Here is a 71,776-nt window from a genome sequence, read left to right as displayed (position 1 = left end):
CCGATAGGAAAACGTGTCCCCCTTGTGGGCGAAACGTAATCAGTGCCTCTTTTCACCTTGTATTTTCTTCTACGGGCAACATGGAACAACAGGATATCCGTGCTGAAATTTAAACTTATTCAGGGTTCGTTTGGCCTTTTTATACACTAATTGAGTTTCCTAGGCATTTAATGTCCATAATTCAAATCTGAACTACAAATACATGCTCCAGTTCACCAAAATGGCTAGAAAAATTATACATGTGTCCTTGGGTGCATGTTTAGGTCCCATGCCAGTAATGGGAACAAATTACAACCGTACTGGTGTCATGGCTCGTACTCAAACATTTTGAATCTCGGTTTTTAAGTCCCCATAAATCCTAAACTCACCAAAAAGTCATCAAAGGTGGCATGGTGTCATGTCATGGCACATATATGTCGTGGTAAAAACATTGTCCAATTTGGGCCAAGCTTTATTACAAACCTCTTACAAAAACTGGAGCTTCTCTCAAAGAAGCCTCGTGGTTCTGATAAGGAAACGTGTTCCCCTTGTGGGCGAAACGTAATCACTGCCTCTTTTCGCCTTCTATTTTCTTTCACGGGCAACATGGAACGACAGGATATCTGTGCTGAAATTTAAACTTATTCGGGGTTCGTTTGGCCTTTTTATACACTAATTGAGTTTCCTAGGCATTTAATGTCCATAATTCAAATCTGAACTACAAATAGATGCTCCAGTTCACCAAAATGGCTAGAAAAATTATACATGTGTCCTTGGGAGCATGTTTAGGTCTCATGCCAGGAATGGGAACGAATTACAACCATACCGGTGTCCTGGCTCGTCCTCAAACATTTTGAATCTCGGTTTTTAAGTCCCCATAAATCCTAAACTCACCAGAAAGTCATCAAAGGTGGCATGGTGTCACATCATGGCACATATATGTCGTGGTAAAAACATTGCCAATTTGGGCCAAGCTTTATTACAAACCTCTTACAAACCGGAGCATGTCGCAAGAACCCTCGTGGTTTCGATAGGGAAACGTGTCCCCTTGTGGGCCAAACGATAATCACTCCCTCTTCCAGCCTTATATTTTCTTCTACACGTGACACGGAACAACTGGATATTCGTGCTGAACTTTGAAATTGTTCAGGGTTCGTTTGACCTTCTTTATTCATTAATTGAGTTTTCTAGGCATTTAATGTCCATCATTCAAATCTGAACTACAAATACATGCTCCAGTGCACCAAAATGGCTAGAAAAACGTACATGTTTCCTTGGGGTGCATGTTTAGGTCCCATGGAACAAATGGGAACGAATTCAACCGTCTCGCCGTCCTTTCCTGGCCACAAACATTGCAAATCTCAGTTTTTAAATGTCTGTAAATCCAAAACTCACCAGGAAATCATGAAACTTGGCATTGTGTCACTACATGGTATATATAATTGTCCAATTTGGGTGAAGCTATATTACAAGCCTTTTACAAATCGGAGCCTGTCGCAACCCTCGTGGTTCCGGTAGGTAAACATGCCCCTCTTGTGGGCGAAACGATAATCGATGCCTCTTCTCGCCTTGAACTTTGTTTTCTATAGGCAACATAGAATAACAGGAGTTTCGGGCTGAAATTTGGAACTGTTCAGGGCTCGTTTGGCCATTGTATATATATTACTAATTACTAAGTTTTCTATGCATTTAATGTAGTCCATAATTCAAATTTGAACTACAACCACATGCTCCAGTGAAGCAAAATGGGTGAGAAATCGTACATGTGTCATTGGGTGCATGTTTAGGTCTCGTTTAAGGAATGAGAATCTCGGTTTTTAAATCCCAGTAAATAAAAAAGTCACCCAAAAAACATGAAACTTGGCATGGTTTCATGACATGGGACATATATGCCGTGGTAAAAAAATCGTCCAGTTTGAGAAGAGGCGCACACATTAGTAGCCAACGAAGTCCTTTTTGAAACAAAAAGCTGACACGTTAATATCGCAAACGGTTGTATTATATTTACCATGTCGAAATTTAACCATACTCGGTGGCGTGCTTGCAGCTGTTTGATTAGACGGGACGAGCGCGAGAAGTCCGCTGTGCAGGTTCGACGGGACGCGTGCGAGCAGTCCGCCGCGCAGGCTCGACGGGACGCGTGCATCCTTTCCACCTCGCAGGCTCGACGGGACACGTGCGAGCAGCAAGGCCGCCCATGCTCACCGGGAAGCGAGCTCTTTGACCTCCATGCACCAGCCGCCGCCCGCCTCGCTCACAACTTCTCCATTAATGGGTTAATTAAAGAACCTGGACGGAGGGTGTTTGCTTGTGATCCCATGGCAGCATTTGCTTTGTTCGTGTTTTCAACTCATATTCAGCCCTAATTTAAATTGCCACATAGGGCAACGGATAATACGTCCACAAATAAAATGGCAATGGGTAATACGACGACAAATTTAGAATGGCGCAGATAATAATTGTCTTACATATTCCGAATAATTTAAAATGCCACATGCGGCAAAGCCCGGAAGACACGGGGCAAGAGAAGAAGGAAATTGCAGACAACGATCTGGGTCGCTACTGTCTCTACTCGTCGATGAATCGCCGGGAGGCGAAATCCTCCGGCTCCTTCTTCAATTCCTCATGACTTTGCTTGAAAGCAGCCACGGATTCCTCCAGCTCCTGCTCGCGCTCGATCCGGAGCTTCCTCAAGCCACCCATCATTTCCTCGACGACCGCTTTCAGCGTCATCTCCGAGGCACTTCTCTGCTCATGCAGCATCTTCCAGCCGGCGGCCTCCTCCTCCTTCTCGGCGACCAACTTGAGGAGCTTCGCATTGTCATCCATGAGTTGCTTGACGAGGCCGGTCGCCTTGTCAATCGAGGCATCGCTGATCTTGAGCAGCTTCATCAAGCCGTCGACCAACTCCTACTGCGTAGTGACACCAGCGAGAATGTCGTCGTCGCTGGTGAAGGACTTCAGGAACGCCGGCTCGTCGCGATGGCCGACGCCGCGAATGCGCTTGTGAGAGCTCGTTCAAGTGCTCCGCGGCGCACCGGGACATCTCTGCTGCGGCTGCGGCTTCGCAGCGGGACCTCTCTAGTGCATCTGCGGCCTTGGTCTTTGCTCCCTGGTTATATGTCCAACCTAAACTCCTCCTACCGGTCATGGCGGAACGACTTGACAGAAAAAACCAGTTTTGTGGGTGATGAGGAGAGGAACTGTGAAGTAATTTTCAAGTGGGTAGTTTCTATAGCCCGGTGCTAAGTGTGAACAAATATTAGTTTGATAGGTGTGAACAGATTTGCAATTACTTATTGCGTTGTAAGCAGCAATGTGACGAGAAACAAGGTCAAAATTTATTGATGGCAGAAGGTTGACCATGTGGTTGCTCGCCGTTGAGGCGGTCGCGGCGCGCTCTGCTCTAGCGTCCCTGCGCGCGCTCTACTCGCCGTTGAGGCAAAGTTACAATGGAAATAGTTAATAATTCTTAATAATTGTCTTACATATTCAGGATAATTTAAAATGCCAAATGCGGCAAGGCCCAGAACACTCACGACCTACATATGCAGACGATTATGATAAAATATAAGCTAAAAGGCTGAGCTGGCGGCCTTCCGCCGATGGTCTTCTCGGACTCCATGATCAGCATAGCACCCTTGCGGCCGTTCACTCCGAGTGTCCCGACCCGCCTCCGCCTACGGAGCTGCTGGCGCTGGGAGGCTCTTGGGGCTGCTGGGCCTCTTCCAGAAGAGCTTGACAGCGTGCAATCATGCGCATGACAACTCTGCGGAACCGCTCCATTTCCATGTCTCTGGCCTGGTAGCAAATTCCGTCGATCACCTGCATCCTCAAGATATCAAGTTGGCGATGTTCTACTTCGTCGGGGACGTCAACTCCGCCAAGGATGTGCTCGAGCCTGGCCACCACATCATCGAGGTCGAGGTTGACACGGCCACCGCAGGCAATGATGAAGCTGCAGGCTGCCTTTGTCTTGACTAAATCGCAGAGGTCCTCTGCCCATTCCTTGCGGAGCATCAGGCTCTCGATGAGCACTGGTGACGGAGGTTCTTCGGGTGGGTCGTCAATCATGCCGCCGAGCACCTCTGGATCTTTTGCACGGTGGATGGCAAACTGTTCATCACACCTCCTCTCCAATATATCGATTGTGCTCCCAAGGACTGTGACGCCGATATCGCTGCCGATGGGCCATGGTGCCTGCACCGGCCGATGAAGCTCTTGCTCCCCGACCTGCTCCGGCTCGTTCTCCTCGCCAAAGATGTAACGCAGGTAGGCGTCGACGTCAAAGGTTTGGTCATTGCCTGGCATGCTTGGAATAACTATGATAGATGGGTGAGGACTAGATCTTCGTACAGTGTCGTGGTGGTGCGTTGCTGCCTGGGTTATATGCAGCAAGCCGTTACCTGGTGGCGGGAAACCGGTGAGGGAATAGGCGTGGATTTTACAATTCACCCATGTGGAGCATGGGAAGCATTCGCTCGAGCGCGGGAAGACTAAGTGGAGCACACACACAACACGAATACCGTATCCAGTGCCACGTGTTATTTATCACACAAGTGTTAACATAAGAAAATGCATGTGTAACTTACTAATCATCGCACACGAGTACTCGCAGAAGCATCGTGTGCGATACTCCTACAAACCGCAAGCAACTAGTTTGCATTTCTTAAAGTTTTTTGTACACAAAGAATCGCACACGAACTAACTGTATTAACCATCTGTGTTGTAAATTCTCATCGCAAACAGTTCATCCGAGTCGGCTATTTACCATGTATCACACACATCTTGTTAAGTTGAACCATTTCTGTTGTGTTCTCTAATCGAAAACAGTTCGTCCGAGTGAACCGTATGCCCTATATCACACACACCTTGATCTGGCTAACCGTTTATGTTGCACTCCCTAATAGCAAACGGTTCATCGGAGTGAACTGTATGTCGTATATCGCACACATATTGATATGGCTGCCCGTTTCTGTTGTTCTACCTCATCGCAAACAGTTCGAACGGGTTAACCGTGTGCCCTACATCGCACACGCAACTAAAATCTGAACCGTGTTTGATGCGTCCTCCATCGCAAACATTTTGCACCTTTTCTGACAGTTTTTTTACATCCTCGTTTGTGATTAATGCATCGCACACAGTTTCGTGAAAGGGTCTTTGATCGTAGTGTCGCGTTAGCAGCATCCTGCAGTAGTGTAGGGCAACCCCAAGGGGGCCGGCGGCCACCCTTGGCCCCTGCCCTAGCCGCCCCCTTCCTTCTTGGGCACGCAGGGGGGGAGGTAGGAGGGGGTGGCGTCCCCCTTTCCTTTCTCTTAGGTGGAGCAAAGGTAGGAGGGGCTAGCCCTCCCCCTTTCCTTCCATAGGGCCAGTGGCCTAGAGGTGGGGTGCACCAGCCCCTTATGGGCTGGTGTGCTCCCACTAGTAGAAAACGGGGCTTTGGTCCTGGCCAGATCAGAGCATCAATCCCGGTCGTGTTACTAACCGGGACTAATGGGAGCATCAGTCTTGGTTCGAGCGGCCAGGACGCTGGCCAGGCCTCGGCAGGCACCAGTCCTGGTTCGGCTGGGACCTTTAGTCCCGGTTCCAGTCACCAACCGGGAATAAGGGGTTGCTGCCCTTTAGTCCCGGTTGGTGTCTGGAACCGGGACTAAAGGATAGGCCATTAGTCCCAGTTTTAGACACAAACCGGGACTAATGTTTTTCCTATATATATCCACGCCCCCCATCTCCTCTGTTTTTTGGCTGTGGAAGGGTGGAGGTGTGGGCTACTCTATTTTTTGCCTATATATGCACATGAGGTGTTTGATGAAATGCCGCCGCCACACTTAAGCTTTCTCCTCTGTTCTTCCTCCAAGCCCCATTTTCCCCAAGATTTGTCTAGGTTTGGCGGTGCACCAACTATCCAAGTGTTCTAAAAAGGTTAGCAACTTCATCCTTTCATCTCTCACTGCTAGTTAGGTCATTTCAAATGCTCTAGAAGTAGGGTGGTTTGTGGGTTTTAGTGGAGGAGTGTATGTGTGAGTTTATTTTATTTAGATGCACAATCTGAGCTCAAATTAACTTCTTATTTGCACATGTGTAGGGTGTCGTCCCGTCCCCGTCCTCACCACCGTCGATCTCCCGCGCTGATCTCGTCGCCGGCACCACCGTGGTGAGCCTCTCGTTCTTAATTATCTTTTTTTTAATAAAAAATTCTTGATTGTATGATTTATATAGCTACTAGTATAATTTTCTTATGTGTATTATTGTTTGTTATTATATAGTGCCATGGTTTTGGTATTCACCCCCGTTGGCTCTTGTCCGGTCTATATGATTCGGATGTGGTATATTATCTTTTATAACTATTTGTTTCATTTAGTGTTTATGACAATTATGATGACCAACTTGACATAGATGTCTTTATCTAGGAGGTATGTGAACCGGAAATTCCAATCGACCATCTTGTCGAGAGGTTAAATTTAGTTGAAAAAGAAAAAAATTATTTGAAAGAAAAATTGAAAAGAGGTGAAGAAGAGAAGATGAAGTTGGAGTTGCATGTTGCCGATGTCGTCGATGATCACAATATCAAGATGGATGCAATGCGCTTGAAGATTAGAAAGATTAGAAAATATGCCATTGATAATGAGGCTTGGTATCATTATGTTGTTTGATCAATTGTTACCTTAGTTGCGATTTTGAACGCATATTTTGTTGCATTTAAATGTTTTACTTAGTTCTATGTTAGTTTCAATGTATGTTTTAATTAGATGCTCTAGAGAGTTGTATGTTGTTCTTTGACAACTATGTATGAAGTTTATGTACATAAAGGGAGAAGTTGAAGTTCGATCACATGTTAGAGGATCACAAAAAAGGGTTGTACCCAAATTGCGAAGATGGCAACACAAAGCTCGGTACCGCACGAGAATTGCTGGAATGGAAGGCAAAGAATGGTGTATCTGACAAGGGATTTGTCGTAACCTTCTCAACTTTTTAGCACATGCTATGTGGGTGAAATTATGATACCATGCCATGCTTCAACCTTTTCAGAGTTCATTTGTAGTGCTTTTCAATTTCAGGGTCATTTAGCTCAAAATAAATCATTAAATGCATGAAAAATAGCAAATGCAGTCAGAAAAGGGTTGAAAATTGATGATGTGGCTTTGAATGGTGCATATTGAATGCACGAAAAAGTCTGGAGTTAAAATAAGTTAAAAAATGAAAGCCCTTTGTAATAGATGAGTTCTCGTCCGAAACCCTGATACTTCGAAAGAGATTGTCCAGTTTGTACACAAAAGAATGAACTAAAAAGCTTTTATAAACCTCTAGTTATGATCAAAATAATATTAACTTAAAATTATATAAAATTTATGCAACTAAAATTATCTAAGTATTTTTTGTTAAAAACTTTACTAGCAAACTAAAAAGATTTTATAAAACTCTAATAACAAAAGGAATCAACTAAAAACAATCAATTGAAATATTTTGTTATGATATAAAACTCTTATAGCAAAAGGAATCAACTCTAATAGCAAAAGTATTTTTCATAAAGTATTTTTTTAGAATTTCATATATTTTGTTGACATTCTTTGATAATCATGTGCATTACACATAAGTGAATATGTATAAAAATTAGAATGTGATTTGAAGAAGGTCAAAAAATTGACATAACATATGCAAAAAAATAACATAAAAATAAAAAATGCCCGCCTACTAGGCCACCACGGTCTGCATACGACTAGAAACCCATCTGTACATGGGCCAGGATACAGGCCCGTGGGGCAAGCAGGCCCAACAGGGCAGAGACAGACATTAGGCATGTACTGCCCGCATTAGAGAGGAGCTCGAGAGCTTAGCCGTAGCGGGGCTTATAAACCAGTGCGGGCGCCTCTCGCCAAGCGAGGCGTGGGACTAAACTTCCCCTGCCCCGCGGCTGTGCCAGCACCAGCCCTTTAGTCCCGGTTGGTGGCTCCAACCAGGACTAAAGGTCCCCTGTTAGTCCCGGTCCGAGCCACCAACTGGGAGTAAAGGGCTGGGCTTCCCGCCCTTTGGGCGGGTGAAAACGACACTTAGTCCCGGTCTGTGCCTCGCACCGAGACTAAAGGGGGGCCTTTAGTCCCGGTTAGAGCCACCAACCGGGACTAAAGGGGGGCTATATAACCAGCACTTAGAAAATTTTCCAAACACTTCTCCAGTTTCCCCCGACAACGCCGAACTAGAGCACGATGCTGTCAGGCTGCCGGACCTCGTCGTCGCCTCACCAAGCCCGCTCCTGTCGCCGCCCCGGACGTCGTCCCTGAGCCCTGCCCCAACATCGTCGCCGAGCCCGCTCGCTCCTCGTCGTCGGTCGGACCTCCCCGAGCATCGCCGCGCCCTCGAGAGCTGCCCGTCCTCGTAGCCGGACAGACCTCGTCGCCGGCCGTCCTCGTCTGCTGCTACTAGTAACTCACCAGCCTTCGTGTGCTCCTCGGTGAGCAATCTTCCCCCTCAAGTTTCTGTCAAATTTTTGAGTTAGGGAGAGAACAAGTTTCTCTCAAGTTTCTGTACAAGTAATATGGCAATTTTTATGTGGCAAAGTAATGTTGTGGCAAGCATCTTTTGGGCAATTTGTGGCAAGTTGTGGCAAAGTTATGAAATTTCTAAATTTTCTGAATTTTTTGACAGTGCACATAAAGTGTATGATGAAATGCCAGAGGGCTCTAGGAATTTTTGAGAATTTTTGTGGTGAGGTGTTGATGCACAAAAGAGAGTCTGGCAAAGTTTCAGAATTTTTGGAGCAATTTAAATTGGGCTTTGACCATGGAGTTTGAATCTGGTCCAAATTTGAACTGAATGAAATTTGAAATTTTGAACTGTGGAACCAAATGTTTCTGGTGGAATAGGTTGTGGGTACTATCAAATAGATGGAGTAAAAAAAATTGCAAATGAATTGGGGAGAATATAGCTCCTTTGCAAATCAAAGAACAATTTTTTTGCATTAGAGTTCATTTTGTCTTTTCTGTATGTTTTAATCAAGCATCTTTTGGGAAATCTTTGAGCATGAAGTAGGAGCATGTTGATGTCATCTTGCTCGATATGTACTATTTTAGTTTTTGTAGTACATATATTGAATTTTAGAACTTTAATCTTCAAATTATGAACATAGGAAATGTCTGATGACAATGATAGGATCCAAGAGTACGAGCACTACGGCGACGACCGGGGTCTGTGCGAAAGGCCTCACCTGGAAGGCGGTCGATGCTTCAGTATTAAGCTCGATGAGACCTTTGATATTTATACGGTACGCGATGACGACAAGTATTTTTTCGTAATTAAGCATGACTTATGTTTCTTCAACGTGTAATTTCTGCTTTCTACAATTCAACTAGTGCATCCCTTGCCATGCAAGACGTTATGTCTTGAAGAATCTAGATTTCGAAGATCATGAGAATATGCGGATCAAGATAGTTCACCTTAGGACCCGTCATGGTTATCCTTTTAACGTAAAGCTATACAATGCGGTGACCTACTCCCATTTTGGTTGCTCGAATTGGGCAGCACTATGCAACGTGTATGGTTTTCAGGAGGGTATGTATGTCACCTTCGATCTGGGTGATGATCCTGAAGATGACATGGATGAAGATAATGTCGACAAAGATAATATCGATGAAGCTAATATCGACATTTGGGTCGATGTTCATATGCTTCCACTTCTACCTCTATGTGAGTTTATCAAACATATTCAATAAGTAATTTATATTGTATTTACAAAAATAGTTGACAGCTTATTTCCATTCTTCAAGAAATGTGCAAAAAGTAGTAGACAAAACCTACTACGGTTATAGGTATGAGCTAAATTCCGAGGAGATAAATCATTTTGTTTCATGGATTAAAGATGTTGAGACTTTTAAGACGAATTATCATATCCCTCCAAGTTATTCTCAATACATGCCGCTAGTGCATGTGTTGAACTACGGTAACATCCATCGAGATATCATGGTAAAAAAATTCCTATTATGTCATCATTGCATTTTTTGCATAGATTCTTTTAAGCTAAACTACATTCTGCAAAGTATGTTATTATGATGTTCTTTAACAGAAACTCCCGGCGGATTGTATACCTAGTCTTATGGAAATGAAAGGTGACATGAATGTTGTTAGCTTACGGCCAAGTTGGCCTATGATTCACTACAGTGCATGCACGATTCGTCGAAGCGATGACATCCTCACAATCAGAGATTGGAGAAAAGTTCTGAAAGATCGCAGAGAACTACTTGGGGGCAACATTAAGTGCAGCCCACAAATGGGAGACAAGTTCATATGTACTCTCCATAATGGAGAATCAGGGGTTTACCTGTTTTATGCTATTTTACCTTCAAGAGAGTAGGAGGTCTAAGGTAGTTATGTGCTAAATTGTGCTAGAATGATGAGCTAGTTCTTATATGACTATGATGATGAGTTGTTATCATGATGATGATGAGTTATGTGCTACCTTTGTGCTAGAATGATGAGCTAGTTCCTATATATATGACTATGATGATGAGTTGTTATTATAATGATGATGATGATGATGATGTATGAGTTCTTATATGAATATGATGATGAGTTATAATGATCATGTTGAGTTGGTATTTATGTGCTACATTGTGCTAGAATGATGAGCTAGTTCTTGTATGACTATGATGATGAGTTGTTATGATGATGACGATGATGAGTTATGTGCTACCTTTGTGCTAGAATGATGAGCTAGTTCCTAACACAATATGAAACCCCTAAACCCTCAAAAACCCCTAAAACCCTCCTTTAAAAAAACCAGTGCCTGGCAGCTGCTGACGCGTGGCTGCCTTTTTAGTCCCGGTCGGTGTTACCTACCGGGACTAAAGGTCCCCCTACCTGGGCACCCCACAGCGGCCACGTGGAGCTCCTTTAGTCCCTGTTCGTAACACAACTGAGACTAAAAGGGAGGGGCTTTAGTCCCGATTGCTTAGTCCCGTTTGCAGAACCGGGACTGATGACCCGTTTTCTACTAGTGTCCCCCTTTTTTGGCCCATATGGCCCATTAACCTCCCGAGGCCTCCCGGAACCCCTTCCGGTGATCCGATGACTACCGGATACATCCTGAAACCTTTCCGGTGATCAAATAGCATCGCCCTATATATCAATCTTTACCTCCGGACCATTCTGGAGCTCCTCGTCATGTCCGTGATCTCATCTGCGACCCCAAATAATATTCGGTCATCAACTCACATAACTCATATAATACTATATCGTCAACGAACGTTAAGCGTGCGGACCCTACATGTTCGAGAATGATTTAGACATGACCGTGACGCCTCTCCGGTCAATAACCAATAGTGGGACCTAGATGTCCATATTGGTTCCTACATGTTCTACGAAGATCTTTATCGGTCGAACCTTTATGACAACATATGTAATTCCCTTTGTCTGTCGGTATATTACTTGCCCGAGATTCGATCGTCAGTATATTCATACCTAGTTCAATCTCGTTGCTGGCAAGTCTCTTTACTCGTTCCGTAATACATCATCTCGTAACTAATTCCTTAGTCACTTTGCTTGCAAGCTTGTTGTGATGTGTATTACCGAGAGGGCCCAGAGATACCTCTCCAATACACGGAGTGACAAATTCCAATCTCGATCCATGCCAACTCAACAGACACCTTCAGAGATACCTGTAGAGAATCTCTATGATCACCCAGTTACGTTGTGACGTTTGATATCACACAAGGTATTCCTCCGGTATCCGGTAGTTGCATGATCTCATGGTCGAAGGAATATGTATTCAACATTATGAAAGCAGTAGCAATAAACTAAACGATCATATGCTAAGCTAACGGATGGGTCTTGTCCATCACATCATTCTCCTAATGATGTGATCTCGTCATCAAGTGACAACTCATGTCTATGGTTAGGAAACCTTAACCATCTTTGATCAACGAGCTAGTCTAGTAGAGGCTTACTAGGGACACAGTATATGTTTATGTATCCACGCATGTATCTAAGTTTCCGGTCAATACAATTATAGCATGAATAATAAACATTTATCATGACTAAGGAAATATAATAATAACAACTTTATTATTGCCTCTTGGGCATATTTTCATCAACAAGTGTTATTGTTTTACGCCCCTAGCTAGGCATATTGCATAGATCTAGGTATTGTCATCTTTGGTATTCAATTACTCAATCATACTTCATAGGGATTTCATTGGGTTTGTTAATGATCACACTCCTAGGTAGAAAATCAAGAAATTTGTTTGCAAGAATAGGCTCCTTAATCATATTGATAAAACTAGGGCAAATACTTATCATCTTAAGATCCTCGTTTCCTCTACTAGATGACCCACCCTTTTTAGGAACATAAATAAACTTAGTAGTTTTATTAGGATGAAATTTTGGAGTAGTCTTGACAGAAGCAAAAGCGGAATCCAAATTTGTAATAATATGCTCCAACTTATCGATTCTAGCGGAACCTTGTTCTACCCACTCATCAATTATAGGCTCCTTCTCCTTTAGGATTTTTAAAGTGATTCCTACCTTAGATCCAATTTGAGTAATATGATTATGAATCTTTTTATCCAAATTTTCAATATGCTCTATGGTATAAATTTTATTTTCAATAATATCAAACCTTTGCATCACATGTTCCAAGGTTAATGTTGTTTCATTAATCATGATTGGTGGTGATCCCACGAAATTTCCCATACAACTAAAAGAATCCATAGGGTGACTACCCAAGAAATTACCCCCAGTAATAGTGTCTAGCACAAATCTATACCAAGTAGTAACACCCACATAAAAATTTCAAAGAAGAACTGTAGTGGATTGCTTGCGGCTAGATCTATTCTGAGCATCGCAAATTCTATACCGAGCATCTTTTAAATTCTCTCCTCCCCTTTGTTTAAAATTAAGAACCTCACTTTCCGGGGTACAAGCTACGAGAGAAGGACTAGTCATGATAGCAAAGAAAGCAATCTAGCACACAAGCAAACAAAAAGCAAACGAAAAGACGAACGGAAAGAAGGCAAATAAAAAGGAAAATACTTCTGTGTTTTTCTGAAAATGGTTTAGAAGTAGAGGAGTAGAAAACGAGAGGAAAATGGCGAATAATGTAAATGCAAGAGATGAGAGTTTATGATGGGTACTTGGTAGGCTTGATGTAGATCCTCCCCGGCAACGGCACCAGAAATTCTTCCTGGTACTTCTTGAGCTTGCTTTGGTTTTTCCCTTGAAGAGGAAAGGGTGATGCAGGAAAGTAGAGATAAGTATTTCTCTCAGTTTGAGAACCAAGGTGTCGGTGTCAAAACCGGCAGATCTCAGGTAGGGGGTCCCTAGCTGTGTGTCATGGATCGATGGGTAACAGGAAACAGGGGACACGATGTTTTACCCAGGTTCGGGCCCTCTCTATCGAGGTAATACCGTACTTCCTGCTTGATTGATCTTGATGAATATAGGGTTACAAAAGTTGATCTACCTCGAGATCATATGTTGTGGTCTCAAACCTGAGGGTATGATGAATAATGTCATAATAATCTATCGACTAGCCTGGCCTTGGCTTATATAATGTGCCAGAGGCCTAGGATAACAAGAGTCCTAGCCGAATACGTTGGTGGAGAGGAGTCCTTGTCTTGATCACCAAGTCTTGTGGAATACTCCTTGTATGCAGCATGCGCTGCCCGAAGTGGCCCATGAGTGAACCGCCATGGGGGTCCTCGGCCCGATCCACCTAGTCGGGAGACGATGTGGTGAGTACCCCTTAGTCCAGGACACCGTCAGTAGCCCCCTGAACCGGTCTTCAAGTTGGGGACGCTCCTCGATCCTTCCGAACTGTTCTTCATCTTTGGTCGTCGGTCTTGAAAACTGGTTCAACAAATCTTCTCATCTTCGATCTTGAGGATTGCCGAAGTAAACCCGAAGAGTTTACACGTCGGGTATCCGAGGAGCCCCTTTAAGTTATCGGCCTTTATCAATGACTTGTTATTTTTATGCCACACCTCGGGTTTGAAGTTGTTCCCGGGCGGCAGTGTCCTCTTGCGTCCGAGCTCCAACGTCGGACTGTATTCGAGGTATCTTTTGCAGCCGAGCACCAACGTCGGACCGCTTCCAAGCTCCAATGCCGGACTGTGTCCAAGCTCCAACGCCGGACTATATCTGAGGTGTCATTGATCACCTTGGTTCAAAAAAGTTGAAGGAGTTTAGCCGAGCTTAATGCCGGAAATGCCCTCTATGGAGCCAGCCACTCGCTCCCGAGTTTTATGCCGGACTGCTTCCGAGGTGGTGCACCACCCCGACTGCGGGCCGATTTTTCATCAATATTTTTTATTGCTGTGATTTATTCTCTGCTGAGATATATAGCCAGTAGCCCTCAAGGTGTGTATCAGTCGAAAACCCGAGATGCACCTTAAGGATGACATAAGACCGCTGATCCCAGTAGCCCCTGAGAGTCAGGTTGATTCACAAAATTGGCCTGAGGATCAACTCCTAGCTCGGCAGAATACTTCGGGACACAAAAAGCGGTGTGCAAAGTCCTCGAGACTCAGGTTGGGTGCGGCCGACCAACCTGAGGATCAGAATCTCCTCGAAAACTATATTGCACTTAAATTTTCTGCATTAGATTGCCAATGCAGTAGCCCCCAAGACACTGGTCAAGTGGAAACACCAGATCAGGGGATCGATGTGCTCCTTTAATATTTATAAAAAATGAACGTGAAGCTCAGTAGCCCCCGAGCCTTAATGTGGGCACGGGTGGCTGAATTAAGGATCAATATCCGGAGTAAAATCACAAATTATGTGTAATGATTCTATGTATCCAAGTACTTGACATCATTAATGCTCGGATCTGCATTGTCAAAACTTTGTTGACCGACCATAGGCTTCAACCTCCTCGGCCAGTAGCTGGGGAGTGTTTGTCCTACTTTATTAAGCCTTTATAAGGGCAAAGGTTTACGGCAAACAAGGCAATCCGGTCATACGGCTTTATAAACAAAGGTACGCGGAGAGATATGTTATATTACTTTTTTAATGTAAGAAACATAAGGAAAATAGTCCCGCTATCGGTTCCTTTCCTTGGGTTGTCATGCTGACCATGATCATGAAACCTCACCTCCAATCAATGTGGGAGGAAAATATTGAGCATTTAGTTCGGAGAAAGATTCCGAACTCTATGGTATTAATGAACCGAAATTTTCACTTCCATCATTGCCGACCAATTATACCCTTTAAGATCGCTAGTTTTCGGCTTCACCCAGTCTGAGGTACCAACTCGGATGACCCGGTAGTAACAATCACAGAGGTGCTCCCTTTACCCCCTAGCCGAACAATCGGGAATGTAGGGGTAAGCACAGGAGCCAGGCAACCCAGCTTCACCAAAATCTTAAGTCAAATTGATGCATATTTATGGCTTTATAACGATGATTATGGAAGGCAGCCCTCGTATATTAAATACAAACGCCGATGATATGTTTATTTTGACTCCATTGCGACCGTTTATCAGTTGAAAGTGGCCCGTCGTCGGCTTCCACCCCCTTGTAGATGCTACACAGGGTGTTTCCGTAATAACAAAACAACCCTTAGCCGACGTCTCGGTGCCCGAAGGCGGTTGTGTTAGTGGAAACGAGGCAACCAGATATGCGGGCTTTATAACTTGCACTTAGTCATAGGAGTTTTAAACTGGGGAAGCTAGCTATGAGCCCCCGGTTAGTGTTCGTCGACAGCCAAGGTCAAGCCGTAAACACTTCGGCCAATGTTATGAACGGGCCGTCATTTAACATGGGGTGACCTCTATCGATCTTATAGTTTAACACAGTCATCGGATCGCTGACCAGTTTGCCCTTATTGTGACAGTCAGTTTTCGGCTTTCTCCACTGAGGTGCTTTAACCATGCTAGCCGGAAGCACAATCACAGTGGTTCTCCCTTTGCACACCTAGCCGAATAAAGCGGAACGTAGGAGGCAGGCACAGGAGCCGGGCAACCTAACTATTGACCGAAGTCACAATTCGAAATCGATGCATATATAGCAATATCCGAGAATGTTTTTGCCAAATCTCTAAAGGTGTCCGGCGTTGCACTGCAAGACTTACGCTGGAAACACACAAATAGTTTAAAAGTGCCATAGGCTTGGAAAACCAAAAAACTTCAGTAAAAACTTAACGTCCGAACTAGATCAAGTGTTCGGTGCCAATCCAAAATTGGTTTTAAAAAAATTGTGCTTCTGTCGTGCATTAATATGACACATCCGATCTCAAGACCTCAAGCGGGTCAGCCCACGGCTGCAACCTCCTATCCCGAAGGCGGAGTACTGCTCGTTAGGCCAGTTTAGCAAACTAAACTCGAACGGCTTTGAGAGAGAAAACTAGGCTCCCAAGCTATTGACCACACACTCGTGTCGAAAAAAGGAGTGATAGAAAAAGATTTTGCAACGACCAAGAAGAAAATACTTATTATAAAACAACTCATGTAAATTTTAAGAGCCCCCAAGTGACTTGGGTAAAAGAATTTTATGTATAACGATTGTATGTATATGAGTACTTATATCATATATGTGTTCATCCGAACTTAAAACGCGTCTTAACCGACCGTCGGCTTCTCCCTCTTTGATCAAGGGACGAAAAGTGTTATGTACTCCACCTGTCGAGAATATCGACGGTGTTTCCGATAACCAGGCAATCAGGCCATAAGGCTGTAACAGACAAAGCGCGCTTAGGGAACTTATGCTATATTACTGACAAAGTGTAAGAAGCATCTTCGAAGAAAATAGTACCCCCGCCGATACCTTTCTTCGGTTGCTCATTGTTAATATGAGACTTGTGCAATAGATTTTTTGTACTCATGAGTTCTGTCGTGTGCCGACCATGATTGAAAACAATAAGAGCGCTAGCTTTCGGCTTCACCCAGTCTGAGGTCCGAGCTCGGATGACCCGATCGTGACAATCGCAGAGGTGCTCCCTTTACTCCCTAGCCGAACAATCGGGAATGTAGGGGTAAACACAGGAGCAAGGCAACCCAGCTTGCGGAACACTTAAGTCAACATGGTGCATATTGTGGCGTAATACGAACAAGGAAAGAAGCCATACAAGTATAATCATATGCAAGGGGAAAGGCTTCATAAAGGAAACCCCCAAGTAAACGGGGTATTTGAATTTGTGTGTCACAAACAAAGTTTTGACAAGGAAGTTTTTCACATACAACTTTTTGCCAAAAAATTATAATGCTTTGGCCGAACCGAACAAAATTTAAAGTTGAAAATTCTGAGCATAAAAGCGACTTAGCTGGTTAATGTGCTCGGTGTCGATGCACGGCCCGAGCTTACGATGGGACAAGGTCCCAGCCCCCAAGCCGGTGCCGAGGTGGCGGAGCGAAGAGCTCGGCACTCCGAAGTGGCGACATAGCACGGCCAATGCAGGCCGGCAGTGTGACGCCGAAGTCCCCGGCGTGGGTTAATTAAGTGATGACAAAGCCCTCGGTCCAGCCGAGGTGACGTGGTACGTCGGTACGCCGAGGTGACAGCGCTGCTCGACCCGGATCCTTTACCTGTGCACAGAAAATAGTGCAAGCCGAAGATAATAGGAATGATAATAAATTAAAAAAATATTGTTGCATAATTAATAATTCATGCAAAATGAGTAATAAAAGAAATATGGCCCGTGTGCCGAACACTCGATGAGGTAGAGCTCTCTCAGCGATGCCGAAGTCCCCGAGGCAACCGAACATGTCGGTATGGCGATTCGATCGACAAGGTGATCACCCGAGCCAATTTACGCCGATTGGGACAACGACGTCGGCTTGACGAAGTGACCGCGTGACGCAGTCGAAGTCGATTACCTACACACATAAAATAGTGTGGTCCAAAAAGGATAATTTCTTTTTGCAAAGATAATTTATTTAAAGAGATGTGGCCTGGCGCCGAAGTCAATGTCGATGTAGGGCGTCGGCGTGACGCGGTGAAGGCGTGGTAAAGCCTGAATTCACAGGCCGGTCCGAGTTTTGGATGCGGCATTCGCCGAACTGTATACGGAAACTGGCCGAAACACCACGCGACCATCGTTAATGCGGCCACCGTTTGATAGACCTGCGTACAGATGATGAAACAAACCAGAGTAATAATTCCTTGGAAAAAACAAACCCAAGCAGGAAGAAATACTAGGATTAATAGCACCTGGTTTATCTGTTGTAGCAATCTGAAGAAAGGTTACTCCCAAAATTGGGACTCGATCCGCACACCCATTGCCTAATGGGCGATAAAGCGACGGCATGGTGATGCTGGCAAAGCTGGGCTCGTCGAGGCAAAGCCCCAGTCCAGCTAACGTGATGAAGCTGCTCAGCTGGTGATGCCGAAGTCACCGGAGTATGTTGATGAAGAAATAGCAAAGTCCCCGGTCTAGCCGAGATGACGGAGCAGGTCGGTAAGGAGACGTTGTAGCTGCCATGTCAGCCGAGGTGTTGAAGTAGTTCGGCGTGATGGACATCGGCTTGAAGAAGCAACAGTGCAGCCATGCCGACGCTGGTCATAACTTGTGACGCGGTCAATGCCGGATTGATGAAGTGACCGAGCGGCGATGTCGGCGCGCCTGACGCGTGCAATCCGTGGGGCGATGATGTTGGTGATGATTTATCCTTCGCAATGCCGAACTCTTGTTCGGCTTGCCGAGCTGATGATCCGATAAGGTTAGGCTTGGCTCGACGAAGCGACGATCTGTCTAGCGCAGGTCGGCAGACGTGGAACAATGTTACCGGACTGGTTTGACGCCAGCGCGATGGTGAAGAGTGCCTTAGAGAAGGCTTGAAATATTATGGGCACGTGTTAAGAACAACGCACAATACCCTAGAAGAAAATTCCTTTAAAAAGGTTGTCCAGTATCACGTCCATAAAGAAACATGAATTCTGGTCGGATCCGTATTCTCGCAGAAAACATATCCGAAAAGTGATGCACTAATCGGAAGGTTCCGAAGTTTGTACGGTCGGATCAAGCTGAAATTTTGAGGGGTGGTAGATATAGGAATTCCGCAGCCGATCAACGGTTGGATCTTTCAAAGGACATCCGAGCTAGGTGCTGGAGACCACGCCCTAAACTCATCCAAATTCCCGTCCAGATTTGATAGGGCTCCGGTATATCGTAGATTGCTGGAGATTCCTCCATCGGAACTCGACGAAATTTTGCATGGTTATTGTAGACTTAATTCCGCACAATTCCACCAAAGGAATCATCAAAGCGATGCTCGAGGAGGTGGTGGCAGCGGATACAAGTTTGCTGTTCGGAAAAACAGCACGGTCGTCCGAGGGCAATGTTGACGTTGAGCCCCCGAGCTCCAAGGATGATTTCTCCATGATCATGATAGGGATCGAAGTTGATGTTGATGGAGGCCCGCGTCCGAATATGATGATCAAAGGCAGGGCACAGTCCTTGGTCAAGCCAAGGTGACCAGTTGAGCCGGCGATGAAGACGCCGATGTCGCAGTTGACCTGCAGGCGAGCAATTGATCCTTTTGCCGACCACACAGCGGAACTCTCAATGAAAGCACCATTGTCGGTGTCAAAACCAGAAGATCTCAGGTAGGGGGTCCCAAGCTGTGTGTCATGGATCGATGGGTAACAAGAGACAGGGGACACGATGTTTTACCCAGGTTCGGGCCCTCTCTATCAAGGTAATACCCTACTTCCTGCTTGATTGATCTTGATGAATATAGGGTTACAAAAGTTAATCTACCTCGAGATCATATGTTGTGGTCTAAAACCTGAGGGTATGATGAATAATGTCATAATAATCTATCGACTAGCTTGGCCTTGGCTTATATAATGTGCCAGAGGCCTAGGATAACAAGAGTCCTAGCCGAATACGTTGGTGGAGAGGAGTCCTTGTCTTGATCACCAAGTCTTGTGGAATACTCCTTGTATGCGGCATGGGCTGACCGAAGTGGCCCATGAGTGAACCGCCATGGGGGTCCTCGGCCCGATTCACCTAGTCGGGAGACGATGTGGTGAGTACCGCTTAGTCCAGGACACCGTCACAAGGTATCAATCCAGTAAGTGGAACACACAAGTCACCAATGGTTGCACCTACACAAACAAACAAATACTTGCACCCAATGCGATAAAGGGGTTGTCAATCCCTTCACGGTTACTTGCAAGGATGAGATCTGATAGAGATAGGTATAAAAGATAAATAAAAGTGCAAAATAATATAAAGGTAAATAAATTGCAGCAAGGTATTTTTTGGTTTTTGGTTTTGTAGATCTGAAAATAATATGATAGAAGATAGACCCGGGGGCATAGTTTTCACTAGAAGCTTCTCTCTTGAAAGAACACATACGGTGGGTAAACAAATTACTGTTGAGCAATTGATAGAAAAGCGCAAAGTGATGACGATATCTATGGCAATGATCTTGAATATAGGCATCACGTCCGTGACAAGTAGACCAACCCCTGCCTGCATCTACTACTATTACTCCACACATCGACCGCTATCCAACATGCATCTAGTGTATCAAGTTAACAAGAACGGAGTAACTCCTTAAGCAAGATGACATGATGTAGAGGGATAGATCCAATCAATATGAATAAACCCCACCTCTTTATCCTTAATGGCAACAATACAAATACGTGTAATGTCCCCTTCTGTCACTGGGTATAAGCACCGCAAGATTGTACCCATTACAAAGCACCTCTCCCATGGCAAGAAAAATCAATCTAGTTGGCCAAACCAAATCAATAGTTCGGAGAGAAATACAAAGCTATCTTAATCATGCATAAAAGAGTTCAGAAAATACTCAAATAATATTCATAGATAATCTGATCATAAATCCACAATTCATCAGATCTCAACAAACGCACCGCAAAAGAAGATTACATCGAATAGATCTCCAGGAACATAGAGGAGAACATTGTATTGAAGATCAAAGAGAGAGAAGAAACCATCTACCTACTAGCTGTGGACCCGTAGGTCTGTGGTAAACTACTACACATCATCGGAAGGGCAGCAAGGTTGATGTAGAGGCCCTCCATGATCGAATCCCCCTCCGACGGAGTACCGGAACAGGTCTCCAGATGGGATCTCACGACGATAGAAACTTGTGGCGGCAGAAAAGTATTTTTGGTGTGCCCTCTTGTATACGGGGAATATTTGGGTATTTATAGAGCAAAGATTAGGGTTAGAGGAGCATCAGAGGGCCCACAAGACTGGGGGCGCCCCCTAGGGTGTGCCCTTCGAGCTTGTCGCCAACTGGTGGCCCCTCAGACCTCTTCCCGAAGGTTCCTGGGTGTCTTCTGGTCCAAGAAAAATCCTCAAAAAGTTTCGTTCCATTTGGTATTGATTTTCTGTAAAAGACAAAAACAAGGAAAAACAGCAACTGGCACTTGGCACTAGGTTAATAGGTTAGTCCCAAAAATATAAAGTAGCATAATAATGCATATAAAACATCCAAGATGGATAATATAATAGCATGGAACAATAAAAAATTATAGATACATTGGAGACGTATCAGTTACCACGGGGCTTATGTGAGCATATCAACACACTAATACGTAAGATTTTGTGGGGCAGCAAAGAGGGACAAAGAAAGCCAAGTTGGGTTTCATGGAGCATGATGACAAGGCCAAAGTTTTGTGGAGGGCTAGGATTTCGTGATATAGAACTTTTCAATCTAGCTCTCCTTGCAAGGCAGGCATGGCGGGTGTTGATGGATTCAGATTCTTTGAGTGCTCGAGTGTTGAAAGCAAAATATCATAGTACTACTGAGTTCTTGAATGCAGAGTTGGGTACGGCTCCATCTCAGATTTGGAGATCCATACTAGAAGGCCGCGATGTCCTTGTTTAAGGTTTAATCCGCCGAATTGGGGATGGACAAACTACCAGGATCTGACAACAGAATTGGCTAACGAGAGCTCATAACATGAGGCCAATCGTTTGCAGAGTTCCACGGTTTGCCGAGTTAATGTTACCGGGTGCAAAATGGAATATAGCCATGATCAAGGAAGTGTTCTTACCCACAGATGCAAGTGCCATTTTCACGATTCCTTTATGCACAAGACACATTGATGACTTTTGGGACTGGGTACATGAGAAAAACGGTGTTTTCTCTATTCGGCCGGCTTATCGCATGCTCATAGATACTAAGATTCAGAGGGAAGCCTGGCTCGAGGGCCGAGCAGATGCTTCAAATAATGAAGGCGAGAAGAGAGCATGCTCAAAGCTGTGAAAGGTGGATGTCCCCTCAAAGGTCAAGATTTTCTTATGGCGACTTGCTCAGAACTCCATGCCAAGTGCTGATTTATTACATGATAGAAACATGTCGACTACTACCTCATGCAAGCTGTGTGGAGCTGAGGATTCTTGGCAACATTCACTTCTTCACTACAGCGTCGCAAGATGTGTATGGGCTCTGCGGGATTTTGATCTCTTTGCAGCTCTTAATAACACAAATGAACCAGATGCGAAGAGATGGATCTTTGCACTCATGGAGATGCTCGCCCCGTCTGAATTCACCCAGGTTTTGGTGACCTTATGGGCTATTTGGTATGCTAGAAGGCAAGCCATTCATGAAAATATTTTTCAGAGTCCTTTGTCAACACACAACTTCATCATGAGATACCTCCAAGAGTTACAGGATTGCAAGCCCAAACAGTTGCCCCGGACGGCCGCTGCCCGGCACAGTCGGGTGCGGTGGATTCCTCCCACGCCTGGAGTTGCCAAGCTGAGGGTGGATGGCGCTGTTGCGAGAGACCTAAGTGAAGGAACCTTCAGTGTTGTCTGTAGGAGCTCAGAGGGAATTTTTTTGGGTGCATCATGCATAAAATACAGAGGTGTTTCCGACCCCGCTACTTTGGAGGCATTGGCATGTCGTGAAACACTGGCGCTGGCAACAGATCTCCATTTGGCTCGAGTGGTGATAGCATCTGACTGCCAAGGAGTAGTACGAGATATTCAAAACCGAACGGGAGGTATGTATGCTCCTATAGTAAACGAAATCAATGAGAGAACTACAAACTTCCAGCAGTGTTCCTTCATCTTTGAAGGACAAGAGACTAATGTTGAGGCACATAGCCTCGGTAAACATGCTTTTGGTCAGGGGTCCGGGCGCCATGTGTGGCTTATCAACCCGCCAAACATCGATTGTATTCCCATGAACATTGTCTTTGAATAAAGCAAGTGTGTTTAGATTAAAAAAAATTAAACTTTCACCAAATCAGACAGGTACGCTTAGACCTATCTAGTAATTGGGCACGCTCATCTATGTTGTACGCATAGCTTTCATGTCCTGGTTTTGGAACCTTCTACAAGGTTTCTGAATCGGTTTTACTGTTTCTTTTACAGTTTTTTTGTGTTTTCTTTTTGTTTACTCTTTTTATTTTTTATTTTATTTTATATAAATTCACATTTTTATAAAAATGTCCAAAATTTGCAAAAAATAAAATTTTCATTCATTGTTCAACTGTTTAAATAGAAAATTTGGAACTTCATATTTTTGTTCGTGTTTTCAATAAATTTCTTGAATATTCTAAAAATGGTCAAATCATGATTTTTTTTTAAATGTTTGGAATTTCAAATTTGTGTTCAGGATTTTATTTTTGATTTCAGATTTTCTGAATTGTTCATCATTTTTTTAGAAAAATCAGAATTTATAAGATTGTTCAAAAAAATTATTGCTTTCAAAAAATGTTCTCATTTCAAAAAATTATTTGGGTGCTTAAAAAATGTTCACGTTTTCAAAAAATATTCAAAAATTTGAAAATGTTCACGTTTTCAAAAATTGCTGGAGTTTTAAAAAATGTTTAAGAAAAAAAAAATTGGTCGCGTTTCAAAATATATTTTGCTTTTTCCCTTAAAAATATTCGTTAAATAAAAACAAATCTACCGCTACAGAAACACAAGAGCTCCGGATCGCTACAGTTAATTTGCTCGATCGCTACAAATCGCACAGTATTGGGCTGGCCCAGCTGGAAGCCCTCTGTGCGAATCGCACATAGCAGCTCCCCGAGCCGAAAGTCAGACGCACACTCTCGCATCGCCGCCCCCCAGAACCCCCGTCGCCGCCGCCGCCGCCGCCGCCGCCACCGCCGACTATGACGTCCGTGCGCAGCGCCGCTGGGGTCGCGCTGCCGCCGATCCGCCTGGCGGTGGAGCGGGCGCGCCAGGAGGCGCTCCGGCGCGAGCTGGATGGGTGCCAGCTCCTCGCGGGCATCTGGTGCCACGGCTTCACGGTGGCGCAGCTCCGCAGCATCCGCGCGTCGCTCCCCTCCACGGCGCGGCTGCTGGTCGCCAAGAACTCGGACCTCGCGGCGGCGGTCGAGGGCACGCGCTGGGAGTCGCTCCGCCCCTGCGCCCGCGGCATGAACGCCTGGCTCTTCGTGCGCTCCGACGAGATCCCGCCGGCGCTCCGCCCCTACCGCGACTTCCAGAAGGAGTGGCGCCTCCAGCTCAACGACTTCACCGGCGCCGTCTACGAGGGCCGCCTCTACGGCCCCGACGACTTCGCACAGCTCGAGGCCATGCCCACCAGGGTGCAGTCCTACCAGTACCTCCTCGGGTGCCTCCAGATGCCCGCCGTCTCCGTCCTCGCCGCCCTCCGCGCGCGCCAGGAGGCCATGGCGCAGGCCGAGCAGCCGCCTGCCGAGGAGGCGGCTCCTGCTCCGGCGCCGGAGCAGTGATCCCTCCATCGACGCCGAGGTTTCTCAGTTACACCTGCAGCTTAAAAGCTGCTCCTTTATTGTTTTTGCACATTTTGAATTCAGTGTAGTAGAGAACACCCACAAAATCATCATAAGGATGCATTGCTCTGATGTATCATCTTTTCATGAACTGAATTTCAAATGGGAAGAAATGTGATGTTCAACTGCCATTGATCACGATTCAGACTTGAGTTTGCACCAGCGTTGTATTATTTAACAGTCCGTATGTTTCGATTGTGATTATGCACTAGTGATTTGCAAGGATGCATTGCATATTTTGTATACTGACCTGGTGCATTCTGACTTTGGATAGGGAAGAATTGTGATGTTGAACTGGCATTGATGATTCAAACTTTATAGTTCGCACCAGCATTGTATTACTAAATACTTGATCTTTTTCAATTGTCAGCATAATTGTCATTATACTGAGCTGTCGACACCGCCAAAGGTTTCATGTGTTTCTGTTACAATTGCGGGCAAAAGGCAACTTTTCCCGTTTTCGGTAGGTTTATGCTGCAATCCATTACAATTATTGGAAATCCATAAATCATTATGATACGCATTGCTCTGATGTCTCTACTCCCTCCGTCTTTTACAAGGCCGCTTAGTAGTGGTAGATGGAGGGAGTATCATGTATCATCACCTGTTGGTGAGCATTCTTTCTGATTTCGTCTGGGAACAAATGTGATGTTGAATTGCCACTACTGATGAGATGCATGAGGTGCTCATGCACTCATATTGCATTTTATTTCAGGTGCAATTGGTCGACCCTCTTCTAGAAATTCTTGTAAATTCCAGACTGCAGTTTCAGTGCCATCTGCAGTTGCTTGCTCCATCACTGCATACTCAGTAGTCAACTTTTTCACTAGCGTTGGTGTGCTAGAGATTTGTTAGATCTTCTACAAGTGCTGAATCACTGGTGTGCTAGACAAAATTAGAAAGAAGCTTAGGATGATGATGTATGTTCTTGCTTGGTTGCTTGTTCCTTGTTGGAGTAGGGGAGGGGGGCAGAATGAAGAACCTATCAGCATTTGAGATATAGGAGCTATATGGTACACTAGACATCAGCTAAGAAAAGACTCGAGACATGAATTCCAGCCAAGAGCTCTCAAATTCCCAGGTAAGTTGCAAATTGGTACGTTCAGTCAGGGATTATTTATTTTTTGGCAGCTATGCATTCCCTGGAAAAAAAAAGGAAGTTGTGCAGCTGCACAACACATGTACAACCCCAGAGGTTTTTTTTCCTGACAAACTAACACTGGAAACCGGAAAAAACACTAGTTAGCAGCGACCTACTCCTTCGAGTTAATTAGCAAATGAAAACCCTGAATCGAGTAGGAAGAAGATAGCGAGAGGAGGATCAAGCTGGGCAGGGAGGCAAGAGAAGAACATCCTTAGGCTGTAAGAATTCTCTGCAGCCGTTTTTACTCAGCCCATGGAAAACTTGAAGCACCACTCGATCTTTTGTTTTTTTAGGGAAGCACCATTATTATGTTGACTGATCAGTGATCACCATTCTCTCCCGTTTGAATGTTGAGCGTACTTGCATGCGTATTGCTGGTCGGTTCAGTCTTGGAATACCATAAGCATCATTACTTGGTCGCAGCATGTATCAGTTATTGTTGAACCGGGCCCAAGCCCATCTTCTTATCTCTTAGGGCCCAAGCCCATGTGGAGGTGCTGACCTAGAAGAGCCTTGCTTCGGTAGACCCCCCCCCCCCCCCCCCCTCACAAACCGTATAAGGGCAGGATGGTCATTTGACCTTAATGTACAGCTACTTTTGTATACAAGCTGTATGTATACGTACACAAACCGATCAGCCAGCCGTCACACAAACCAGCGCACAGCCCTTCCATCTTGAGCTGGCCCTTTTTTTTTCTTTTTTTCTTAACCTTCACCTTCAAAAAGTAGTTGCTTGCAATAGGATTTGAACTCCACAGCCCCTCCGTCTTGAGCTGGCCCTTTTTTTTTCTTTTTTTCTTAACCTTCAAAAAAGTAGTTGCTTGCAATAGGATTTGAACTCCCAACCTTTTAGTTCAATTCCACCGAGTGTAACCAACTAGGACAGATACCTTGTCATACCTAGTTACTTCTCTTACCCTTCTTGTTATCCATCTTCTCAGTCGTTTTTTCTTTATTTGGCCATTTTACTTCGGTTTTATTTTTCTTTGTAAAACACGTTCTCGTCCCAGTGTTAACAAAACGAGTCACGCGCGTGACGTTAAACACACACAGTTAACACAAATAAAAAAATATTAAATACAAAAGGTGAACGCATTTCAATAAATTAATGAAGGAAAAGTCCGCATGCATAAGATGGATGGATGATCCATTCCAGTTGTTTGTACACATGACGTACAGCTTCTCGTCGCACGAGTTGCCATGTCGGTCCTCAGAATTTTTTAAAATTAAACGCAAAACAAATAATGAGCCGTAACGAACGAAAATGTACACCGACTAGTCAGTGTGTGGTTTTAATGTAGATTTTACTAATTTAAATGCTTGGGTTATTTGCAATTTTCATCATTATCAATCAACATTACCATTTTCTTATATCCTAACCATTTCTTGAAATTTGTCAACAATTTTAGAATTTTAAATTGTGTATGAAAACTTTATAAACTTGAACACTTATTCTAGATTTGTTAACAAATTCACAACAATTGATGTTGAACACAAATTAATATCAATCTACATGCTCCCAAAATTTGGCATCATTTTGTGCATGGCAACAAATACGCGATGTTCAACCAGGACCTTTCGGGTCTGCCGGTAGGGCAAGTCTCGAAGCACTTTTTTTTCACCTCCACCAAACATACCCAATTTTTTTCCACCACAAAGGCAACACCATGGAAAGCATGCATCCCAAGTTTCGTTGTTTTCCGACATTTCACGCATTTTCTAGGGTTTTTTCAGAAAAAAAACTTAACACGGGCCAGACGTGACGTAAGTGTGTTCGACGGCTACCATGGGCATGCCCGCCCGCTGGAAAATTTTATGTCATTTTATGCATGGCACCAAACACGCCATGTACAACTTGGGCCTTTCGGGTATCCCGTATGGCAAGTCTCGAAGCACTTTTTTTCACGTCCAGCAAACGGACCTAGATTTTTTTCACACAATGGAAACATAATGGCAAGCACACATGCCAAGTTTCATTGGTTTCCCACAATTCATGCATTTTCTAAGGTTTTCAAGATGAAAAAACCCTAAAACACAGGTCGGATGTGATGCGTGTTGTCGGTGTACGAATTCGTTCAAATTTTGCGTGTGGAACTGCCAAGGGCATGCCCACATGCTGGCAAAGTTTGATGTCATTTCGTGCATGTCAACAAATACACCATGTTCTACCAGGACCGTTCGAGTCTGCCAGTAGGGCAAGTCTCACAACACTTTTTTTCACCTCCACCAAACATAACCATTTTTTTCCACACATTTGCATCACCATGGCCAGCGGGCATGCCAACTTTCGTTCATTTCTAGCATTCTATGCATTTTCTATGGGTTTTCCCGGTGAAAACCCCCTAAAACACAGGGCAGATGTGACGCAACGTGCGTTCGCTGCCAAACTCGTTCAATTTTTGCGTCGGGGGCTGCTCACATGCTGGCAAAATTTGGTGCCATTTTGTGCATGGCAACAAATACACCATGTTCAACCGGGATCGTTCGGGTCTGCCGGTAGGGCAGGTCTCGAATCACTTTTTTTCATCTCCACCAACGTACCCAAAACTTTTCCACACAATGACATCACCATGCCCAGCATGCATGCCAAGTTTCATTTCTGGCACTCTATGCATTTTCTATGGTTTTCCCGGTGAAAACCCCTAAAACAAAGGGCGGACGTGACGCAACATGCATTCGCTGTCCGAATTCGTTCATTTTTTGCATGGGGTGGAGCTGATCCAGTGTTGCGTCAGGCCCCAACATCATGTATCCGTCGGTGGTGATGTGCCAATCCTTCGGCAACTGCGCCGACGATGGAGCGAGCAACCCAAAGTGGCTCAACTCCGCCTACGGCCATGAGAGAGTCGACGGCCAAGATCAGTTGTCGCCACTATCAGATCCGGAGCAAGCCATCGAGAAGAGAAGGAGCGACGGGGGACTGAGGGGGAGAAGGGGCCGACGTTTGACGGCTGGCCGGCCCCGGCTTTTTGTCGACGGGGTTGTGACGGCAAGAGGTTGGAAGGCGCCGCATCACTGGGAATGCGGCCAGGCGGCGCGACGCAACGACTTAATGGCGGGGCGGGCGAGGTGGCATGCGGCAGCGGAAGTGGCGCGGTAGGTGAGGCGGCAGCGGCAGGCAACCGGCGGCGCGCCAAGGATGTAGCTGTGATTATCGTCCGGTCGCGTTGAACCATCACACGTGCCACGCAACACAATTATCACGGCCACGGTGCAGAAATTAAAAAAAATCACGGCTGCCCCTCAATGAAAGACAAAACACCTAGAATATGACCTAATGTGCACGTTGGCCATAGTGGCTATCTCACATTTGCTAATGCGCATATGAGGAAAAGGTCGCTAGTTCGACTCTGCATGCGCTGCTTTTTTTGACTTTCTCAAAAAACAAATCGAGTCTAGCGCTGGGCGTAAAAGAACAAACACACCACCCACCGTGGATGAAAAAGAAAACGCCTCGCGGCACGGATGTAAGAATACGTATACGCAGGGCGCCTGCGGATTATTTTTACCAATACGACCATCATGCCCTTACTAACGAAGAGGTATCGGATAATCTGAGCCGTCCATGTGTTTAGGGGGGTCTACCGAAGCAGAAGTGGACCTAGAAAGGGGCATCCAGCCCTCCTGTTCCCTGGGCAGCAGCCACACACGAGAGAAACCTTACGCGAGTCACCAAACACCACGAGCTCTCATCTCTGTAGGTACTCCCCCTCTCGTCTCAACATGGTATCAGAGGCCAGCGACGGCGGGGCCTAAGGAGACGGCAGCGACGTCCAGCGAGGAGGCGGCGGATCTGGCGCGCGCAGGAGGCTACGGTGAGCTGCACGCACGAGAGACGCGGGGAGCGGCCTGGCAGAGTTGCGCGGGCGGCTGCTGCTGCTGCTTCTTGGACCGGAGGCAGAGCCCCTGCTCGTGCCCTTCCTCGTCCTCGGGCGGCTGCAGAGGAAGAGGAGCTGCTCGGGGTGGTTGCTGGCGTGCGTGTGCTGAGCGGGAGCAAGCAGAGGAGCAGAGGAGGAGCACTAGTGGAGAGAAGGAGTGCGTGCGTGGTGCGTGCGCTGTGGTGCTGCTGAGCGGAGAGTAGAAAGGGGAGAGATCGAGCGGAGAGGAGCTGCTACTGGGCGCAGTGGTCCTGGAGGTTGCGTGTTTGCTGCTGCTGACTCTGTTGCTGCTACTGCTGGTACTGCTGAGGGGGAGAAGGAAGAGGAGGTGCTGGAGCTTGTTCCTGCGAGGAGCTGCTGCTGGTTGGAAAGAGAAGAACAGGTGTTGCTGAGGGTTGCTGATGTTGATTACCGGATCGGAGATGAGTGAACCAACTGGTCTTGCTGAGGCTTTCGAGAAGCTTGCTAAGATCCTCGCTGAGTCCAACTCTAGGGCCATCATTCCTCGATAGGAAGTGACTCAGAAGCTCGAAATGTCACCCCTAGACATGAAGCTGGAGGGGGCCACAAATTATTTGAGTTGGTCCAGGAGGGCATTGCTGGCTGTGGAACAAAAGGAACTTGATGGGCACTTATTGGGTGCGGTTGATGAACCAGGAGACAAGACTACCGCGGAGGGAAAGAGGTGGAAGGTCATAAACTACGTGCTCGTTGGCTGGTTGTTGAACTCAGTGGTGCCCCCCATTGGACGTTCTGTGGAGGGACTATCCACGTCCGCCAAGATATGGAAGATTTTATCCGCCCAATACTCAAGGGTAATTTCATGCTAATTGCTCAGATTGAGGGGAAGATCAGTCGGCTGCGCCAAGGTGACGACATGTCAGTAATGGCATATGTGGCAGAGCTGCAGGCTTTGTGGGCGGAGCAGGATAACTGCGATCCTCTGGAACTCTATGATGCTGCTTGCATCGAGTCCGGGCGCAATTGGATTGCACGCATGCGTGTGTTGAAACTATTGGAAGGGCTCAGAGGTTGCTTTCATGGAAGGGGGGCATCCTTGTTGCACCAGCCTCTCCTGCCAACTATTGAGGAGACTATTGCAGCAATGTCTTAAGAGGAGGTGAGGCTATCTCTTGAGCATGCAGACATGAAGGCTGTGCCGGCTTCGACATTTGCTGTCACTGAGCGCATGGAGTGGGGAGATCCCAACAAATGTCATGTTTGTGGGGAGATAGATCACTGGAAGAGGGAATGTCCAACTCGTGGCAGAGGCAGGGGATACAACAGAGGAGGGACTGGCAGAGGTAGGCATGCTAGAGGCAGAGGTGGATACCTAGGGAACTCACGGGGTCAACTTTCTAGGGGCAGAGGTGGTTACTCAGGAAACTCAGGGGGTGAGAGGGCACATATGGTAGTTGAAGGGGACACTGGGACGTCAAAGGGCAAGGAAGTTGACGAGGCTGCCTATGGAGACTTTGCTCATTGGGACTCCACTGATGAAGGTAATCCGACAAAGGCATCTCTTACTCCTAATGAGAATGCTTCAGAGTGGGTCCTAGACTCTGGAGCATCTAAGCATGTTGCGGGTAATTCCTGTGTGTTTGAGTCTTACAGTAAGCATCCTCCTACTCACAAGGGCACTATACAAACTGCTGATGGGACAAATCAGCCTGTCGTAGGGGTTGGCACAGTCAAGTGCACTTCAAACATCTCCTTATCATCAGTTTTACATGTGCCGGCTTTTCCTGTCAATTTGGCCTCTTTCAGTGCTCTCATTGATGAAATAGACTGTCGTGTGATCCTTGACAAGTTCGGATGCTTGATTCAGGTACGACAGACGAGCCAGACGGTTGGGACTGGCACCAGGCGTAGGGGGATTTGGTACATGGACCAGGAGGTGCAGCCAGACTTGGTGTGTGTTGTGACCATGGAGGACAAGGAGAAGGAGGCGATGATCCATCACTGTAGGATGGGGCATGTATCTTTTGATAAGATGAGTAGAATATTTCCGGATGTTATGTGTGGAATAGGCAAGGGCAAGTTAACATGTGATGCTTGCGAATATGCAAAACACACACGAGCCTCATATGTGAGTAAGGGCCTTAGGAGCATATCTCCTTTTATGCTTTATTCATTCGGATGTATGGACTAGCCCGGTAGTGTCAATGAATGGAAAGAAGTACTTTGCTACCTTTATTGACTGCTATTCTCGTATGACTTGGATTTACTTGATGCGTCACAAGGATGAGGTGTTTAGCTGTTTTCAGAACTTCCATGCTCTTGTAAAGAACCAGTTTCAGGTACAGGTCAAGGTGCTCAGGACTGACAATGGCACAGAGTATGAACAACGTTTTTGGGGCTTTCATGGCTGAGCAAGGGATTCTTCATCAAACTTCATGCCCGGACACCCCACCTCAGAATGGAGTGGCCGAAAGGAAAAATCGTCATATTCTTGAGGTTGCTCGGTCGTCGATGTTTACCATGAATGTTCCCAAGTTCTTATGGGATGAAGCAGTTATGACAGCCACATACCTGATAAACCGGACACCTTCCAGGATACTAGGTATGAAATCTCCATCTGAGTTGCTCGTTGGAGATAATAAGTTTGTTGTTTCACCGAAGTTGTTTGGTAGTACCTGCTTTGTTCGTGATCATCGACCATCTGTTGGAAAGCTTGATCCTCGAGCAGTGAAGTGTGTCTTTCTGGGATAATCTTCTAGTCAGCTGGGGTATAAATGTTGGTGTCCCTCTGAAAAACGCAGGTTTGTAAGTATGGATGTTACCTTTAGGGAGTCTGAGCCATTCTATGGTGAGCCGACTGATCTCAGTCTGTTATTTGCAGAGCTAGACCACCTACACCCTGTGCAAGATGGTCAAGAGGGGGAGAAGGATGCGTCTCATACTCACGGTGATTCTGTGGGCATTAATACTGATAATGATGTGCAAGTTCAGGTCCAACTAATTGTGGGTACAATTCCAGTTAGTACTCTCACCGACGATGATGTGCAGGTTAATGTCGAGCCAACTGTCGATACACTTAAGATTGGTGCTCTCCAGGTTCCTATTCGGGATCGATGGCAGACGAATACCTTGGTGTACTCTCGACGGCAACCACACGTGCAGGGGGAGCAGCAAGGCAGTGAGGCAAGAGTGCAGGGTGAGCAGCAAGCCAGTGAGGCAAGCTCATCTGACACAGTGGAGCTTCCCATTGCGTTGCGAAAGGCTACACGTGAAGCGGCAAGGAAGGGTGAAGTAGAAAGGAAGGCTCTACCAAAGGATGATGCTTGTGATGACCTTTATATTGGAAATTTTGTGTCTTATAAGGCTTTGTCACCTTCATATAAGGCGTTTGTTGCCTCCCTTCAAACTGTGTCAATCCCAAAGGATTGGAAGGCTGCAAAGCAAGATCCGAAGTGGTGTGAAGCGATGATAGAAGAGTTGGAAGCACTGAGGAAAAACAAGACGTGGGTGCTAACCACATTGCCAGCAGAAAAGAAAGCAGTGAGTTGTAAGTGGATCTATACAGTGAAGCAGAATCCCGAGGGGAAGGTGGAACGGTACAAGGCCAGATTGGTCGCCAGAGGATATAGTCAAACTTATGGAATTGACTATGATGAGACGTTTGCTCCCGTGGCAAAGATGAGCACAGTAAGGATATTGGTCTCATGTGCTGCAAACTTTGGGTGGAAGTTGCATCAATTAGATGTCAAGAATGCCTTCTTGCATGGTGAGTTGCAGGAAGAAGTGTACATGGAGATACCACCAGGTTTTGGTACTTCAGAGACCACGGGGAAGGTATGTAGGTTGAAGAAATCCTTGTATGGACTGAAGCAATCACCAAGGGCATGGTTTGATAGGTTCAGACGCGCGGTCCGTGGTATGGGGTATGGTTAGTGTAACGGTGACCACACCATGTTCTACAGGCACTCCGATCGAAAGATCACGATCCTTGTTGTTTATGTGGATGACATTATCATCACTGGAGATGATAAGGAGGAAATAGAGAGATTGAAGGGCTGTCTGAGCAAGGAGTTTGAGGTAAAGGATTTGGGCAATCTAAAATACTTCCTTGGCATTGAAGTGGCTCGGACAGAGAAGGGAATCTCTATGTGCCAACGAAAATACACCTTGGATCTCTTGAGTGACATGGGCATGATGGGGTGTCGTGCTGCCCCTACTCCGATTGAACAAAATCATCAAGTGACAGCACAATCAGGAGAGCTAGTGAATAAGGAAGATTATCAGAAATTGGTCGGGAGGTTATTGTACTTGTGTCATACCAGGCCTGACATTACGTATGCCGTGGGGGTGGTGAGCAGATACATGCATGAACCAAGGAGTGGGCATCTTGATAGTGTGCAGAGAATCCTGAGATACTTGAAGGGGACTCCGGGTAAAGGGTTGTGGTTTGAGAAGAGTGGACATCTTGAGGTGGATGGCTATAGTGACTCTGACTGGGCCAGTTGTCAAGATGATAGAAGATCCACTTCTGGCTACTGCGTGTTTGTGGGAGGAAATTTGGTGTCATGGAGAAGCAAGAAACAACCGGTTGTGTCTAGATCAACAGCAGAAGCTGAGTATAGAGCATTATCTCAAGGGTTGTGTGAGATGCTTTGGGTGAAGTACCTTCTGAGTGAGTTGAAACTTCTGAGGAAGGGACCCTTGAAGGTGTGGTGTGACAATGAGTTAGCTATAGCCATTGCTAATAACCCAGTTTAACATGATAGGACAAAGCATGTGGAAATTGATCGCTTCTTCATTAAGGAGAAACTTGATGCTGGGATCATCAGCCTTACTCATGTCAGCTCTGGACAGCAGTTTGCAGATTGCTTGACAAAGGGACTGGGAACAAAGGACTGTAACTTGGCATGTGACAAGATGGGAATGATAGATATCTACCACCCATCATGAGGGGGAGTGTTGAACCGGTATGGGCCCAAGCCCATCTTCTTATCTCTTAGGGCCCAAGCCCATGTGGAGGTGCTGACCTAGAAAGGGGCATCCAGCCCTCCCGTTCCCTGGGCAGCCGCCACACACGAGAGAAACCTTACGCGAGTCACCAGACACCACGAGCTCTCCTCTCTGTAGGTACTCCCCCTCTCGTCTCAACAGTTATCATATTGTTCCAGTTGGATTTTGGGTGCTATTTCAAGTTTGTTTTCCCCTTGTTGATCTTTCCCCTAGCTAGGTTATATTCTTGTGTGCTCTGTGGTATTTTTCTAACTTAATTTAGAGGACTTCACCAGGTCAATGGTGATGCATGTTGTGTGCATTATAAAACTGAATTCAGCACAATGTTCATCAGGTGACGTGCTAGACATGTCCATTAAGCTATATGTATGTATATAAGATGAAAACATTATGAGTTCACACCATCTTAAGCTATATGTGATCGGCTGCAACATGTTATATGAAAAACATTGTTTCAGTTCGATCGAGTGATGGATGATTGCTTGGTTGCGTTTTGAAGTTTGTTTTCCCCTTGATGATCTTCCACCTAGCTTATGTACCTGTGTGATGTGCTGTCAATTACTCTGGAGGAATTCACCGGGTCAGTGCCACACACTGAAGTTTACTGAAAGAGGCAGAGAACTTACCAGCCAACGGAGATACATGTTCCATGGCATTCCAAAACTAAATTCACCCAGTGTTCATCAGGTAATGTAGTGGCGATGCAGAATTATCCATTAAGCTATATATGTATAAGAGATGGAGAACATTATGATTTATGAGGTCACATCAGTTTTTTTTTGTTACATCAGGTCACATCAGTTATGATCCAGCTTCACCAAATTACATTGTCCGCATTGCTGTGCTGATGGTGAGGAAGCCCAACAATTCGACCTTTCAAATTAGATTGTTTACAATCTGCAGGATTCATAAACTTAAAGCAAAAGACTCCAACTGCATACGTACAAAATCAGTTTGTTCAACTTGCTGTGTCGATGGTGAGGAAACTTATTAGTTCCCTCTCCCTAAAAAAAAAGGATGCGCTGCCATCACCGACACCACCCATATCTCCCGTGCAACGTTGCTCAGACCTTTTCAACGCGGGCTAGAGCTGCCTCCGGCACGCTTCCCACCACCCTCTCGCTCTCCATTGCTTGACCGGCATCACTCTGCTCCTCTTCTCTGTGTCCCGGGTGACTGTGAGACCTTGGGTGGGCCAATGCTCCAACGAGAAGGACGTTTTTCTCAGAATTTTCAAAGCTATCTCTCTCGGCCACTCGGTTTTCTCAGGACCTTTTCTTCCAGAAGACAGAATTGCGGTTGGGACTTTGGTATCGGACAGCGCGACCATATATGCGTGGTCAGTTCAGTCAGACATCTGGAGCTACTTATTTCCCATTGGCGAATTCTTTGGCTTGCTGAGCATGATCGATAGGCTCACGATCTACAAGACGAGAAGCAACTCCAGTCTTGCAGAGACTCCGTTCCCCCTTCATCTCCTTCCATCTCCAGGTGAGTTATCAAAAGATCTTCTCTTGATATGTCAACTCCTAGCCTAGCTATCTGAGCACCTACATATCTGCTGCTTGATTTGCTTTCTGCAGCAAGGGAGGGAGAAGAGGAGGAAGGAGAAGCTAGTTACCGAAGCTTATCACTTTGGGTATTCGGAAATGGACGGATACGAGTTCGAGAGGGCTGAGCTAGCTGCACTGGAGCGCGTCGTAGCTGATCCAAGCGCAAAGGCGATGAGTCTGACGTTTTCCCTTCTCAGGCGCATAACAAATGATTTCTCCAGTGAATCTCAAATTGGCCATGGTGCATTCGCAGTAGTTTACTTGGTATGATTAATCCCTTCTCTCTTCTTTTTTTTACCTACATACACACGCATGAGCGCGCGCGCACACACATGTTTTGATATAGGGGGTTCTTCCAAGCGGGTCATGTGTTGCTGTCAAGAAGCTTCACTCAGTTATTGGATTGGATGAAGATGAATTTTAAAATGAAGTTTTTATCACGATGAGGGTTGCTCACAAGAACGTAGTGCGACTCGTAGGCTACTGTAGTCACACGCAATCTGAAGTCCTCGAATACGATGGAAAATCTGTTTTCGCAGAGGCCAGACAAAGGTTGATCTGTATGGAGTATGTGCCTGATGGAACCCTTGACAAATATATCACTGGTAAGATCGACAACACGGCATGCCGTAGTGTTAGTTTCCCCTCTTTATTCCTTGTTTTCTTTTGTATCTATGGCTGTTTTTCTGCTCCAAACATTCCTCTCTGTCCGTAAGCATTTCTTGTGTTCCCTCTCTGTCCGTAAGCATTTCTGAATTTTAATGATCAACTTCATGTACTGTTTGTTCAATGAGACATTTTCAAGTTTTCTGCAGATGAGTTTCATGGAGGACTTGACTGGAACCATCGTTATAAAGTTCTCAACGGAATTTGCCATGGTTTGCGTTATCTACATGACGAAGTGCGCATTATTCACAGGGATATCAAAGAATCAAATATACTGCTGGGGGATAACCACGTGCCGAAAATATTCGACTTTGGTTTTTCCACGAGCCTTCGTGATGGAGAATCTTTAAGTGTTGACAAAGGTATCCACGGAACCATGTAAGCTAACCCTCTTTGTAGTTTTGTTCTGTTTTCCTTGAAATCGAAAGTAAGGCGTTGTGATATCCAAATACATTAGAATGTGTGTGCTGAATATCTTAAACCTAACATTATATTGTCATGCAGAGGATATATGGCGCCGGAGTTGATTACTGACAGAACATATTCCAATAAGTCCGACATATTCAGCTTTGGCGTTGTGATGATGAAATTGTTGATTGGATCGACTTGCGCCAGTGAGAACCGCAATGTTGAGCTAGTATAAATTTTCTGATCACAGTTGCATATACCGAGTGCGTTTGGTGAAAACAAAATCTGGATATATGGAGCGCTAACTTTCTTTTCTGATCAGTTATGAAATCAATGTGAGAGAGTGGTGCTGATTCCTGGAACCTAATATTGCGACCTTCCATTAAGAAGTACACCAGTACACCAGAAGAAACATGAATCCAGATAGAGAAAATCCACTTTACGTTTTCTCGGTTCTAGTGAACCTAAATGACAACCTTGGCCATGCACAACGCATGGTGGGGTGCTTAGGGCATCTCCAGCCGTTTGGCCACCCCAGGGCCAGTTTTTTCACCGGCGAGAGGTGAGCTGGCGGAAGTTTTTGGGCTGGGGGCTTGTTTATTCCCAGCCGGTCCCCCACGCCATGTCTTTTCCTTGCTTTCGATTGGTGCACGTCGCATGCTGGTCTTGCTCCATCCGTGGTCCCGCCACATGCACATGGGAGAAAAAGAGAGGAGAGAGGAGAGAGGAGAGAGGAGAGAGAGATCCAATAGCCCCACAGTCAGACATGCAAAAGAGTACCGCCGGCGCCCCAGCTGCTCCCCAGGGGCTAGGTTTGGGGTGGGTTCGCCGGTGCTATTTTTGGCCAGATCCGACGAAAAACAAGCTCTTGGGAGCATGACTGGGGCATTTTTCTTTCGTCGGTGTGAAAAAAATGGTCCTGGGGGGCCTGCTAGGGGGCCGGCTGGAGATGCTCTTAGGGCCAGTTCTCTTGGGGCTTTAGAGCATGCCTCTATTTCGGTTCTATCAACCTGTTTGTTTTGTACAGAACAAAAACAAATATTATCATATTTTAGCACATAAAACATTGATGAAGTGTTTCAGAAAAGTGCTCCACTTTTTAGAGTGAGAAAGGAGGAGAGAGAATATAGGAAGGGAATCAGAAGTGGGTGGAGAAAATCTATTTTGAATGTACATTGGATGGAGATTGATAACTACTTCCTCCGTCTGGGTTTATTAGTCATCCTCATATTTTGGGTCGACCTTTGACTTGCAAAATATAAGTGATAAACAAAATTATAATGTTGGATTTGTATTTGAAAGAGGTTTCTAATGGTAATATTTTTGCTACATATAACTCATTATTTTGTTGTTGTTAAATTTCTGGTTAAAATTTGACCCAAAATACAAGGAGTAGTAATAAACCATGAAAGAGGAAGTAGAAGCAATGTGTACAACCCCCAGTTGTATGTGTCTACATTGAATTAACTTCTTACAGTAAGTATTCATATCCATTCTGACTCATATTGGTGTAAATTTATATAGATACTTGAAAAGTTGAGAAAAAGGTTGGTGAAAGGAGCGTTTTCATCATGGGAAAATAATTACCACCAAGTTAGAACATGTCTGGAAACTGTGTATAGCTGCATGGACATGGACCCAGATAAGAGGCCTACTGCATTTGAAATTATCCAGAGGCTAGATGAAACCGAAAGTACGGACTACTCAGTTAGCAGTGGTCATGCACCACCACTTTGGCAGGTACAGCAAATCCAAAGCATATTTTTGTTTGAGAATCAGCTTCAACCTGGACAAAACCTAGGACACACATTTTCTAAGAGAATGCTGACATCACAATATGTCACTATATAAATGCTTTCGAATTGATTTCTATATACATGCAGCCAGGAGATGAAGAATCCGATTCATCGGACGTGGATGCTTCTGAGCTTGAGAGAACACCATCAAACGATATTCTTCCGAGTGACGAGGAACCAACCTCAGCAGACACGACTGGAGAAACGAGCACACAAGAACATAACATGTGTGCTGTTGTAAGTAAACTTTCAGGGTCCGCGGAACTGTCCTCATTAGATTTCCTTGAGAGAATCACAGATGGTTTTTCATACGAACGAATAGTTGGGAAGGACAGTCTGGATGCAGATTATCATAAAGCATTTGTTTATGAGGTACGCAGAGCTAATATTTGTCTTGATGGAAGTTTTGATGCACTGCTTTATACCATCCTTAGATTTCCACTTATTCTCCAATCTTAATTATGTATGCGCATATACTAAACGTATATAATTTTAACAGGGAAACATTTCAGGTCGAACAATGGTAGCTGTGAAGAGGTTAATTGGAGCAAAAATTCCAGTTGCAAAGTTTACGAGGGATGCCGAACAGTTCATGAGCCTGGATCACAAGAATATAGTAAAGCTCCTTGGCTACTGCCACGATGAATCTAGAGGGCATAAGCTGGTACATTTGAAAGGAAAACCACCCCAAGACTTCAAAGGAGCCCCCGAGCAACTGCTCTGCTATGAATATATGCACAATGGAAGCCTTCGTGAATATCTTATTGGTATAATATGACTACGATCACAGATCAATCGCTGACCAACTGCTCTTCCATGGAAGGGAGCCTGCGGACACTTCCAATACAAATCATACATGTTTTTATTTGATCCAATTCTAGCTTGTAAAGCTAACTCCTTAATAATTGATTTCTCCCCGTCTACTTGTTGTTTCTTAGGACATGGATCTCGTGAAGTTGATTGGCACATGTGCTACAAACTGATCAAAGGGACATGCGAAGGTTTACGTTACCTCCATGAGGGTTGTGGAGATCGTCCAATTCTTCATTTGAATCTAAGCCCGTCAAACGTACTGCTGGATGAAAACAAAGTTCCACGCATCACGGGTTTCGATTTTTCAAAGCTCATTGGTGAAAAGAACACAAAATCCGTGAATGCTCAGATAAAGGGACCATTGTACGTAGGTTCTCACTGGTTTGTAATTAACTTTCGGTTTATCATGTGATGTTTAGGTGTTGCAGGAATGCTTTGACAGAACTGGTATATGTGGATGCATTTCCTTTCTGCATTTTTCAGAGCTTACCTGCCACCTGATTTCTTCCACTCCAAGGGTACTGACCTCAAATATCTAGCTACGGTGGACATATACAGCTTGGGTCTTATGATTCTAGATATTGCAACACATCAAGGGATCAAGGGCAACCATGACATACTTATTAAGACTGTGAGAAAACTTATTCAATCTTCCGATCATGCAATGCTTTTGTTGATTAAGGGAAAATAACAAGGAAAATTCCTCTTTTATCTACGTGTGTACATAAAAAAGAAAATGTTTTGTCCTCTGTGTGTACGTATTTTCATTACCTCATCACTTATACACATGTACCTCTTCACCAAGCTAATATGTATTCTTCATTTGAGTCTATATGTTTCACATAGTTTGTGCTGCATATATGTACATGTAAGTACTACAGTAGATTGCAAAAAAATAAGGATTCACATGATTTTTTATAATTTTACTCCCGTTGGGCGTAGGATAATTAATGAAGTATATTGAGCATAGTAAAGAGATGAGAAGTTGTAAGATGGTCCCAATTAATACGAACCGTCCATTTCGCGTCATCCAATGGCTAGTGTTACTGTTACCTCTTGAAAGGTGAGATATACTAGAATATTACCATCCATCTCACGCCATCCGATGGCTAGTATTACTATCATCTCTTTTAGAGATACAATATACTCCCTCCGTTCCATAATGTAGTGCCTATAGATTTTTTGCAAAAGTCAAACATTACAAACTTTGACCATATTTATAGAGAAAAGAAAATACATCTAGAATACCAAAAGCACATCATTGAATACATCATAAGTTATATTTTCAGAATGTACATATTTGGTATTGTAGATGTAGACAGTTTTCTCTATACACTTGGTCAAAGTTGACAAAGTTTGACTTTCATAAAAATCTATAGGCACTACATTGTGGAATGGAGGGAGTATTCATTAAGTTTTTTGTGAATCTATAAGTTGTATACTCTTAGGACTTAGGATTATATAATAGGTGGCATTATTTTGTCTTTAAATCTTGGCTCTGATGTATCATGTAGGTCGAGAACAATTGGAGGCAAGATTCACAAATAGCAACGTTGTATGGCTCACTGGAGGATAAATTCCAAGCGCAAGTAAAAATGTGCATTGATATCGGCCTACATTGTGTAAAGTCAATGCCTGGAGACAGACCTACTGCCGGGGAGATCATACGATGGCTTGACAAAGGGAGCAAACCAGTCCCAGGTCAAAGACCATGAGTTGCCGAACCTCCACTCCGTGCTAATGCCACCCCTGCAGATGACCACATACAAGGTACTCCGATCCCACAACTTGAAGTGTTAATTCCTTCTTATACTATCAACAAAAATTGAAAAAAATAATAATCAGTATGTTCAAATGAAGAAAAAAAATTGTTTCCGGAAAAAAAGTGCTCCCATCTATTCCCTCCGTTCCAAAATAGATGACCCAACTTTATACTAACTTTGTACAAAGTTGAGTCATCTATTTTGGAACGGAGGTAGTACTTTTAAGTCGATGGATAATGCAGCCACAATGGATACTCAAAAGTGAACCGCAGTTCCGATCTGGTGAAGCTAATAGACATCTGTTGATGATCTCACTGGTTTTGTAACCTTTATTTTGTCAGAAAAGGAGAAACAGACGCCATTGAGGAGACTTTTCAGAAGAAAGTAATGCTCAAGTTACTGAAGACATTTGCGTGGCAGCTGCAATGGCGAAAGTTTCTTCCAATTGATCTCTTGCAGCAGGCGTCAACTGGCGTCACTTGCAGGCTGCGGGAACATCGGTTACTCTGTTTTCTGCTCTTCGTGCTCGGTGCTCTGTTTTGCCTTGATGTTTTAGAGTTGTAACTTTCAAGGGGCAGTTTTTTGTGTATAGATGCAATGTGTATATAGTTTACGCGGGGCTGGAGAAACATTCAACAAAGTTAATGGTTTTGATTTTTCTTTTTAATATAACAAGAGATCATGGATGAACTAGCAAGAGAAGAAACGAAGATGCGGCTGATCTCAAGCTTCGGCAAAAAATAACAGGATTTTTAACTCAAAAAGATATTGACCTTCAGAACAGAATTCTTCAGTTTTCTGATGATCGACTTTCTCCCGCAAGCTAGTTTTTCTTTCTCCAGCAAACATGCAAACCTTCAGAACAGGTTTCCATATAGGAACCGCTTAATTTATGCAGATGAACTAGATCATGGATCTTGACCAGCAACCATGTAGACTACTTAACACTTCTACCCATTTTTTCTTTCAACCAACAAAAACAATCAGTTCTTACAAAGCAGCAAAAGAAGATCGAAAAGAGAGCTCTGAGTTGAGGCACTGGCAGGAAACCGCTGTGAGTGCAATTGATGTCGAAGCACTCTACAGGGCAAAAACCTACTAACACCAAATACATTCAAGTTTAGGAACACATATAGGCAGTCGCTAGAAAGCCAACAAAAGAGAACTTAATACCTAATGCAGCATAGTGAGACTTCTTCGTCGACGCAGAAGAGCTAGGTCATTGATCTTGAGTGACAAATATTTTGAGAGTGCTAACCCATGCTGGCAGGTTGTCAGTGTGCCCATGGAGTTTGAGCCTCCGTAGCTTCTCTGGAGGCTTGAAGTCATCATTGCTCGGCGAACAAGGGTCAGCAATCCTCTCGGTGTCCTTGTCAAACCATATCGACAGAGATTCCAGATGGCCGTGGCCCGAGACGACGGCGCAGAGCTCTTTGTGGTTCCTCCGGTTTATGCCAGACACGCCGAGCTTGCGCAGCTGGGTAAGCTTCTTGAGCTCCTTGAGTCCTGCCACAGTGGCTTTGATGACGCCCAGTGTGTGCAGGTTGGTCAGATTCTCGACCCCGCGAGGCACCTCAACGCCGACAATGTGATTGCCAACAGGGCCACATGAGAAACAGGTGGGTACCGAGGTGCTAGATTCCGTGCCGTCGCTGACGGCATACTCCTCTGGTGTGTTGCCGGCACGAACATACTGCAGCTTCTGTAGCTTCACGACGGTCGCTGGCAGCCCGGCTACGGCAGTGTGCCTCACATCCAGGGTCTGGAGCTGCCTCAGGCGACCCAGGGATTTTGGCAGCCGAAAGATGTGCTTGCATCCTCGCAGGGAGAGGAACTTTAGTCGAGGCAGCCGTTTGACGATGTTCTTGATGTCGTTGTCTGTCAGACCCTCAGTGCCTTCCAGATCAAGCACGCGGAGCACCCTCATCTTGTCGGAGGCCAGGAATGGCTTCCAGGGTCCGAACACCGTCACCGACCGCAGTCGCGAGAACTCGATCCTGTTGAACACGCTCTCGTCCCCGTCCCAGCTTTTGTCGATGACCAGGTGCCGTCCAGTGCGCCGCGTGGTCTGGCTGCACCTCCCCTCCAGTGCAAACACATGGTTCTCCTCCATTCGCCGCGACACAATGTACTCCCGGAAGAAATCGTTGATGTTGCACATGGCCATTCTCCTCCCAGTACCAGCCCCAGTCGCTGTCCCAGCCACGTTGACATCACGCTCAGCATCTGTGAGCATGCTGAGGTTGACGAGCCTGGAGAAGTAATTTTCCCCGTTCACTTCCGCGAGATTCCCGTCGGTGTCTCTTGAGTAGCCCTCGGCAATCCACCGCCTCACCAGACGCCTTCGACGAATGCCATGGCGTCGAGGGAAGATTGACAAATAGAAGATGCATGGCTTGAGTTCGTCAGGACAATTGTGGAAGTAGGAGTCTAGCCAACTAAACATGCTATGTACACTAGCCAGCTCCGGGTTGTTTTCCAACTGGTGAATAAAGTTAGTATTCATGGCCTCCCAATTCAGACTCTTGGCCAAGAAACGACCAATTGCAACTATCACCTTGGGTAGTCCGCCGCATTTGTTTAACATTAGCTTCGACTGATTGATCATGACCTCATCCCGTGTGATGTGGTTACCCACGCCGTCATATACCTGAAAATAAACTGTGGTTTTAGGAATTGTCCAACTAAACTTCTCTATCTATGACCACTGATTAATAAAAAAACACTTCTCATCACACAGAACGATATCATTAGTTTTTTAATGAAAACTATTTTTCTGTTACATAGCCTTGCCAAATGATAACAATCAAAGTTGTGTAGTGAAAATCGTGCAACATTGAATCGTTGATAAAGTCATCTTAGAATGAATAATCTATTTTAGAACAGAGAGAGTAACGCTGGTATCCTAATCTTATTTCTTGGCATCTGACCTTGACATGTTAATTACGAGCAATGAGCATTGTTTATAATTTGAGAATTCAGTCATAAGGAGAGTTCCAAATAGCTAGGGTCGTTTTTCTTTCCGAATGGTCATGGGGGATAGAGAGGGTTCCCTAGCTACCGGAATTTTATTGAAAAGTGGCCAAACTTGACATAGTTAGTCACGGTCTTTGAAATGTACAACTGCATAGAAGAATTATTTTCTATAAATTTTGGAAGGTACTTTACAAATATGTAACTATTTTTCCCCTGAAGCATTCAAACACCGCTTCTGGCTAATTCATGCCTTCATTATTCCTATACTATCCTGCTAACCATCACATAAGTTCCTGTACTGGTTGTATGTATACCATGTTGTTTTTGCCGTGTTCCAAAAAGCATGACTTAAGTTTGATACATTTTTATTCAGTCCGACAAAGAAGTTGGCAGTTAATACTTTGCCCCCGGTTTTGCGAAAGTATGAGACTGGCTGAGGATACAGGCTGCTATACAAGAAAGTGGCAAAATTAGACACGGTATGAGTATGACTATGAACCAAACATGCTCTATAGCTACATCTGGGTGTACTGAAGATCCGTGCTGTGGTATACAGAAAAAGTAAATATAGGACTCTAATAAGGAGTTGAATTTGCAGGAATGGTTATTTTAGAGCAGCGAGTACCGTGTTGAAGAGGTCAAGGGCATGCTCGTCACCAAGACCTTTGACGTTGAACATGAGTTTCTGATCTTGCCCTGAACAATATTTGGCAACACTTGAATCATTTGTAACAACTATGATACAACATTCTTTACCAAATGACAAGGCTTGTTTTATTCTGTCCCATTCTTCAGTGGACTGCAGGTCATCAATAACAATAAGGCACTGCTTCTGTTGTTGATCGTCGCTAAGAAGCTTACGGCAGACATCAATTGGATTGGTCATGTTTGCCAGTTCAGCGACGGCGTCCTCTTTGGTTTTAGCAGGCTCAGAGGACAAGTTCAGGAGCAAGCTGCGGCAGAACTCCCTCAGATTGAAGGGATGGGGCACGTTCACGCGCCCGTGTATGTAGGTCAGATTTAACCCGGCGAAGTTGGGGCGGTCCTGCAGATACTTGCAGTAGGCACTTCTGACAAGTGCCGATTTTCCTACACCAGCAATCCCCCATACGGAGATCACACGGGAAACCTCATCAATCTGCTCCATATGCTCGTCCTCTTCTGTGTCGCGCCCAATAAGTTCAGTTTCGTCATCTCCCTCCAACATTGCATTTCCAGGATCATCACCTCCGGAAACCTGACAAATCAACAAAAGTTACACCTCCAGCGTTGCATTTCTTCAGACAATGAATAAATGACAAGTGAATAAAGTGTCACGGTGTGCTTAATTACATACTTCCTTGAAAAAGACACAAACAGAGTGGCCAGGTGTGAATTTTCTCAACTCTGAAACTTTGTGCAGCTGCCCGGTGCACAAGCTCGCGATGTCAAAATGCTGTGTGGATACGATGATCTGGCTCCCGTTACCCATGTCTGGCAGGTACATCCGGAGGGCATCCCATTCCGCCATGGTTGACACGCCTTCGAGGACAACGAGGAACCTGTGGGTGCTCACATGACTCACAAACTGCTTGACCAGCTCCCCTTCTTCCACCACCGTCTTCTCCATCCTTAGAAGGGAATCTACATCCAGAGTTTCCCCTTGCTTCTGTGGAGCAGCAGTGTTAGTGCAGAACTGAATGAACAAGCTCCGGAGGATCTTCCGCGGATCGAAAGGGTGGGTCAACTTGGCCCAGCCACGACTATGGAAGTTCTTGCAAATTTCAGGGTCGTCGTAGGCCTTCCTGACGATGGACGCCACCCCAAGGTCGCCGCCGGTCCCCCACACCGAGATCACGCCGAGCTCAGGGCGGTCTTCCATTTTGGGGATCAACTCGGTCAGATCCACCAAGCTACGACCTTTCTTCGCCGCCTCCTCCACGGCGATGTCGAGAGCTCCGGCGGCCCGGTCAAGCTGCTGCTGCGCGACGGACTTGGCGCCGCCGAAGTCGGTGATGAGCTTGTAGCGCATGTTCCTCTGGCTCACGAACTCCACCCGGTCCTTGAGCTCCTTTATCTCCGCCGCCGCGTCGTCCATGGGCAGCGACACCGCCGGCAGGCAAGGCAGGACCAGCAGGCGGCGCCACCATCTGGGCTTGGGATCCAGGTGGACCACCAGCTCGATGCAGTCTTCGGTGTCGTAGGCCAGGTCGCGGAGCTGCCGCACCCACGTCTTGACGGCGTTGTTCTTGATGCGCTCCGCGTCGGCGACGTTGAGGAACGACTGCATCATCTCGAATTCCCCCGTGATGAACACCAGGTCGCTCTGCACGGCAAGCTTCAGCTTCGCCTCCTCGTCAATCGCGGCCTTCACCTTGACCAGCGTCCCCTCCACCACCGTCTTGGACAGTCCAAGCACGATCTCCTCCATTGCTGCCGCCCTCGCGCCTGCTCACCAGCTTCTCTGCCTTATCCTGTCCCGTGTGTGTGTTCGTGGTCAATGGCTCAATCAAGACTCAGAGAGCAGAGTAGGTCTGCTAATTAGTGCCTCTCACATAGGCGACGTCCGTTGAGATGGGATTAAGGGCATCTCCAACAGTTGTAAGATAGGTGTCGGTAAATTTGCCATCTAGGACATAGTGATAATGTGGCATGTAATAAATGTGAAGGGAGGGCAAAGTTATATGTAAAATAACCAACAACCTTTGCACAAGCTCCAAGGTGAAATAGAGAGCAATCACATTTATTTTCTCATCATCTATTGGATAGCTTAGATACAATCTATTGGAATGGTTGTATGATAGCTTGTTGGTTGATGATATGGACATTTTACCAACAAGACTAACATACAATCTATTGGAGATGCCCTAAGGGATTGGTTAGGATTGCTCTAAAATCAGCTCGATGCCATCAAATTCATTTTATTCAAATGTTTTCAGCTAGCTCCAGCTTTAAAAAAAATTGATGAAATAGATGACCCAACTTTATACTAACTTTGTACTAAAGTTAGTACAAAGTCGAGCCATCTATTTTGGAACGGAGGGAATAGCAAAGAAGCAATTTATTATGAGGTAAAAGCACTCCAGGTACCCTAACTTGCCCAGAATGTGACAATTTAATCCCAAACTTACAAAACTCAACCCCACCATACGCTAACTTGCAGTCAATGTGACATTTTAGTCCCAGGACAATGGCAACTGGACAATTGGCAGCCAGGTGGACGGCCCGGTCGTCGCACACACTTTTGCAGAAACCCCCTGCCGTTTCCTCTAATCAACCCGCAGTACACAACACCTGAATTAAATCTGTCGGAATCGAGTTGGCGTCCGGTCTAGCTCTAGCTCCAGCTCCACTCGTTCCCCATCTACCCCCTGCCCCTCTCAGCTCTAGCAGCAGCTTCTCCACGCCGCCAGCAAGCTCGCCGCCGCCTCCAGCTCAATGCCGCCCTCCAGCTCGCCCCCATGGTATCCTGGAGTGAAGGATCCAGCTCGTCGTCCGACGGCTACTCTGTGACAAGTGAGGTTAGTTCTTGACTATGCCTCTGGCAGTTAGGGATTGAGCAAAAATGGGGAAGGGGGTATGTTCTTGAGTAGCAAAATTTCAGCATAGATGATGCAGTAGTTAGGTATGCGATGCCTGCCTCTTTGCTGACTAGAATATGTTGTACACAATGTTGTAGGCTCCTGCTCCTGCCACCATTTTCTGCTCTGAGTGGAGAGGCCTTGCTCCAGATCTTGCAGCTAGATGTGAACACCATTGTGTGTTTGAGAAGTTTGTGTCCTTTGAATCAGTTGATAGTGGAAGGAGGTATCTTGCTTGTGCACAAAAGGTCAGTAGATCTACAGTTAAATCCAAACTTGCAATGTGTCATCTTACTGTGATCTGTATAAGAGTGTGCCATGTAACTGTGGAGGAGTGCATTTTCAGTTAAGAGCATCTACTTTGTGAACTTAACTGAATTTTTGAGTTAACAGCATCTTGTTTGTGAACATAATTAAATTTAAATGAACTAACTGAACTTAACTGAATTTAAATGAAATAACTGAACTTAACTGAATTGAAATGAAATAACTAAACTTAACTGGATTTAAATTCAGTTAAGTGAACTTAACTGAATTTAAATGAATTTAACTGAATCAATACTGCTCCAAGCTTTTTCATTTATCTAAAGTTGTTTTCTTTCTTATTTGGTAGGAAATACCTAAATGCAACTTTGTGGAGTGGATTGACCCTGAATGGCCTGCCACTCTGAAGATGAGTTTAGCTAGGGTTTGGGGCATGTATGATGATGAGAACAAGCTAAGGATCAGGGAGAATTTGGTTCTTGCGGAAGAAAATGTTAGGGTTGTGAGAGAGAAGGAAAAGATGGAAAAGGATCTGAGGTTTTTTAAGCTAGATTTTGCTAAGATGGTGGCTGACAAGGAGCAGGCAATTACTGAGTTGGGCAATGCAAGACTTGCTCTTTCTGACCTAAAGCAAGAGCTTGAGAAGAAGAAGTTGTCTGATAAATCTAACACTAGCATTCATCAGGTTGTGAGGGCTAAGGTAGAGAAAGAGAGGGATGAGATGAAGCAACAGATGGACAAGATGAAGGAAGAGATGGACAAAGTGGTGTCACACAGGGATGAGCTAAAGAAGGAGAAGAAGAAACTAGAGTACATGATTGGTGATTTGTTCAGGCACAAGGAAGAGACCAAGAGCAAGATAAGGAGGGTGAAGGAGATCTTAGATGAATTTGAGTAATTCATTGAAGGAGATCTATTAATTAGTTGTACTAAATTTGTTGGTGTAATGCCGGTATTATGTAATGCACTGAATTTGTATGACTGCTTTTAGTTAACTAAATCTGTATGACTGCTTCTAGTGTTACTAGTTATCTGAATGTCTCCAGATAAGTGCAATTTTTACAGTGTCAATTAACTTAGTTTGTAGTTAACTGGAGTTTAGTTATCTGAAGATTCAATTAACTGAATTTAAATGGGAAATCTTCAGTTAACTACGAACTGAGTTATCTGAATCTTCAGTTAACTGAATTTAAATGAGTTATCTTCAGTTAACTACAAATTCAGTTATCTGAATCTTTAGTTAACTGAATTTAAATGAGATATCTTCAGTTAACTACAAATTCAGTTAACTGAATCTTCAGTTAACTGAATTTAAATGTTAACAAAAATTCAGTTATCTATTTAGCAAAAATTCAGTGCACTGAGGTTTTATGAATTTAAATGTTAACTGCCAATTGAATATCTACTACTGCTGTTATCTAGAGTAGTGCACAACAACAACAGCATGGCAAGCACAGCAGCAGCAGCAGCAGCAGCATTGCAACAAGTGAAATGCATGCCAAAGCAGTAGTAGCATGGCCTACAGAACTGTTGCATGCCAAGTGAAAAGTTGTAGCTATAGACCACATCATAAGTGGCACTCTATGGAAACATAGTACCACATTACAGCAACAATTGCAGCAAAATAGTACCAGATGGCATTGTAACAGAGCATTCTAACAACAACATAATTATATAGATAGCATTGCAGCAAAGTTCAACCAGATATAGAAGCAGTTCAACCATTCCACATTACAATTAACTTATGTGCTCTGCTTATATAGAGCACACCTAACATAAACTAACCAAAATATCAGTAACTTATATGCTGAAATTTTTCTAGTCAGCATACCTAACTACTTCATCATTCTCTTGTTTAGCATGTCCAGCATCTTCAGTTCTTCATGTGCTTCAGGCGCTCCGAGCGGCGCACCTCCCCTGCAAATGGCCTCTTCTTCGTCTTCTCCGGCTCCTATGCTGCCGCCGCCACCTTCTCCTCTTCTGCGTCAGCCACCACCTCCTGCTTGACGATGTCAGGCACATCTAGGAGCACCTCCACGTCAATCGGGAGGTCTCTGTCGCCCTCCCTGGCGTTGTGGACTGGCGCGAGCATCTGGATCTCGTCCTCCTCCTCCTCTTCTTCGCCGTCTGACATCACTACAAAAAAATACACTTCCGTGATGATACGTGTTTGTCACAGTAGGTCACATTTTCTGTCATGCATGTACATCCATGACGATTTTATGACAGAATCAAGATAGTCATACCTGTGCTGTCGTAGAAGTGTTCCATGACATTACCAAAATTATCATCATGGAAGTGTCCACTTCCATGACAATAAATCGCGTGTCACAGAAGTGCTTTCGTCAAGGGTGACCGACACGTGGCATCCACTGTAACGGAACGCCGTTAAGCTATCGGGTCCGGTTTTGGATCCAATAACCCGTTAACAGCCCTGACCAATGGGGATTTTCCACATGTAAAATCATCATTGGCTGGAGGAAACACGTGTCGGCTCACCGTTGGGACAGATGTCATCCACTCATTGGACCGATGGCGCCTATGATACGGCGACACGTGGCACGGCCCAACAGAGGCCCATTCCTGTGAAAAGGCCGGCCTGTTTGACTTGGTCAAAAGGTGGCGGCCTGGTCCACGGAAAGCCTGTTAACGGCTTGTTCGCATATAGCCCATTTACAGCCCGCTAACCCAGGGCCCGTTATGACCTCTCCGAATTAGGCCCAGTAGCGTCATCTGGGCCGTCCAATATGATTCCAGCCCATTTTAACTTTCGGCCCATGTGTGGCCCATGACTTCTTTTGGCCCATATGAGGCCCTTTGTAACTCTTGGCCCATTAACGGCCCGTGGTGAAACTGGCCCGTAATGAACAGTGTATCACTTTATATCCATTAACGGCCCGTTATTCCATTGGGCCATTTCCAGCCCAAGTTATCTTTCGGCCTTCTCAGGGCCCATTTATTCTTGGGCTCATTTGCAGCATTCGGTTACATACGGCCCATTACTGTCATTTTCTGCTTGTGGGCCAAATTCAGCCCGTCGTTACAGTCGGCCAGTTTGTGGACCGTTAATATGTTGGGCCGTTTTCATGTAAAAAAACCCGTTGGGCTGTTTTCATAGAGTTATCAAATACGGCCTATTAACGGCCCGTTATGGTCCACGAATAGTACGGCCCATGATTGGCGAAATGATGATACGCCCCGTAGAAGGCCCATGGATCCTACGGCCCGTATGAGGCCCATGGATCATATGGCCAGTAGAAGGCCCATGGGTCGTATGGCCCGTAGAAGGCCCATGGATCCTAAGGCCCGTATAGAAGGCCAATGGATCCTACGGCCCGTAGAAGGCCCATGGATCATACGGCCCGCAGGAGGCCCATGGTTACAATAGTCCGTGTGTTGCCATGATTATTTTGGCCTAGTTACCAAAAATAGGCTATTGTGGCCACTAGAAAAACACAGAAAAAGAACTGCAGTGACTACAAGCAAACAACTAAACAAGACAATAATGAAATAAATAAGCAAGCAATTAACGCTAGCCTATTACCGCTATTACACATATTACATCCACTGGGCATCAAAGTTCACCACCAGTGCAAATATAGGGAACAAAGCAGCATATACATACACTGGCCGTCAAAATTGGCCACCAGTGCAAATAAACGCGGCAACAAAACAAGAGCATAACTGAAACAACTTCAGAAGAGCTCAAGAAACGTTATCCTGGGTATCGACCATGCTGGCAATAAGCTTAGCAAGCTTATTAGCTTTGTCCTGTTTGGCGCTAAAATCCTCCAACGCTTGCTGTTGCACTAGAAAGTATGCATCTGAATGCTCCAGGGACTTCCGCAGTCCTTCTGCTTCTTGTCGCAGCATAGCTGATCGATATCTTTCAGCTTGTAGTTGAGACTCAAGAAACCGAACTGATTCAGACAGTGATTTTGAATAGCTTGTGCAAGCAGTAGTGGCCAGTAACTCGAACACTAAACCAAGACAAGACTTTGGGGTTGTCCCACTGTCCTCAAGATAGTCTTTCTTAGCTGTTTTATCAGCTTTGTTGGAGACCAACAAGGATGTGTCACTATCCTGAACCTTATCTGCATTACTTCCTTTACCATTGCTTAATAAGGCACTCTTCCCCAATATTCTGTCAGCATTCTAAAAGAAGAAACAAGCAGAGACATGACAGGTTTAGCATGTACTAGTATATGAAACTCATTTCGGTGAACCAGTTCATTAGTAAGGTGGACAGGATTAAACTACCAAGTATTCTATTGCCAAGTACTAGCAGTACATAATAAAAGCATCAAACAAACATATATCTATGTCCTATGGTCACTGCATTGTCTTGCCAAATCAAAATAGAGACACGGTTCAAATCATATCAGTTCAAGGCAAAGCAGCAGTGAAAGAATACAAAGCATGGGAAACTACACGGCACAATAAGATTTCAGATGGGTACCACGAGTCTACATGTACAACAACACTATTGGCTCTGTTGTGATGCTAGTAATGTGCATGATATGAGAAGTCAACTGTATACACAATTGAAATTGAAATCAACAGAGCTATTGATAAGAGCAAACCTGTTAAAGAAACATGCGTGAACATACCTGCTGTGCCATTGGAGTTTCGATTGGATCCTTCAATTTAAAAATAAGTTTGTATGAGTAAATACAGTGATACAAGAGCAAGGCAATCATAGTTAAAAAAGGCACGCCTAAGCGAGCGCTTAAGCGCGCCTAGGCTCTAGGCGTTGGCAAAACGCATTGCGCATAACTGTGCTTAATCTGTGTATAACTGCGCATAAGCATGCGCTTTGGTCAGTAAAGCGCAAGGCGGTGGCAAAACGCACAATTAACGCCTAGCGCGTTTTTGAACTATGATAGCAATGGAATCTTAAATTAGAACAATTGTTCTTCAGGTTTAGGCACTTGTTCTACATGAACAGAGTACAGTAAGACGCAAGAATATAGTACTTAAAAATAGAAAATGAGCTCATAGACCTTACCACATTCTTGGTTCGGGACCAGTACAGAACAAGGCGTTCCCAGTCATCGTCCAGTAAATGTGTCTCAGGAGAACGTAAGGGAATTTGATGAGTTTCTTTGCCGGTGAAGTATGTTTTCTTCAGGTAAATCCTATACTGCCACCAACCATTCTTGAAGATAGTAGAGGTATTAGCACAGATTACCTCATCCTGAGTTTCCAAATCGGTCCTTCTCTATAGGGAAAAATGGGAAAATTTGCTGTATTATAACCATCATGGAGGTAGGATGTATGGGACAAAGCAAAGTAATTGCCATGAATAACATTATTTACACATAACTCCTGGACAAACACCTGCAACTGGCATTTTCCTTCATCTTCAGTATAATATTTCCAAGATGGGAAGATACGCACATACGATTTAACAACATCAAATGCGATAGATGCTAAACTATGACTAGCTGGTTGTGCTTCCTCCACAGGAATAGGCGTACTAACTGGCGGAGTTGGGGTTCGCCGTGGTAGTACTGGCCCTTTGGGCACTGCAGCTGCCTTACTAACTGCTCTTGTTTGAGAGCTCTGTAGTGGAGATGGTGCTGTGTCAATAGGAACTGGGTTACTATCTGCTGGGGTTGGGGTTAGATTGGGTGAAGCTGGTTCTCTGTCCATCGCAGTAGGGGTACAATCTGCGAGAGTTTGAGTTATGTGTGTTAGGGCTGGTTCTCGTGCATGTACAACCGGGGTGCTATCTCCACCAAGAGGTAGCACTGCTTTATTTGAAGACCGTGTTTTTAGTCCGCTAGATACTGCATCACCCACTCCAATTCAAATGGCTGATAAACAGGAAACATAGTTGAATGTACAGACATTGTATGAGAGACAGATGCAATAGATAGTGTGGAAAAAAGAGGGCATGAAATAGTTGACATGTATATTGTTTAACTAAAACGGATAGCATGACATAATTTCACATATATGATGTCTATCTAAACTGGATAGCATAGCATAACATAATTCAAAGATATGATGAATAACTAAACAGGATCGCATGACATAATTCACCTACATGTTATCTAAGTAATCATGATCGCATCATTTAATTCACATATGTGATTTATGTGCTAAACAGAGGGCATTCGATATGATGTCTGAACTAAGAACATGGTGTTGAATATTGTGTATATGATGTCTAAACTATGCAATGCAAGACACCATATGCATGATATGAGCAGTATAACCGTGCAAGTTAGAGCATACACCTCGGTGGGGGAATAGGACTGGCCATCTGTCTCTGAATCCATCTCCGAGGAGCTATCGGGACCCAACAAGAGATCTGCTTCGACAGGTAGCACTGTCTGCTCTGAAGGCCTTGTTTTCACTCCAGATTTTTCCATCTCCCAATCAAATGGCTGATTCACAGGAAGAGTAGTTTAATGTACAAACATTGTTGACAAATGGAAATGTACATCATTCAAATATATGATGCCTGGTTAAACAGGATGGCATTGCACATTTCACATATATTATGGCTGGCTAAAAGACATGAGACAGCATAATTCCCATATATGATATAGAAACTAAACAGGTGGCATTACAGAACATGTCTAAACTAAGCAGATGACATATATGATGTCAAAAGTAGGCACTGCAAGGCAACATATGCATGATATGACTAACATCATCATGGAAAGGTAGAGCAAACACCTTGGGGGGTAAATAGGAGTGGTCAGCAGCGTCTGAATCCGCCTCATAACAGATATCTTCCTCTGGATTACAATCTGGAGAGGGGTGGGGAGGGTTTGCCATTGAACCCACCATGGGGCGATGTCTGCATGACATTGTATTGCCACGCAAAACTCTTCTCTTTTTCTCTACATGTTCAACATGACTGTGTACAATATCTGACATGCATACAAAAAATATGTTGAGATTATGTAAGGAGAGCATGCAGAAATTTAGAGTGATGGTAATAACCAGTGGATGGATCCAAAAAAATGATAGCAGGCTGATGATTGCTTTAATTTAATAAAAAGACAGATGATGATTGCTTTACTATTTGTTTCCCACCCAAGATGAACAACATAGGCATACCCTAGGTGAACCAGATATTAGACAGAGATAATATTCATTGCTTCCTCGATATGTGCCCCACAACTAATTTAGAACTCCAGTTTGAACATTAATTTGGACCTGACTTGGAGTCCAATAGATGATGTAAAATAGATGTAAAATTTACATCACCAAAAACCACCTGACTACAACAGACGAGGTAAAAACTATTGACTCTGAACTTAACTATCGAAACTGAAATTTACTGTGGATTCTGAATGTTACTGTCGAAACTGAACGCAATGGTAGCAGAGAGGCCTTGACATGTAGTTTAGGGAGGGCCTCCAGTTCATCTTCAACCTGCACCCCCCTGAGCCGCCAGCCACCACCGGCCAAACCGCCGGCCCCAGCGCCGCCTCGCCGCCCCGAAACGACTCCCCGCCGCCGGTCCGCCGCCGCCCCGCCACCCCGGCCAGCCCTCTAGGCCCCCCGCCCCCACCCTGAACCCTAAGATAGATAGTGGGGTACCTCTCCGGCGAGCCCCCGTCCCCGCTGCGGGTGGTTCTTCCTTAACTCCGGCGAGCCCCCCCCAACCCCCTCAAAATTGACTGACCCAAAAATCGATCCAGTCGACTGAAGTGTAGCTAAATCGGAGCAGAGCAGCTGCACGAGCGATGGGGAGAGCAGCAGCAGCAGCGCGGGCGAGCGAGCGAGAGCCGGAGCAGCAGCAGCTGGGCGAGCGAGCAATCGAGTGAGAGCCGGAGCAGCAGCAGCAGCGCGAGCGACCGAGCAAGAGCCGGAGCAGCAGAGGCAAATCCGACTGGTATGGTCGCCGCCGCCGAAGGGGCCTCGCACTGGGGGAGAGCCGCCGTGGAGATGTCGCCCGCAGCACCGATTTCAAGGTAGCCGCTCCATGGGGGTGCGGGATGGAGCACCGTCGGCGCTGGGAGGTTGAGTTAAGGAGAAGGTGCGATGCGATGAGTGTACAACCTCTTTGGTGGCGCCGAGTAGGCCTCGGCTTCGTCCGAGGAGTCGGTGAGGATGTTGCGGTTCCAGTGGAGCAGGTTAAGGCGGTGCTGTGGGGATGGAGCGGCCGCGATAGACGGGACGATCGTCGGAGCAGCTCCTTGGAGGTCGAGGACGGGGCGGCTGAACCAGTGGGATGACGAGATGGACGACGGATCCTCATCCGGGGAGGTGGACGAGGGACGTCGAGCTGTTGCGGTGGACGACGTCGTCGGGGAATAAGCTCCGGCTGGGCAGCGGCGAGGTGGCGGACGGAGGAGGGTGGGGTTTCGCGGCTGGAGCGGAGAGGTTATGGCGGCCTGGGATTTCGAATGGCGAAAAGGGGGCGATGGGAGGAGGTGAACCATGACTTAGGGACGCGCTTGTCCAAAATGTAGGGTGTGTTACAAAAGTAACCCCCACCGATTTGAACTAGCGGCCCTTTCGGCTCAGGGTTAGAAGGGGGATTTCGCGTGTCGGGATTTGGCAGCTGGAGGGAGTTTTCGCGCATTGTAATTTCGAGATAGCAAGGCGCGGGTTGTGAAGGCACCAGTTTTGGGAGCACAATATCTAATTTTTCGGGATATAACAAGGTGCGGGTTGAATTTTAGGGACAAGCCTAACGTGTAGTAATATTGTACTTGTACGTACCAAATCAATTCACACTTCCCTCAACCAAAAAGAAAATGAAAAAAATAAAACTATTCACACCACACAAAGAGAGAGTCTTGCCCCGTTTTACTGTACAAATGCTATTCAAAGCTACTCCCTCCTTCCATTTATATAGGGTCTAATGCGTTTTTCGATGCTAACTCTTACCAAATATTAGAGCAATAATATATGACATGCAGCTTACACAAAGCACACCATTAAATTCGTCAGTGAAAGGTTCTTTCAATGATATAATTTTCACATTGTGCATGTCATGTACTATTAATCTTGTCAATAGTCAAAGGCGGTCTTTAAAAACTCATTACGCCCTATATAGATGGAAGGAGGGAGTATGAATCCATGTTATGTCCAATTAAATTTTTTCGCTTGTTGTATAATGCATGTAACCTACTCATACCAACATTTTAGTGCATTCCAAATGTCTATACTACCGCTGCAATTCGAACTAAATTTGAATTCGTTTCTCTATTTCAATAAGAATCTACAATCATGATTGTTGCCAACTTCAACCATCATTCGTGTATTACCTTAATAACACACCACATGACTACTATAGAGATAGATATGAACTATGTGTACTACATGAACTTCAATTCTATTTTTTGAATACACTTGATGTTGATTCCAAATAATAGTACATTTGGTGTACTAACTATATATTCATAATCTAAACCATGTTCCATACGTACACCGTGTTTATCACACAAAGTATAGTGCCCCGCCCCCTACATTATGACAAGTATTTAGACCTGAGGTGCAAAAGCCACACATTAGCCCAAATTATAATCAATGTTCTATGTATTATACGTAGTACTAGCAAGATGCCCATGCGTTCCACGAACATCAACATGATCAAGGGGCCTAATTTGCAAATATGGAGAGGGGTGTGGGTATATTTTTTCAAAATTGCCATAGTTTCCTTCCTATCCGCCAGATATAAATCGGACGGCCTATATTGCAGGATGGCAGGCACACCATCATCAATAGCTCCGTTTTTTTTATAAGAGTAGTGATAAAATATATTATATGTAGTATAACATGTTCATAACCACACCATGTGTATCACCGTTATATATATTCACACATGCGTTGGTTTAAAACACTATGATAAATTCTGCAAATATCCGATTTCACTTTTTATAGTGAAGTATGATCTCTATTCGTCTTTTACACCCACACAATCCTCTTATCTTTGTAGCTAGCGCTAACTTTCTCTCGTGCATGCACATGCCCGCATCCCTCTCACCCTCCCTCAGCATTCTCTAGCTCCATCGTGCAAATTCGTCTTTTCACTTTAGGTTGTTCACCCACGGTGTGTGTAGGCCCCCCAGCTCCTTCTTTACGGCACACATCGATCGATATGCCTCTCTAGCCAGGTGTGCCTAGCACAAACACAAGCTTCCCCTCTTCTCTTATCATCGTCCATGCCTCACTCCCACCACTCTTTTCATCAATCTCGTACTCGCACACTCCTTCCCCCTCAATATAGTATGCCTCTCGTACCACCTCCTAGATGCATCCCTCTCTCTCTATCCTTCTCCCCGTGCCTCATTTGCTTCTAACACACACATGCATGTATACCGATCGATCTCCCAACATATACCTAGATCGGCTTTAACTGCTCCCCCCCCATCGATCGACGTACCTCACAAGTTATGTCCCTCCTTTCTCTAACAAAGGGCGATTGATCTTCCTATGTATTTACGTCTGCTTACCATAGCCATGTCATCCTCCCTCATCATTCGTGCATGCCTCCTGACCCGTCTCTCACACGCACGTGCACAGACAAGCAGCCATCTCCTCTCTAATTGATATTGCGTGCGTGCCCTCCATTTGTCTAGCAAGCCTATCCCACCATTTGTTAGAAGCAACTCCACTACCACCCCCTCCAACACTCTACCTCTGTCTCTCTCCCAACCTTATTCCTCTACTACACATATGCATGGATGCCGATCGATCTCCTTAATACATGAGGTAGGCCTCTCTCCTCCTCCACACATATACCAGCCATTGTACCTCTATAGTTAATTAGGCCTCCCTCTCCCCCCAACACACACCGATAGTCGAGCGTTGTAAGTAGGTATCCATGCCACAGAGACAAACTGCACATGTCCCCTCTCACCTTCTAGTAGGCCAGCCACTCTATATCTTTGACGTGGGCACACACAAATTCGATGGCACTCTTTATCGATCGCGCGCGCACACACACACACATCATCCCTCTCTTCGATTCTATGGACACCTCAAGCCGATGATACCTCCACTCTCTTCTCGTGGATCGTCCCCTCTCTATATATGATATATCCAGGACTCTATTTCACACACATTGCATATGTTACATTTTTTGATTGACCCCCCCCCCCAAAACTCTCACAAACCCACACACTATATCTCTCTAGGTTTGTATCTCTCTCACACAACCCCACGTAGGTGGTGTCCGTATACAAGAAGAGAATAGGTGCATCGTGCACGTACTCACGCTTCGTGCCCAGCCACACCTGCGTGGGTACACGGTGGAGCTCATTTCTTTACGAAATGGCAGCCCATGTGCTAATTTGAACGCGTGTAGCGGTTGTTTACCTAGGGAGGTCGTGGTACCACGCGTGCACGAAACAAAGTTCGACTTGATGCGTTGGCGCGTTATTTTTAAATAAAGTTATAGCGCTCAATGGCACGTACACAGAATATAAAACGATTTTTATGGAGAAAACGGTAGTCCGCTCCACTATATACAATGGAGCCTGCCTGCCTGGTTTGTCTCTCTTCAGAGTATCTCACACAAGGCTGCGGTGGCCTCTCTCTTTCTCACCATTGGTCAGTGATCCGGCCGCATCCCGTCCGCCGAGGGAAAGGGAGGAAGTGCATCGTTTCTCCGTTCGACGGTGCCAAGGCAGCACGTCCCGATCTGCGGTACACGCCGTTCTCTCTGACCAAGCTCCGGCGCGGTAGGGCCTACGCCACCTGCTCGCTGCCGAAGTATGGGCAGATTCCGCCCGCCACCTCTCACCTAGTTACATCCTGACGACCTCCAGGTATCCCCTCCGGCCTTGCTCCACTGCCCGTATTCCCACGTCGCTGCATGTGGATCTTCCATAGTCCTTTGCCCAAAACGTAGCTCGTCCGGTGTACTTTCCATATTGCAATCTCGTCCTCACACCGTTTTAGACAAACACAACCATGTTGTTATCTTCCCTTAGGACAAGGAATATGGTTCTTTTTTGTCGTCGCATGTGTCATCAACTGTTATTGGCTAGTAATTGTTTCCTTTCTACCTCTTTTTTGCAAACAGGGCTATCCATTTCACCTCATTGCTATTGCGACCTTTTGGTGAACTGCACAAATCACTTTTTTCTTAAGAGTGTTTTGTGCAGTTGTACTAAAATGTCACACGGGCAACGTCTCTACATTTCAGTGCGACTGCACAAAGGGAGATTTGTTTTGCTCTATCCTCCTCATCCAACTCCGAGCCTAATCTTCTCCAACTAGTTAGTCTTAAGAGAGACTGCAAAGGTGACCGGCTTCTATTTGTGTTTTTATTGTTTCATCAGCAGTCCTCTATTATCGTAATCACACTTAATATCTTTGGAACAGGGATGCTCAGCTCTATTTTAGTGGAACTGCACAAAATGATCGCAATGTTGCATGCTCCAGATAGCTACTTTTTTCCCAACATGCCTTGTTGATTTAGACAGAGCTGGGTGGACGTTGCTCCAATGAAAGCATGGATCAATTTTAATTTAACACCTTCTCATAACTTTGTCTTCAGTTGTGATGTAAATATTAGCTCTGGTCTGGTAATAATTGAGATGCATTAGCAAGGAAGTTAGTTTTTTATTGTTTCTAAAAGAGCATCGATGGCAAGACACACGAAACAAAAGCTGAAAGCTCACACTATTGTACAATTTCATGTCGCTGGAAAATTATTTGTATAGTACGTCAATTATGTAAACAAATGCTGGAAGCTTGATAGCATTGCCAGAAGCCTCTTCATCACCTGGGTCCATGTGCCATGCATAAAATTATACTCCTTCGTTCCTAAATATTTGGCTTTTTACAAATTTCAAATGGGCATATTTTAGAGTGTAGATTCACTCATTTTGCTTCGTATGTGTACTCCCTCCGTTCCTAAATACTCTATTTATCTTTCTAGAGATTTCAAAAAGTGACTACATACGGAGCAAAATGAGTGAATCTACACTCTAAAATGTGTCTATATACATCCATATGTAGTAGTCCATTTGAATCTCTAAAAATATAAATATTTGAGTAGTCACTCGTTGAAATCTCTAGAAAGACAAATACTCCGGAGTGTATTTAAGAACCGAGGGGGTAGTGCACAACCGCATGGAAGACTCAGCCCGGTCGTTGCGCCGCATTAATAGTGAGTAATGAGCAGTCAAGTCATAAGCCCCACCTTTCCCACTGTAAGTTGCTCGGAAGAAGCAACCATCAATACGCTCTTCTTTGAATCCGCTCATACTACTCCATCCGTCACTGTTTATAGAGCGCGCTTTAGAAAAAAGTAAAAAATCTGTGGGACCAAGGCGACTAGCGATCGGCCTGAAAAATAGCATTGGTAGTTATAGCACAGCGTCTATTACTAGAGGAAATAATGCGTACACACATGCATGCAGTGCTTCCACCCCGGGTACACACATGCATGCACTTACTCCACTCCGTAGTAGTACATCAAGAGAAAATTGTGGACTTGATTGCGGTTACCACGCCCTAATTAATTGAGCATTAAACCAAACGCGTCTAAAGTCTCTCTGGTGGTGAAAATGCATTGAGAGAAATGCATCATAATGAAGCGCGCCCTGTAAACTGTGACGGAGGGAGGAGTAGTATATGAAGGTGCAAAACCAAGTACGCGTATGGCCAGTCGGTCAACACACCTCGTCTTGGCATATCACTGACATGTGGGACAGGAGTGTGAGCAAACCGATCTCAATTGACGGCAAATGGCCAACCCGCCGTTCCTTGAGAGAGACGAGGAGCGAGAACACACAGACGGGCTCGCACGGAGGCCAAGATATATTCAAGCATGGTTGGTTGATCGATATCATCATTACATGTTGGGCTGCCGTTTTCTGCCCTTCTACGGAATAAACGTGTACTTTATCAGAGATTAAAAAAAATATGAGTATAGACGCTCCACCATGCGGTTCTAGTAGTAGTACTACTCGTACTACTAAACCTTGCGCTTGGCTCTTCGCCTCTTTGTGAAGTCGAACAATGATGGTACTCCGCATGTTGGGTACTATAGTGTATGCCTCTGACAACCGAATGGACTGATGCATGTCCACCGAGGGTAGGTTACATTAGTCAAAAGGCGTAAGCGAGCTTCACCTTGTCCTGCAAGCTTCTCCTCGTTCTGCGAGTTGACGGGACACACCGAAAAGTAGTGCTAGTCCATACTCCCTCCTTTCCGGTTAATATGGCTTAATCTTTTTGCTGGTAAATGAGAGAGCTTTATTCATATATAAGCATTCTTAGGACGATCAACCAAGACACTGGTCACTAGGAAGCGAGGTACCCCGCAAAAAAAGAAGTAGGAAGCGAGGTGTTTCATCAAGCCAGCTCTAGCCCACATTCAAAGTGCAGCAAGCACGGTTCGCACAAAGATGTGCCGCAAGGTTTGCTGACCTGTTTACATGCTAAATAACAAAAAAAAGAGGAAATATTACCGAGCGCTCCTATTTGTAACAGGATATGAGCCAGAATTAAGCGAGAATTGTGGCGAGTGTTCCATGCAATCAACTTCCATTATCACATGCGAGAACCCTCGAAGAGAACCAAATGTGTTGAAGGTTGCTTTATCACATTTTAAAATTATAATAAGAGTGCAGACGCTCCTTCATCCGGTTCCTAGTACTAGTATAGTACATACCTCTATAGACTATAGTAGTGGTACTAGTACTACTAGTAAACTTTGCGCTTGGTTGTTCGCCTATTCGGGAAGTCAAACAATAATAGTACTAGTATAGTGTATGCTTCTGGCAATCTAACACCGAATTAACTGTTGCACGTCCACTGCCTGAGCGAGGGAGAGCTTGCATTAGTCAAAAGTTTCTCCTTGTCCTACGAGCCACCATGCGCAAGCTTCTCCCGTCCTGCAACCTTCTCCTCGTTCGGCAAGTTGACGGGACACAACAAAGTAATGCTAGTCCATACTGCCTCCTCTCCAGTTAATATGGCTTAATTTCAAACGAGATAAATACACTGTCTTTCACTGTATATTTGTAAAAATACGGCCAGTGGACTTCATAATACGCTCATTGCGCTCAATATATACATTTTCCGCCCAAGTTATGCTATTGAAAATTTGTTCCTCTAGCAGTTCCGGTTTGAGCATTCCGTTCCCTTTTCCAAACTCCACTTCTTTTCATATAGCAATCCCTGATCAAAAAGAGATGAAAAAACCAAAAAAAAGCTCCGCCCTTCCATCTCTTGGATAGATAGAGAGGGAGGGCAGAGGCCTTTGGTGTCCCTTTCAGTCAAGAATTGGGATCTAATTCCGAGCGGTAGTAAATACCAGGACTTAGCAATATTTGATTGATCACAATTCGGTATATTCCATTTATAATAAAGGTTCCTAAGGAGTTCCCATTTGATACCCGATAAAGCAAATCTAGGTTTTCGCTTTCCTTGCGATGGGCCTGGCCGAGGGGGAACATGTCAAGTATCCGCCTGGGATCATGTTTTCTTTATACGGTCACTAGCTCACCCTGGTTGAGTATGTGTGTGCATGCACGTGTAGGTTGAGCACTTGAGCGTGACCGTGTGTGTTTCGTCGTGTGCTCGGACATGCATGCATTAGGGCGTCACGCGTGTTTTTGCGTCCATGTGTACGTGTGATTGTTGCATACACGTTGGGGGAGTACATGTAGGGGCCACTAAGGAGCAGTCAAATCACACAGTAAGTTAGTCGGAAGAAGCAACCATCATTTCACTCTTCAATGACACGTACGCAATATAAAATGGTTGATATGGAGGGAAAAAGAAAACCACTATATATACACTAGAAGGAGCCTAAGCTACAAGCCTGCTTGCTTGGGTTGCTCTCTTCACAAGCATAGAATGATGGTGGCCACACCGCTGGTCACATATCCGGCCTGATCCCGCAGCTGGGGGAAGGGAACAATGTTCTGCGTAGACGCGGTCGACATCGGCGTGGGAGAAAACCCACAGTCGGTGCGTCCCAATCGGGGGTCACCGTGGTATGGGCTGATGCCGCGTTCCAACCGCCCTTCTAGCTATAGCCCGACGTCCCCGGTAGTCCATCTTCCTTTTGGAGCCGGCTTGCTCCACTGCCGCAGCTCCCCATGTAGCTCCATCTCCATGTCGATCTTTCTCTACTTCTACCGGCTTCTACTTGTGATGAGTTTATGTCTCATGAACTAGTGCCAGTACTATTATTCTAATCACACTTCTTCAATATCTTTGCCATCAGGGATGCTCAGCTCGATTTTAGTGGAACTGCACAAAAGCATCGTATGATCTGAGGGTGCCAGCCGTCTTTCCTTCGACAGGTTCTACCTGGCCAGGAAATTAAATCTTGTTTAGGGTTTAGGGTTTAAGTCGTAGTGACCCCATCAGTAGTAGTTTTTTCATACACGCTCTCACAACTTTTGTCTTTAGTTGTGAAGTAAATATTGGCTATGATCTGTGAATCATTGAGATGCATGAGCATGCGTGTTAGTTTTCCTTTATATTTGATGGAATGTTGTAACGGGGCAACCTTGGAATAGGAATGAAAATGGAGTGGAAAGTTTCCGTTTTTCCGGATAAAAAATGGAAACGGAGAGAAACCAACGTTTCATTTCGTTGGATCGCGCCATCGAGCAAAACCAACGTTTAGATCATGTTTGTCACGTTCGTGTCTCACCCTCCTCCATGGCTCGACCCCACACGGTCGCTCGGCATGCCACTCACCGCAAACCGAGTATACGATATCTTTCCCGCCTGCTTGTCGTTGGATCGCGCCATGGAGTACTAGCACTACTGGAAGAGATTGACGAGTTGGGGGAGGACAGCTAGCTGTAGCACGGACTCCCAAGAACTTTTTACATGCATGTTGTGGCCGGCTATTGCGACCTTTGAATGCGGAGCAGTCGCGTGCACCAGGAAGCGGCACGGGCTACGCTCTCTCGGCTGGCGCGCCGCTTCAATGCCGGCGCCAGTGAGAGGTCGCGTCCGCTCTGGCCGGGCATGAATGCGGCACTGACTGTTTTGGGCGGGAAGCACGCACGGGTGATGAAGAGGGTTCGGGTTGCTCAGGAGCGGCCGTGGCAGCGGTCCGGATGCCTGCAAACAAGAGATGATGTACGTTAATATTGCTGCGTATATAATTAACAACGTAAATAATGTGCTAGTTGGACAAATATGATTGGAGATGGACATGGACATGGAATTTTACGTAAACACGGATATGCATGTCTATTTCTATGTGTGTGCGCGCGACGACTCTCGCGACCTGGAAGCGGGGGCGTGTTTGATCGAGTTTTCTTTCTTGGTACGTTAAAAAATTGTTCGCCAGTTTTCGTCTCTTTTTTTCGGGAACGCGCGTATTCTATTTAAAACCACTGCTATGGAGAGATTTTTTACTCCATTATAGCCTCTTGTTTGATAGAGTTTCTCGCGTCTCGCTCTCTCACCCTCTCCATATCAAAACAAGATGACAGTGTCTACTCTATCTCTCTCCTCACCGGTGGTCACAGATCCGGCCGAATCCCGTCCGCTACGGGAGGTGAGGAGGTGCTGCGGTGATGTTGTCGCCGTCGGCGATGGAGGAAGCCGATGCGCACCGTCCTCTCAGAGTCGGCGCTGGCGCGGACGAAGGTCCTCCGCGCCCTTGTTCACTGCCATCGTGTGGGCAGATACCGCTCGCCCACCTGAGGTATAACTTCTTGTACTGGTCCAGCCCCCAGGTCGCTGCATGCGGGTTTTCTTCTATGCGACTACTCCCCAGCTCCCCATGTATAGTTGCTAGGGTTCGTCGGCTGGTCCAACATCACCTACTATTATAGAGGAAATGCCACTCGCAAAGTTGTCCTGATTTATGCCTCGGTGGAGGTATACATGTTGTTTTGACAAAAAGTACATGGTGGTTGTGCGGTCATTGTCCATATGCTCCTATTGCTGCTGCTAATCTAATACTATCACTGGTTAAATGAAGAACTGCTTTTTTTTCTCGGATATCCTGGTTTAGTTCCCATCAAGATAATCATGATGCTTCTGTTTGTTGATGTACTTTTCATTAATTCTTATTGACAATTGAGATGTCGTTGTTAATCTTGTAAAACAAAGTAACAACACTATATCCCTTTTTTACATTTTTGGAAACAGCGATGCGTATCCCCATACCCGGGCGTGTATTCCTCAATTTTAGTGGAACTGCACAAAATTGGATGGCCATTGTTGTTCCGCCTCACTGTCCTCTGCCACGTGGTTCTTCCTTCCTCGAGCTTGATTACTGAGAAGAAACAGACCACAGTGAGGATTTGTCGAACTTCATAGGTGCCTCACCCAAACTTGATGCCAAATGGATGATGCATCACCACGATGACCTATCTATGCTCATGGTTGTGCCTCGTGGTTGCGTCGGCTAGTGAAGCTGATCGATTTTCAATGAAAAACAAGTTGTCTTCCATCAGTGCTCTTTGCTTGTTACCCACAAAGATGATATCCTTCATCAGTTCACCTTGGTTGCATTGGAGACGCAGTCGTCTTTCACATTGGTGCAATTTTATCACACAATTGGCTATGAACCAAATATTTCCTCGAAGAAGGATCGACGTTGGTACTAAGAGCATAAGTTTTGTATTGACTTATAAGCCTTCTGACAACTTTGTCTCCAGCTCCCCTGTAATTTTATTTGTCCACCTATTAAATTTGATTAAAAAATGGTGTGGACTAAAAACCAGGATGGACGTAGTGGCCCTCCATTTTTATTTACTCCGCATATTAGATTTGACTGAAGTCAAACTTTGTAAAGTTTGACCAAGTTTAGGCCGAACACAACAAACCATAATTATTAGAGAGGGCAAACTGTACATACTCTCAAACCTTTCCGATAATTGAAATTAAAATTCTTTATTTGTACACACTCCCACACATTTCCGATAATTTGGCGCATGTGTGGTTGTTCACTTAGGGGAGGGTAGTGTACCGCACGTGAAGGACCGGAAGTGCGACCAGGACGCGTGGATTGTTAGTTCATCGGAAGTACTCCCTCCGTTCCTAAATATTTGCTTTCAAGTGGTTTGAAATGGACTACCACATACGGATGTATATAGACATATTTTACAGTGTAGATTCACTCATTTTGCTCCGTATGTAGTCATTTGTTGAAATCTCTAGAAAGAAAAATATTTAGGAACAGAGGGAGTACTAGTTTTCTTCACTGGTACGTTAAATAAAGAGTTTCGTTTCATACTTACACAATTTAAAATGATTGTTATGGAGAGAATAAGAAAACCACTCCACTATATATTAGTCGTATATACACGAGTACTATATGGACGCAACTTCATTGACTTTAGTGCACCTGCCTTTGGGTTTATGACAGGTGGGCCGAAAATGTGGCTGGCCCACCTGTCACACAGCAGCCAAAAGCAGGTGCAGTTAAGGCACCGGAGCTCAGTCCGTACTACAGTATATATATAAGCTGGAGCCTCAACGCTTGTTCGCTAGGGTTTGCACTCTCCACACTCTCGCCGCACTACATATATATACACACGCTGGAGGCTCAGCGTTCCTTTGCTAGGGTTTGCTATATTCACAGTCTCTCACCCTCTCTTCACCAGATCTAAACAAGACTGTGTTGTCCTCTTGTCTCTCTCTCCCCCCTCACAGCTGGTGAAGGAGGCGTCCGGATCCCGTCGCACCGGGAAGGGGAGGAGGTGCAGCGTTCACTCTATCGCCTTCGGCGAGGGAGGCAATCCACTACCGGCTGCGCTGTTCTCTTTCACCTTGCGCCTGTGCGGGAGGGCCACCGACCCCTTCTTCCTCGCTGCCGTACGTAGTGTGGGAAGATCCGGCCTCCCGCCGCACGCCTTGCCACATCTCGATGACCCTAAGGTATAAGTTTCTTTGAAACCGTCATTGCTCTAGCTGCATGTGTTTCTTTTTCGATCTGTAGTCGAATCTAGGTCTTGGTTCAAAGAGGAAAGAAGGGTGCGGTGGGGTGGAGCATGAATCTAGGACGTGGTTCAATAAGGAAAGGAGGGACGGAAAGTAGTATAGACTGGCTATCCAGCCGCTTTGTTGGTCGAAAAGGGAAAAAGGGGGTAACCCAGTACACACATCAGTAAGGAACCGATCTCTTTGTTGAAAAGGGAAAGAAACTGGGGGGTCGGGTAGTTTGTGCAGAACTAGATTTGCTGCCCTCACATAGGAAAAAGGTTCAAAGAGAACAAATATGGGACCAACGCAGATATGCTGCTTGGCTACATACTCTGCATCACCCATTTATACGTGTGGACGCACATGGTGCTGGCATGTCCCATACAACTATTTTGCTGTTGTTAATCTAAGAATGCCGCCGGAAAATTGAAGCAATGCCACTGTTAAAAGTAAATTACATTTTTTAACGAATGTTGTTTTAAGAGAATGTCTCTGTTAATATGAATCAATGCAACCGTTTTAGAAATGCTACTATCCTACTTTGTTTTCCATCAAGATAAGTTAGATGCTTCTTTCTGTCACCGTTTGTTTCATCCTCCTTTATCGACAAGTAATTGTTTCCTTTTTGCCTCTATTAAAACAAGGGTATCTATTCAACTTATTGCTATTGCGACATTTTGCTTCGCTACGCGAAACACTTTGCTTGATTTCAGTGCAACTGCACAAAACAAGATTGGATTTCCTATTCGTGTTGGTAGATTCGTATTTTATGTTGGTCACATGATTGTGCAGTGTGCTTTGAGAAGTTGTGCTACTTGTATTGATACTATTTTAAATAAATGTTGAATTGAAGTTATTGTATTGCTGTCTTTTCCCATTAAGTAGTGAACAAAAATGGGACCAACCCAGACATGATGCTTGTTGCTTTGTTACAACAAGCTCTGCATCACCCCCTTTATAAGTAGATGGAAGCACATATTGTTGTTGCCCCCACTCTCCCCTAGAACTGTTTATGCTTTTCGTTAATCTAATGCCGCTGGTAAAATTAAGCAATGCAACTCTCAGAATTAACTACTGAATATTATTCCAAAACTGCAACACTTGTTAGGGATTGGCGGGATTACCATTTTTGTGGCAGCATGTTTCATCCTCCTTTATTAGACAGTAATTGATTCCTTTTTTGCCTCTGTTTAAACAGGGATATCTATTCAACTTGTTGCTATTGCGACATTTTGCTTCGCTACGCGAAACACTTTTGTTTTAAGAGTGTTTTGTGCAGTTCAACTTGAATGTCACACCGGCGACTTTGCTTAATTTTGGTGGAACTGCACAAAAGGAGATCGAGATTGCATATATGTGTTGGGATATGTTTCCAGTCTTCCTCGCGAGCTGTTTCAAAACTTGGTCAAGAAAGGTCAGTACCGACTTTCATCCACATGATACTGCAGTGTGCTTTGAGATGTTGTGCTACTTGTATTGGTACTGTTTTGGATAACTGTTGAATTGAAGCTATTGAACTGTTGTCTTTTACCATTAAGTGAGCAAAAATTGTTCCAACCCAGACATGATGCTTGTTTCTTTGTTACAACAAAACTCTGCATCACCCCCTTTATAAGTAGATGGAAGCACATGCTGTTGTTGCGCCCACTCTCCCGTGGAACTGTTTATGCTTTTTGTTAATCTAATTCCGCTGGTAAAATTAAGCAATGCCACTCTCAGAATTAATTAACTACTGAATCTTAGTTCAAAACCGCAACACTTGTTAGGAATTGGCGGGATTACCATTTTTGTGGCCGCATGTTTCATCCTCCTTTATTGGCCAGTAATTGATTCCTTTTTTGCCTCTGTTAAAACGAATCAGTCGCATTGTTTTAGGAATGGTACTATCCTGCTTTGTAGTTCTTTCTACATGTTTAACCAAGGTATTGTTAAGATAATGTCTCTGTTAAAATGAATCAGTCGCATTGTTTTAGGAATGGTACTTTTCAGCTTTGTCGTTCTTTATACATGTTGAAACAAGGCATTCTTAAGGTAATGTCTCAGTCAATATGAATGAATTACACTGATGGAGAATTGCTACTCTCCTGCTTTGTTTCCCATTTAGATAAGGTAGATCAGTAGATGCTTTTCTTCTGTGAGTACAAGTCAGCAACCGTTATTTCTGAGTAATTGTTTCCCTTATACCTATTGTTGCTTACAAGGGATATCAAAATTAAAGCTCGGTTTTATTCCGACTTTGATTTTAGTTGAACTGCACAAAAGGAGCCAATGTGTCCAAGGCAAACTGCTGCATTACTGGGTCCAATTGGTCGTTCCACTTTGCAGAAAGAAGCAGTCACTATTTGCGCTACATTACAGAAGGAATGACCGAGAAGCTTTACAGAGTATTAGTAGACGCTGGTGACATGACTAGTCTGCAGAGAGAATCGGCAATTCTACAACACGTGGAGTGCACTGGGCAAAAAGTGCCCAAACAAGTACAAGAAGCCACGACAGGACTCCACGATCATAGGCATTACATATTTTGAATGGGAAAAGCTTGTCAAAGTTTAATCATTGATGTTAGCAAGAAGACGTTAGTTTAATATATTGGAATTGGAAAACCTTGTCAAAATTTGCTCATTGATGTTAGCCAGAAGACATGCATTTGATATTTTTGAGTGGGACGCCCTTTGCTGTGAGCAGCATCGATCTTTTTTCCTATTCCTGTGTTCAGTTTAGAAGTAAATAGTTACTCAAAATCAAAAAAAGAAGTAAATAACTACTCTGCTGAGATATTCCTGTGTTAAGAGTTTGTTCTGAATATTGTCCATGTAATGCCAGGCCTTGTGTTTGATTGCAAAGTTGAGCTTGGAATGTTGTGGCATGCGGCATCATGAGCTGTTCACCGTGCCTCCTGAGAATAATGCTTCGTATCGTTTTGCATGTTGATCTAATGCCAGTGATTTGCTTGTTAAGAAGATCATCCTCTTCTGTTGTTTCCGTGCTTAAGAAGTTCATCGTCTTATGTTTCATTCATAGCCTATACGACAAGTCGGGTAGGTTAGACATGAAACCATATGATCTTCCGACCAACTCATCATCTTAGGCCGTGATTGGATCTTCGTTTTCCAACCAAAACCGCTTGTATAACTGACGCTTATAAATAAAAGCAGATGGTCTCGGGCGAAGCGCTTGGTTTGTCGATTTCGACTAGTAAAATATACACTGGTCTCTCAAATTACACGCGTAACCCGCCGGTTTTACTTACAGACCTCGGGCCCTCGGTTTCATTACGCCTGTATTTTCTTTGCGGGTCATTACGCCTATATTTTACGCGTTGTTTCCGATGACGAGTAAATTACACTTGTATGTTAATACATGTGTGAAATAAACCAGAGCTCCCAAGCGCGACCTTACCGTTTCATGCCGTCTCAGTCTCTCGAAGGTGCTCATAGGTGTCCGATGATCCTGACTTCCAGAATGAGCAGCGGGCGCTGTATCAGACTA

General features: G+C 45.0%; 3 protein-coding genes and 1 pseudogene across 5 annotated transcripts; 3 read left to right on the top strand and 1 right to left on the bottom strand.

Moving 5' to 3' along the window:
- Positions 1-23,931: 23,931 nt before the first annotated feature.
- On the top strand, positions 23,932-24,787 carry LOC109782830 (large ribosomal subunit protein uL10c). Its single transcript, XM_020341453.4, has one exon. It carries the CDS (start codon positions 24,012-24,014, stop codon positions 24,594-24,596), a length of 585 nt encoding a protein of 194 aa, XP_020197042.1. The 5' UTR covers positions 23,932-24,011; the 3' UTR covers positions 24,597-24,787.
- A 5,313-nt stretch (positions 24,788-30,100) lies between these two features.
- On the top strand, positions 30,101-36,472 carry LOC141027380 (uncharacterized; annotated as a pseudogene).
- Positions 35,955-42,315, top strand: LOC109782833 (receptor like protein kinase S.2). 2 transcript variants are annotated; one of them, XM_020341458.4, is made up of 12 exons: positions 35,955-36,140; positions 36,233-36,466; positions 36,549-36,807; positions 37,018-37,246; positions 37,373-37,505; positions 38,801-39,016; positions 39,160-39,444; positions 39,572-39,839; positions 40,011-40,248; positions 40,369-40,516; positions 41,400-41,655; positions 41,990-42,315. In XM_020341458.4, the coding sequence occupies exons 3-11, from the start codon at positions 36,645-36,647 to the stop codon at positions 41,598-41,600; spliced, it is 1,881 nt and encodes a 626-aa protein (XP_020197047.1). In that variant the 5' UTR covers positions 35,955-36,140; positions 36,233-36,466; positions 36,549-36,644; the 3' UTR covers positions 41,601-41,655; positions 41,990-42,315. The 2 variants fall into 2 exon arrangements, with proteins under 2 accessions (XP_020197047.1, XP_073363607.1); XM_073507506.1 differs by having other exon boundaries at positions 40,369-40,948.
- Positions 42,316-42,416: 101 nt separating this feature from the next.
- Positions 42,417-47,172, bottom strand: LOC109782832 (disease resistance protein Pik-2). 2 transcript variants are annotated; one of them, XM_020341457.4, is made up of 4 exons: positions 45,961-47,172; positions 45,250-45,861; positions 42,822-44,298; positions 42,417-42,743 (listed from the first exon to the last, which is right to left on the bottom strand). In XM_020341457.4, exons 1-3 carry the CDS (start codon positions 47,032-47,034, stop codon positions 42,868-42,870), a joined length of 3,117 nt encoding a protein of 1,038 aa, XP_020197046.1. In that variant the 5' UTR covers positions 47,035-47,172; the 3' UTR covers positions 42,417-42,743; positions 42,822-42,867. The 2 variants fall into 2 exon arrangements, with proteins under 2 accessions (XP_020197046.1, XP_020197045.1); XM_020341456.4 differs by having other exon boundaries at positions 42,417-44,298.
- Positions 47,173-71,776: the final 24,604 nt, after the last annotated feature.

Source organism: Aegilops tauschii, chromosome 1 (genome assembly GCF_002575655.3).
Source record: "Aegilops tauschii subsp. strangulata cultivar AL8/78 chromosome 1, Aet v6.0, whole genome shotgun sequence".
NCBI classification, from domain to species: domain Eukaryota; kingdom Viridiplantae; phylum Streptophyta; class Magnoliopsida; order Poales; family Poaceae; genus Aegilops; species Aegilops tauschii.
This window is presented reverse-complemented; position numbering and strand designations above follow the sequence as displayed.

What these genes read in the sequence shown, in the direction of transcription:
- LOC109782832 (XM_020341456.4), bottom strand. Translation starts at nt 47,034, where the DNA reads ATGGAGGAGATCGTGCTTGGACTGTCCAAGACGGTGGTGGAGGGGACG. An exon ending in TTTGTGTCTTTTTCAAGGAA is followed by an intron (nt 45,862 to 45,960) that starts GTATGTAATTAA and finishes TTGATTTGTCAG; the next exon opens with GTTTCCGGAGGTGATGATCC. An exon ending in CCCTTGACCTCTTCAACACG is followed by an intron (nt 44,299 to 45,249) that starts GTACTCGCTGCT and finishes GTTTATTTTCAG; the next exon opens with GTATATGACGGCGTGGGTAA.
- LOC109782833 (XM_020341458.4), top strand. Translation starts at nt 36,645, where the DNA reads ATGAGGGTTGCTCACAAGAACGTAGTGCGACTCGTAGGCTACTGTAGT. An exon ending in CCTTGACAAATATATCACTG is followed by an intron (nt 36,808 to 37,017) that starts GTAAGATCGACA and finishes AGTTTTCTGCAG; the next exon opens with ATGAGTTTCATGGAGGACTT. An exon ending in AAAGGTATCCACGGAACCAT is followed by an intron (nt 37,247 to 37,372) that starts GTAAGCTAACCC and finishes ATTGTCATGCAG; the next exon opens with AGGATATATGGCGCCGGAGT.
- LOC109782830 (XM_020341453.4), top strand. Translation starts at nt 24,012, where the DNA reads ATGACGTCCGTGCGCAGCGCCGCTGGGGTCGCGCTGCCGCCGATCCGC.